This window comes from Adiantum capillus-veneris, chromosome 25, assembly GCF_014529385.1.
Source record: "Adiantum capillus-veneris isolate H3 chromosome 25, ASM1452938v2, whole genome shotgun sequence".
Lineage (NCBI taxonomy): Eukaryota > Viridiplantae > Streptophyta > Polypodiopsida > Polypodiales > Pteridaceae > Adiantum > Adiantum capillus-veneris.
The window spans coordinates 129,276,773-129,348,861 of NC_140955.1; positions in this window are offsets into that span (position 1 = coordinate 129,276,773).

Below are 72,089 nucleotides of genomic sequence, written 5' to 3' on the forward strand. Positions count from 1 at the left end.
AGACATGACATAGAGTAGAAACTGAACGTTCATGGGGGTAACTGACTTATCCGTGGCTGGAAATCCATCATTATTCATCAAAATATACCAAGGAGTCGGAGGTGTCTTGAGACAAGCTATCTTAAGGATGATCAATCATATCCACTCTAATTCAACCAGTTATAACCCAAACAATTCTTTCCTACTTTATAAACAAATGCACGTTGGTTTCTTGGAAGTTACCTTTTGACCAACTATTCCTTTTCTGATTCTTACTCACTCCTTATGTATGCAATGTTAACTTATAAAAGAACTTAAACTATTTAAAGACTTAATTGAATAATGGGAAACCCACCTAGGACTGATCGGCCATCTGATGCTGCGCTGGCGCTTGAAGACTCTCCTCCGTAAGCCTACTACTAGGCCCAGCTTCATCGTCGTGCGACGCTCTAGTTTGTTTTGGAGCTATGTCCTCATCATCATATGTAGGATTTTCTCGGGTCCTTTTAGGTGTCATAACTTTTTATCCTTATAAAAAGGACGTCTAATCATTAGGTAAATTATCCGAAGGCTAAACTTAACCTTTTGCATCCAATTTTACCAAGATCTAGGTTAAATTTATAGTCTTAATTGGAAAATTCTTGACCTAGTAATTTCTTATTTTTCTATATAGGCATGATAACTTTTTCCACAGCTTTCCTAAGGGTTTTCTAAGCTATCCTAATTTTCTTATAATTTTGTATATCTTTTTCCTAATTTTCCTATCGAATTTTAAGCTTGGAATCTGTTTATTTTGAGCTTAATATTTATTCTATTTATTTTCTCTCAAAGAGTTCATTTCCTCCACTTCATATCATAGGTTTACACTTACTGTAATTTTTCTAAAAAAATTGGATCGCAAAGTCTATTTATTTTAATTATTCTTTTGTTAAAAATAGGACTTTTGGTCAATTATAATTTTCTAAACTCACTAACTAACTATGGTATAATTATCACAAGGAGATAAGGACATTTCTGATCTTTGGTAATTATCTTTTAATTTTCCAACTCAATTATCTAATTTCCATCTTTAATTTCTAGCTAAAATTAGTATAATTTGACTTAGATAAATATCTATACTAATTTTATAATCTTTAAATCATTATCACGGCCTCTTTATCATGTAATCTAACTCTCATAAATTGCATGTAATCATATAACATGTTTTACTAATTTTCCCCTTTAGTTTCTAGCTAGAATTAGTATAATTTGACTAAACTAAATATCTACACTAAGTTCCTACCCTTGACATAATTATCACGGCCTTTTCATCATGTAATCTAGCTCTGATTAATAGCATGTACTCATATAGTATGATTTACTAATTTTTCTCTTTAAGTTAGAATTAGTATAATTTGACTTAGATAAATATCTATATAAAGTTTCTAACCTTGAAAGAATTATCACGGTCTTTTTATCATGTAGTCTAGCTTTGATAAATAGTATGTAATCATATCACATGATTTACTAATTTCCCCCTTTACTTTACCATAAAAAATAGTGTTTTTCTACTAAGATAATTAGCAAAATTAATTATCTGTGGGTAAGATAATTATCATTGGTTTGCTAAGATTTGATCTACCTCTGATAGTTATGTCAAAGGTTTTTAGTTTAATTTACTATTTCCCCCCATTAATTTGTCCTTAACAATAGTGTTTTCCTACTGAGATAATTAATTAAACTAATTATCTAAGATTAAGATAATAATCAAGGGTTTCCTAAGATGTGGTTTTCCTTTTATAATTATCTCAAAGCATTTTAGATCAGTTTTCTATTTTCCCCTATTTATTTTCTCATAAAAACAATGTAATTCTACTAAGATAATTAATTAAACTAATTATTTGAGGTTAAGATAATTATCACGAGTTTCATAGGATGTTTTTTTCTTTGATAATTATCTCAAAGCATTTTGGATCAATTTTCTATTTTCTCCCTTTTAATTTTTTATAAAATCAGTGTAATTATGCTGAGATAATTAGTAAAACTAATTATCTGAGATTACAATAATTATCACGGGTTTTGTAAGATGTATTTTACCTTTGATAATTATCTCAAAGCATTTTGAATCAATTTGCTATTTCCCTCCATTTAATTTCCCGTAAAAATAGTATAATTATGCTGAGATAATTAATTAAACTAATTATCTGAGGGTAAGAGAATTTTCACGAGTTTCATAAAATGTGGTTTACCTCTGATAATTATCTCAAAGCATTTTGAATCAGTTTGGTGTTTTCCCCCTTTTAATTACCCATAAAAATAGTGTAATTATGATGACATAATTAGTTAAACTAATTATCTGAGGTTAAGATAATTAGCACAAGTTACATAAAATGTAGGTTACCTCTAATAGTTATCTAAAAGAAGTTTGGATCAGCTTGCTATTTTTCCCCTTTTAATTTCCCTTAAAAATAATGTAATTCTGCTAAAATAAATAGGTAAACTAATTATTTGAGGTTAAGATAATTATCACGGGTTTCCTAAGATGTGATTTACCTCGGATAAATATCTCAAAGAATTTTGGATTAGTTTGATCATTTTCCCCTTTACTTTTCTCTCAAAAATAGTGTAATTCTTCTTAATTAATTATGAAAATTACTCAAAAAATTACAAGAAAATTTACTAGCATAATGAGAGTCTAACATAGCTCTGATAATAATCTCATCTTAATCTAAACTTAATTAGTATAATTACCATTAATTTATGATTAGAATAAGTAATTTCAGCCCTAATATGGTATAATAACTAATTAGCTTAGTATCTCTAAGCTTAATCACAATAATCAGCAGAGAATTTTGAATTAAGAGAGTATTTTTGAGTGTACATAGGTTTAATCTTCAATTAATTAAGAAATTTGTAAATATGTTAACCTAGCTTTGCTAATTAAAAAAGGTTAGTGCTAATTACCGTTGATTAACCAACTAGAACTTTTCTCTCTAGTGATTTCTTCATAGAGGTCTCTCTAGATGAGAGAGAATGTACCAAGGCTCCGAGTATGTGTGAAATTGTGAAGCAAGGGTCATATTTATAGGTTTTTGGACACTCGATCACAGGCTGGAAAATGGTAGTAACTTGCATCCCAAGCAGCCCTACAGCTCCAAAAACGCCCCTGCTGCTAAATCTAGTCCGGGAAAGTTCATCATTACCCCACACAGCCCCCCAGATACACAAAATCGATTTTCTACTAGTTTGTTGACTTTTAATTATTAATTTTGGAAACATCTGCAATTTCTAGAACCTTAGGATAAAAAGTCTTTAGCAGTAATAATTACTGAAACCATTCAATTTTACTTAACTAATTAAATTCATAGTGTAAGCTTTCAGAGCCCGTAACTTTTCCAGATTTTATCAAAATTCGGTTTTGAAAAATTCTAACCCTAGTAAAGCTCTGGTTACGGTTCCAAAATTACCAATATTCACCATAGTTGGATCATTCTACAGTGTTTTGCTAACAACCAAGTTCATTTGATCAGGCTTTGTACATTTTCTAAGGTTTCAAAAACTGGAAACCTTACATCTTTGTACCACCACATGTGGAATCTGGATTTGTTCTACACACACAACCAATACCAACAATTTCATTATCAAGAATCAAATGTACTTTCTCCCCAGATTCGAAGTCCATTCTACACGTGAAAAAAATACGTTGTCAAGTTTACTCATAGGTTCTTCTCTTTGAGCAAAATTTAATAATTTCTATTATAAAATACATGAGGGTTATGACTGTTAATAGTCCAACGACTTTCAATTTGAGGAGCCCCAATGAAAGTGAATAAATGGTGACCCACTTACTATATTACAACATAGCTTGGACAAGTGGTAGACCTAGTTCTAATGTCATCAATAAATGACTATACAACTTGCATTTCAATGTCCAAGTAATCCTTAATTATTTCAATGGAAGCAAGGTTTGAGAAGTGATGCATATTGGCTCAAGAACCCCGTCCCTATTTAAGTGGCATAGCTTCGACAAGTGGTGGACCTAGTTTTAAAGCTCAATGTCCAAGGTGAACTAGTGCATGACCCTGCTTCCTAGTGTCCAAGTAGTCATTGCCCCAAACCATCCATGGTAGTAAACATAGTATCTACACTCCTTTCACACATTGACCTTGAAACAATAGATATAGATTATTTCAATAGAGCTACGTTGGACAAGTGGTGGACCTCTTCTCCAAACCTCCATAACACAATGTTTAGTAGGTTGGACAAGTGGTGGATCTCTGCTCCAAACCATCCATGGTGGAAAAACATAGTAGCTCCACTCCATTCTTTCACTGACCTTGAAATAATAGAGATAGTTTCTTTCAATATATCTAGCTTGGACATGTGGTGGACCTTCAATAAACCACCTTGGGTTATATACTCCATAGCACAATGGATAGTAGGTTGGAGAAGTGGTGGACCTCTACTTGAAACCTTTTATGTTAATAGACATAGTAGCTACACTCCATTGACACATTGACCTTGAAACAATAGAGATAGCTTGTTTCAATACAGCTAGATTGGACAGGTGGTGGATCTTCAAACCATCTTGGGCTAAAGCATCCATGACACAATGGATAGTAGGTTGGACAAGTGGTGGACCTCTGCTTCAAACCATCCATGGTAGTAAACATAGTAGGTACACTCCATTCACACAATGACCTTGAAACAATAGAGATAGCTTGTTTCAGTAGAGCTAGCTTGGACAGGTGTTGGAACTTCAACCACCTTGTGCTAAAGCCTCCATGACACAATGGATAGTAGGTTGGACAAGTGGTGGACCTCTGCCCCAAACCATCCATGGTAGTAAACATAGTAGCTACACTCCATTGACACATTGACCTTGAAACAATAGAGATAGCTTCTTTCAATAGAGCTATCTTGGAGAGGTGGTGGAACTTAAAACCACCTAGGGCTAAAGCCTCCATAAGATAACGGGTAGTAGGTTGGACCTAGTTCTAATGTAATCACTAAACTACTATAGAATGTGCATCTCGCTGTCCAAGTAGACCTTAATTCTTTCAGCGGAAGCAAGGTTTGAGAAGTGGTGGATGTTAGCTCCAGAACCCCTCCCTATTTTAGTGGCATAGCTTGGGCAAGTGGCGGACCTAGTTTTAAAGCTCATTGTCCAAGGTGAACTAGTGGAAGACCCTGCTTATTGCTTCTGAAAATGTAAGCAAGGTTGGACAAGTGGTGGACCTACTTTTAATGACCAATTTCAATTTCCAATACCCAAGTAGCTCTTGTTGAAGCTTAACTACTAATGGAAGAACATAGTGATTGTTGGTGGATAGTGGACTAGGGTTATTATGTTCAAGCATAGCTTGGACAAGTGTTGGACCTAGCTTTAAAGGCCAATGACTAAGGTGAAATATTAATGCAAATGCAAAATGGTTGGCGGGAAGAAGAAGTGGTGGAAAGTGGATGAGGCCTACTAAGAGTATAGCCTGTACAAGTGGTGAACTAGTTTTAATGGCCAATGTCAACGGTGAACTACAAATGCAAGGAGTTGGTTTGTGGATCAAGTGGTGGATAGTGGACCAGTTTTACTATCTAGTTTTAATGGCCAATTCCAAAGGTGAAATATTATGCAAGAACAAAGTGGTTGGACAATTGGTGGGGTGGAACTCAGTTGCAGATAGTGATATTTTAGAGTAGTACAACTTGGACAAGTGACAGACCTAGTTTTAATTTCCCTTGACAATTGACGATGGGTCCCGGTGGCAGATAGTAGACTAGGCCTACTATGTTAGACTACATGTTGAACAAGTGAGTCGGTGTAGGTTTTGGGCTAAGATCTTGCTTCCCAATGTGAAGGGTTGGGAAATCAACAGAAGCAGTCATGGAAAAGTCTAAGACCGGTTTAATAATGTGACTTGTCTCTATTTTGATTACCCTTTTGGCCAAGAAGTTATATGCTATAGGAAGGTCTAACAACGGTGCTACTTCCACCAATTCCCTGACCATTTGTCCTTTCATCACCTCGTTACTAGATTTCTTTTCAAGTGAAGCCATGTGATAGCTTTTGGGAATATGAAGAACTTAATTGTCCCTTTTTGTGCTTTATTAATTCTATGCAAGTGGCCTTTGAAACTGATATGAAACTTGTGTCTCTCTAGACTTTTTAGGTAAGGATGCTTAAGTTGGGTACCCCAAAAGTTTTAACTTGGAAAAGGTATTAAGAAACACTTTTAAAACCAAAACCCTTGGTGTGTACATTATCTCGCAACCTTTCATCCTAGCCCTTGGTTGCTATATTTTGAGTTCCCAGTCAAAAGTTATGACAGAACAGGCAACTTGGACTTGAAACAGGATAATAAAACTCAAAACAGGCTATATTTGAAGTTTAGGTTCCATATGTGCATGAGGCACAAACCATGATTTAGGTCATTATCCTTCTAATCTTAAAGGCCGTGTTCGCTGCTTACGTGGCATTCGCACACAAAAAACACAAACCAAGGGTCGCTTTCATGCACAACACGACATAGGTATTGCTGTAGAGGTCGTCATCAGAGAAACAAGTCATTACTGGCATCACCGAGCAGGTCGCCATCGTAGAGCAGCTCACTATTGCAAACCAATTTGCTATTGCAGGTGGTATTACCATCACAAAATAGATCAACACCGTAGAACAGTTCACCATCACCATCTGAGAAAATCAGGTCGCTATTGCCATCATCGAGCAGGTCGCCTTCGCAGAGCAGGTTGCATTATCACATAGCAAGTTGCTATTGCAAAGCAAGTCATTATGGCAGAGAAGGTCGCTATTGTGGAACACATTGACACAGCAAAACAGGTCGACACAACAGAATAGGTCTCTCTCTCTCTCTCTCTCTCTCTCTCTCTCTCTCTCTCTCTCTCTCTCTCTCTCTCTCTCTCTCTCTCTCTCTCTCGCACTCTCTCTCACCCGGGGGATTCACTCTATATAAAAAACAGGATGCCACCTGTGAGCAGAAAACTTTGATAAAACCCCTATATACGACTCATATTAAGGAATATGACCCCTTTTTCTACGCTTATACGACAATCAATGAAGAAAACTATCATACCCCTATCTTACATATAAAATTTAGGTCTCACATGATCTAAGTAAGTAAAACTAGTGAAAGAGTGTGTAGCATAGTGACTAGATATGTACTAAAGAACCACTTCTATTGATAACTAGATGTACCCTCAATGTGTCTTCGTTTGATTTTCAAACTATGTGCCTGATCAACCTGCACTCTGGCTACTCATTGAATTCTGACCCATCCAAAGCTGGTGTAAATCAATCCTTGGTCTAATCCAAATCAGCCCTTGTCTATGACCTTCTTGATACAAAATTTGATGTGTGACGTGATAAAAACCTTCCCAAAAGTCATCCATGTTCTAGTGCACACCAGTGACCAATCGTTACAAATAATCAACCTGGGACAGGTTACCCCCCGCCCTCCATAAATATGATACCCCCTCCCCTATTTTTAATCTTGGGAGATAAATTATTGGGGGCCTACCCCTAACTTATACGCTTATGTAACTTATAAAAAAACCCCTTCCCTTGCACTTATGTGGTGCGGTAAGTTCTCCATGGTGAATCCTCCGAGCTCTCTCATCAATTCTCTATCATTCTTTTTTTCAAAGAGACATAATATACGTTTTTAGGTTTTAGGGTTTAGTATTGTTATTATGCAAATACACATCATATTGTATTACTATCCAAATACATATATTTCAAACATGCAAAGATATGCAAATCTATTCTTTGTGTAATATTAAATACATAGTGTATTAACAGTAGACATGAATGACAAGTCGACTTACTTGTGTCAATTGCTTAAATCTTGGTTTGGCCAAATGTTTGGTCTTTTTTGAGTTGCCGATGGCTACTTTCTTTGTCTGTTGTTTCTGAAATGGCTGAAATATGAAATATTTGAGCTAGAATTTTGGTGGATGTATAATATTGGGGTTTTTCTTGGTGTTACTGGTTGGGTAAGTGGTGGACCTTGTTTGGCTATAGATGCAAAAAATGTGATTCAACAAGGGCGGATTTGAATTTAGGCAGGACAAAGACATCCTTTTAAGTAAACTTGCTTTCAAATTTGAATATGGTTGGGCGGTTTAATTCAAATTTAGATGAGATTATTTAAAGTTAGGAAGTTTCATTTAAAACGAGTTAGCTTGGACAAGTGGTGGATCTTAAAACAAAACACAATGGATAATAGGTTGGACAAGTGGTGGACCTCTTCCCCAAACTGTCCATGGGGGCAAATATGGTAGTTACACTCCATTCACACATTGACCTTCAAAAAATAGAGATAGCTTCTTTCAATTGAGCTAGCTTGGACAAGTGGTCGACCTTCAAACCAACTTGGGCTAAAACCTTTATAACACAAGTGATAGTAGGTTGGACAAGTGGTGGACCTTTGCCCGAAGCATCCATTCACACATTGACCTTCAAACAATAGAGATAGGACTATTGAATAGAGCTAACTTAGACAAGTGGTGAACCTTCAAACCACCTTTAGCTAAAACCTCCATAACACAATGGATAGTAGGTTGGACAAGTGTTGGACCCATACCCAAAAACTCCATGCTATCACAATAGGGGTATGACTATTCAATAGAGCTATCTTGGACAAGTGGTGGACCTTTAAATCACCTTGGCCTAAAACCTCCATAGCACAATGGTTAATAGGCTGGACAAGTAGTGTACTTTTACCCAAACCATCCTTGGTAGTAAGCATAGTAGCTACACTCCATTCACACATTGACCTTCAAACAATAGCAATAGGACTATTCAATAGAGCTAGCTTGGACAGGTCGTAGACCTTCAAACCACCTTGGGCTAAGACCTCCATAACACAATGGATAGTAGGTTGGACAAGTGTTGGACCTCTACCCCAATCATCCATGATATTATAGTAGAGATAGTACTATTCAATAGAGCTAGGTTGGACAGGTGGTCAACCTTCAAATGAACTCGGGATAAAAACTCCATAACACAATGGTTAGTAGGTTGGACAAGTGGTGGACCTCTACGCCAAACCATACATGGTAGTAAACATAGTAGCTACATTTCATTCACACATTGGCCTTCAAACAATAGAGATAGATTCTTTCAATAGAGATAGCTTGTCTAGATGGTGGACCTTCAAACAACCTTGGGCTAAAACCTCCGTAACACAATGGTAAGTAGGTTGGACAAGTGGTGAACCTCTAGCCCAAACCATCCATGGTATTAAACATAGTAGCTACACTCCATTCACAAATTGACCTTCAAACAATGGAGATAGATTCTTTTATTAGATCTAGATTTGACTGGTGGTGGACCTTTAAACCACCTTGCTCTAAACCCTTGATAACACAATGGATAGTGGGTTAGACCAGTGTTGGACCTCTACCCCAAACCATCCACGCTATCAGAGTAGATATAGGACTATTCAATAGAGATAGCTTGGATAGGTGGTGGACCTTCAAACCACATTGGGATAAAACCTCCATAACACAATGGTTAGTAGGCTGGACAAGTGATGGACCTATGTCCCAAACCATCCATGGTAGTAAACATAGTAGCTACACTCCATGCACACATTGATCTTCAAACAATAGAGATAGCTTCTTTAAAAAGAGCTAGCTTGTATAGGTGGTGGACCTTCAAACAACCTTGGGCTAAAACCTACATAACACAATGGTTAGTAGGTTGGACAAGTGGTGGACCTCTGCCCCAAAGCATCCCTGGTAGTAAACATAGTAGACACTCCATTATCACATTGACCTTCAAACAATAGAGATAGATTCTTTCAATACATCTAGCTTGGACAAGTGGTGAACCTTCAAACCTCCTTGGGCTAAAACCTTTATAACACAAGAAATAGTAAATTGGACAAGTGATTGACCCCTACCCAGAACCATCCATGCTATTAGAGTAGATATAGGATTATTCAATAGAGCTAGCTTGGAGAGGTGGTGGACCTTTAAACCACCTTGGGCTAAAACCTCCATAACACAATGCTTAGTAGGTTCGACAAGTGATGGACCTCTGTCAGAAACCCTCCATGGGCTAAAACCTCCATAACACAATGCTTAGTAGGTTGGACAAGTGATGGACCTCTGTCCCAAACCCTCCATGGTAGTAAACATAGTAGCTACACTCCATCCACACATTGATCTTCAAATGAAAGATAAAGCTTCTTTCAATAGATCAAACCTGGACAGCTGGTGAACCTTTAAACCACCTCGAGCTAAAACCTCAATAACACAATGGATAGTAGGTTGGAAAAGTGTTGAACCTCTACCCCAAATGATCAACATGATCAAACTAGACTATTCAATAGAGCTAGCTTGGACATGTGGTGGACCTTCAAACCACCTTGGGATAAAATCTCCATAAAAGAATATTTAGTAGGCTGGACAAGTTGTGGACCTCTGTCCCAAACCATCCATGGTAGTAAACATAGTAGTTACACTGCATTCACAAATCATTGACCTTCAAACCACCTACGGCTAAAACCTCGATAACACAATGTATATTAGCTTGGACAAGTGGTGGAACTCCTACTCCAAACCATACTGGTAGTAAACATAGTAGCTACACTTCATTCACACATTGACCTTCAAACAATAGTAATAGCTTCTTTTAATAGAGCTAGCTTGGCGAGATGGTGGACCTTCAAACAACCTTGGGCTAAAACCTCTATAACACAATGGTAAGTAGTTTGAACAAGTGGTGAACCTCTACCCCAAACTATCCATGGTATTGAACAAGTGGTGAACCTCTACCCCAAACCATCCATGGTATTAAACATAGTAGCTACACTCCATTCACAAATTGACCTTCAAATAATAGAGATGGATTCTTTCAGTAGATCCAGCTTTGAGAGGTGGTGGACCTTCAAACCACCTTGTTCTAAACCCTCGATAACAGAATGGATAATGGGTTGGTTGGACCTCTACCCCAAACCATCCATGCTATCAGAGTAGAGATAGGACTATTCAATAGAGATAGCTTGGATAGGTGGTGGACCTTCAAACCACATTGGGCTAAAACCTCCATAACACAATGGTTAGAAGGTTGGACAAGTGATGGACCTATGTTCCAAACCATCCATGGCAGTAAACATAGTAGCTACACTCCATGCACACATTGATCTTCAAACAATAGAGATAGCTTCTTTAAAAAGATCTAGCTTGTACAGGTGGTGGACCTTCAAACGACCTTCGGCTAAAACCTACATAACACAATGGTTAGTAGGTCGGACAAGTTGGTGGAACTCTGCCCCAAACCATCCCTGGTAGTAACCATAGTAGACAGTCCATTCACACATTGACCTTCAAACAATAGAGATAGCTACTTTCAATAGATCTATCTTGGACATGACCTTCAAACAATAGAGATATCTTCTTTCAATATATCTAGCTTGGACAGGTGGTGGACCTTCAAACCGCCTTGGGCTAAAACCTTTATAACATAAGAAATAGTAAATTGGACAAGTGATTGACATGTACCCAGAACCATCCACGCTATTAGAGTAGAGATAGGATTATTCAATAGAGCTAGCTTTGGATAGGTGGTGGACCTTCAAACCATGAAGCGGTCCGGGGCGGGCAACAAGAAGAGCAACCTCTAGACACCCTTCAAGGCTCCCGTGCTGCTCAATGGGGCTGGGGCACAACACAATACAAACCAAAACAACAAACCCACAGCCAAATCCCAACTACACAAGGGGCACCACCTAGTTTAAGAGCGAACTAGGACGCAAAAGAGGAGAATCATTAGAGAAACCCACAAACAAGCAAGGAGTTTACACTAACCCTAACACCAATGGAACACTCTCACACACTAAAACACGAGAGAGAGAGAGAGAGAGAGAGAGAGAGAGAGAGAGAGAGAGAGAGAGAGAGAGAGAGATGGTGCTCGGGCTGCTTTGAAGTGTATAGTTAATGATCAAGCAAACATAAATATATATATGTAAGAAACAGAGATAAGGGGGAAGGGGGTGCTTGTTGCACTAATGCTTTCTTACAAATCTGTCATGACCAATCAAAGTGAGATTAGTATTTGTTCAACATAGCCTGAGTAAATTACACCACAACACATCACAAGAAAAAAGCCACCCCAATCACTGTCTTAAGGCCAGGGGAGTCCTCTCCACCCTGTCGCCCTCTTACATCATGTGGGATTTATGGCTAAATTGATAACAATACCCGGAGACAAGCTATTAAGAACTTAAATAAAACACCAAGACACTTACACATCATTATTGTCCATGACTTCACGTTGGAAGGGAGACAAGGTATCCATGCTTAGTCCAAATTCACCCTCCTTGATTCAACAAATGTTGGGCTTACACTAGTAGGAGAAATGACAGATTTCCTACTCTCAATTGAATGATCACTCTCTCTTACAATGGCATAGAGTTCCCTTGCTAATCACCCCTAATACAACACATACATATGCCTAATGCCAATGAGATTCCACTCAAGAGCTCCTTCTCAAGAGGTTGAGCTTGGCTTCTCAAGCTATAGCATAGTGCTCTTTCTTCTCTTTTTTGTGCTAGCTACACCCTCCTTTTATAGCAATTTTGAAGGCTAGGGTTACTCCTCTAACCATGGTTGGGTTAGATTTTCAGCAATTTACCTAATTTCTTTTTCTTGGAATTATCAAGAAGTTGGTGGGGAAAGAGAGAGGAGAGAAATGGAGGTGATAGGACTTTTCATAGTGGGTTAGTGTTAGTAGAGTTAGTATTAATTTACAAATGGAATTGGATATTTACAATGGGAGTATCCATGTAGGATACAAATAAGGAAGAAAAACTCTTAAGAGGTAAGAAAAGGTGGATTTCTTACAAGGTTGATGCTCCAAGCGTCTTCAGTAGGGCCAATTTTGACGCTTGTTGACGGTCCACTAGCTTTGACGATACATTTTTTCTCCACTCTTGACCTTCCTTGAGAGACAAGGTAATTGAAGCTGAGTAATCAACCACCATGATGCTGTCTTTTAAGAGAAGAGGCTGAATTTTGTGGTTTTTTGATAGATATGGGTAATTTGGAGGAGGAAAAATGAGACTAGGTGGTCAATTTTGGAATGGAATTGTGTGTGGGAGGTATGAGTTCACCATGGTTTCTCTTATTCTTCAAGGTTGAGGAGAAGGTGAGTAGGGTGCAGAGAGGAGTGGTGAGAGAGGTGGGGATGATGAGTGGAGAAGTGTGTGTGAAAGAGGAAAATGATAAAGTGGAAGAGAGAGTGTGGCTGCATAGCATGGGAAAACTGGGGTCCACTAATAAAATCATAGCTCACAGCTCGTAGCTCAAAAAAATATGAAAACATTTGAAGCAAAAGTTCAGCCCACAAGCTACAACTTTTGTTTGCATCACCTTTTCAAATTCGGAGAGCAACTGAACTTTAAAAATTCAGCAAAACCGACTGTTTTTTTCCACTGCACAAAGTCCTTGTGGGGTCCTTCTTTGGATGATTCTTTTGAATACCTCCAAGAGTGAGCCCTCCATAGTGCATGTATGCATGCCACCTATCCTTGACCTTATTTGGTAGGTCTATAATTGAAGATATTGTTGAGATCATGATATAAGTGAATAGTACAACTAAGAAAATCAAATATTGAGGAGTCTAAAAAATATGTACATGTCAAATATAAATAATATAAGTGGAAAAAATATAAAGGGGTCAAAAGAAATCTCTCTCATTATGAGGCTACCATAAAAAGATAAATATTTTTGGTGTTATAATTTTTTAGAAAAAAAACAAAATAGATGTAGGAAGGGAAAAATCACAATAGTGAAAAAATATACACATAAATAAAACTAGTTTTTTTGGATTTTTGTTGGGGTGGAGTTACACCAAATATAAGAGAAGCTTACATAAAAATATTTCTATATGGAATAAAGAGTATGAAAAATGGTAAGAAAAATTGTGGTAATGGTGAGGCAATGTACAGAGCATAAATAACACACACCTAGGTAGAAATATTTAAATAAACACCAAAATAATTATGAAGAAATCTTTTATTTAGGCCCTATATACAAAGAAATATTTACATACGCATGGGCCATAATATACTTATATATTTTATTTTTTTGGCTCAACTAGCCCAATGACTAGCTAATTGAGGGTTTTTTATTTCAGTAAGGAGATATGAGAAAAGTCCCCTAACTCACACGCACCTATATAAAGTGAAAGGGTGAGGGTAACCACAGTGTTTGAGTGATTTGATAGGGTGAGATAACTCACTATGGCAATTACAGAGAGCCGAAAAACGGCTATCATTAGCCCTCCCCCAGGATGATGGTATATTCATGTACCATCATAAAGAATATTTTCCAAAGAGAGTGCTTCAGAGTCTTTGACAAGATCTTCATTGTTTGGTCCCTTGGAATTTTGGTTTGTGTTACACTCATGCTTCATGGAACAATACTTACATGAGATAGTTGCCTTTTGCTCTGGTAGATCCTTTGGTAGAAAGCGACTCAAGTAAGGCTTCAAGCGATAGCCGTTTACCTTCCTGGAGTGCTCTTTCCCATTCAAGTCCATAAGTTGATAGTAACTTGAATTGAAAGCCTTCTTAACTATGTATGTCCCCTGCCATCTTGTTTCAAATTTGGCATCAAAATGATTATCGAGTCGATTGTCATACCTTAGCACAAGATCTCCTTCATTGATGCCTTTGTCCTTCAGTTTCTTGTCAAGCTTCTCGTTTGTCTGTGTGGCTTTCCTCTTATAGCACTCGTATGCTGCTTCTCTTTTCCACTCAAGCTTAGCTAAGGTAAGAAGTCGATCCATCCATGCTTCTTGATCATCTTGTGCTGATTTGCCATGAAGTCGCATTGTTGGAATGTTTAGCTCAATTGGCTGTAAAGCCTCTTGACCATAGACCAAGTGAAATGGTGTGAACTCCGTGGCTTTCCTATATGTGGTTCGATACGCCCACAAGGCACCATCCAAGAAGTCATCCCACAACTTTGTCTTGTTTTTCACCATCTTTCTAATGATGCCTGCAATGACACCATTAGCTTTTTCTACCAAACCATTTGATTGGGGATAGTAGGGTGTACTGTGACGATGTAGAATGTGAAGTTCTTCACAGAATTCTGTGAGCAATCCCTTTCTAAACCCTGGACCATTATCAAAAACAATCTCCAAAGGTGTGCCAAATCTACAACAAATGTGAGTGTAGACGAATTTGCTCACTGTCCTCTCATTTACCTTTGCCACACTTTGTGCTTCCACCCACCTAGTCATATAGTCTACAGCCACTAGAATGTAGAGTTTACCATTTTTTGTCCTAGGCAGAGGACCCATAGCATCAATGCCCCACTTTTCAAAGGGTCCATTTGCAAGCACGATTTGCCTTGGACCATAAATCAATATTCTATTCCCATTTACCTGACAATTGTGACAACTTTTACACCAATGTTGGACATCCACATGCAGACTTGGCCAAACATACCCCGCAAGCAAAATCTTCTTCACAGTTAATTCTTGGGCAAAATGACCACCACATGCCTCTTCATGCAAACCTTTTAGAATGGCTAGAATTTCCGCGATAGTTGGTGCTCTTCTGCACACTTTATCCTTCCCTCTTTGATAGAGGGAGCCTTCTAGGAAGAGATACATGCTTGCCTTCTTCATGAGTCTCCTCTTCTGAGCCTTCGTGAAGTCTTGTGGAAACTCACCCTCCAAAATGTAGCCAATAATGGGAGCCAATGACTCCAATCCCTGGTATCTCGATTGCTTGACAGCTGCTGCCACCATGATGACCTGCACTTCTTTCTTTACACATGCAATGGCTTGTTGTGCAAGTAAATCAGCATCTTCATTTTGTTTCCTAGGAATATGATATAATTGCACCTCCTCAAATTGATTAAATAGCCTACGGATGGTATGAACTTTGGCCCTTAGTCTTTCATTTCTGCATGTCCAAATGCCTAAAATGTGCTTCACAATGAGAAGTGCATCCCCTTTTACCATGAGACGTTGTATACCATGGCCAATGCATATTTTTAAACCATGAAGTAGTGTGTCATATTCTGCTTCATTGTTGCTAGCTGAACTTGGTAGATTGAACTTCTCTTTCATGACCACCTCTCCACTTGGGTTGAGCAACACTAGCCCTCCCCCTGCTTTTCCTGTGGCTCGACAAAAAGCTCCATCAAAGAACAAGGTAAAAGCATTGGGAATACTTTTTGGTGGTGGCAATGGTAGGGTCTTTACTTCAGGTACCTTAATCTCATTTTCATGCACCCTATAAGTGAGAATCCCTGCCAATTGTGCACGCACACTATCTTCTACCTTGAAAGAGTATTGAAACTCTTGCAACTCCATTATCCACTTTGAGATCCTAGTACTAAGATTCATTTGAGATGACACCCAAGGGAACAAATTCTCTGCGGTGAGGATTACAAAAGGTTTGGGAGCAAGTAGGATCTAAACTTCCTTATCGCAAACATGAGAGAAAGCATCATGACTTCTGCCTCCGTGTAGCCTCTCTCTAAATCATTCATGACCGTACTAGCAAAGTAGATGGGCCGCATCCTGGTACTATAGGGATCTTGTTGTAACAAAACTGCACCAATTGTTTCTTTCCTGGCACTAGAGCTAACAAAGAATGTGTACTCCCAACAAGGAGGCATGAGTGTTGGTAGCTCTGACAAAATGGCTTTAATGTTACAAAAGTACTCTTCAAGTTCATCAGACCATGCAAATTCTACTTGTTGTGTCAACTTTTGCAAAGGGTGAAGTAACTCCGAGGCTAAGTGAATGAAGCGTGACATATACTTCACCTTTTGAATGAATGAGATGACCTCCTTAAGACTCTTGGGTGATGGTATCTCAATAAGAGCCTTTGCCTTTGAAGGATCTACTTCAATGCCTTTGTAAGAAACTTTATGACCAAGCAAGATTACTTCATCCTCACCTATATGGCACTTGTCAGGGTTGAGTTGACCTCCCATGTCGTAGAGCTTCTTTAAACCTTCTTCTACCCTTTGTAGATGCAATGATTTTGAGCTATAAATACAAAAATCATCAATGAACACCCTAATTGACTTTCCAAAGAATGCTTGAAACACCATATTCATGAAACGTTGGAATGTTGCAGGAGCATTTGTCAGACCAAATGGCATGACTCTAAAAGCGTAACAACCCCAAGGAGTGATAAAGGTTGTTTTCAATTGATCCTCCAATGCAATCCCTATTTGAAAGTAACCTGAGTAGCCATCGCACACAGTGTACTTCTCATGACCAGCTACCTCATTTAGTATCTCATCTTGGATTGGGAGGGGAAAGTGATCTCTTTTTGTTGCCTCATTGAGGGGATGATAATCCACACACACCCTCCACTTGCCATTTTTCTTAGGAGTGACAACAACAGGAGAGACCCACTCTGAATTCTCCACTGGATAAATGAAACCTGCTGCTAGAAGCTTTCTTACCTCCTTGAGTAGAGCCTGCTCCTTTATAACTCCTAGCCTTTGTAGCTTCTGAGCTTTAGGTGTGGCCTCAGGCTTTAACTCAATCTTGTGTTGAACAACATCTACCCCATGCACGTCGGTGTAGTCTTTAGCAAAAAACCTAGGAAACTTCCTTAGCACACATTTGAACTCCTCTCTTTCATCCTTTGTAAGTGTTGTTGATAGCATACCTTCCAGCATCCCTTCATCTTGAACACCTTCGTTCTCTTGAGGACCTACCTCCTCCAAGCCTTGAAAAGAGGTCTCTTGGTTGCTTGGCTTAAACCTCACCCCCATGACTTCGATGGAAGACTCCTCTTCAGTAATGCTGCCGCTACTTTCTTCTTCTGAAGTGCTATCGATCCAACCTTCTTCCGTCTCACTTTGAGATGATTCTTCATGGAGCTCCTCTTGGCGTTGCTCCTTCATGTAAAAGACAACCTTCTTATGATTGTCGTTCCTGCAAATTAGCTTTCCACTCTCCCAATCCTGCAAAGCTCGCATTTTCATTAGCCATGGTCTCCCTAGGATAAATGGGTAACCATTTCCTTTGGTAGACATGACATAGAAATCCACTGCCTTCTTAATGCCTACGCACCTAGCCTTGCTATTGTTTTCCATCTTGACCTTAATTTCAGGTGTCTCATGGATGTGCATGCCTAGTTTTTGCATGAGTCCCTCTGTCATGATGCAAATTTGTGCACCCCCATCCACTAGACCTTTCCTAACCAATCTCCCTTTTATGTAACAATCTAGCACAGGTATAATGTCCTCATTCATTTCAGCTTGTGCAATTTTTACAACAGGCACACTGTCTTTCACCTTTCTCCTAGTGCTAATTGCCCTTGTTAAATCCCTCCTACTTTGTGGACATAATGCAAGAAATTGAGGCCATGAGATATCAGGACCCTTACCTCTCATGTCTTCCAACAGGTTGTATGGAGCCATTCCATGTCCAAGAGGGAAGTCTTGGAGGTTGATACGACGTCGAGTCCTCTTAGCCTCCTTGGTCTCCTTTGCCTTCTTTTCTCGTCCATGGTCACTTTGTGATGTAACTCCTTCTTTCTCCTTACCTTTCCCTCGGCCACGCTTAATGCCATTTGCTTCCATATCAACCTCTCTTGAATTTGTCACCTCTACCACATGCACATTTGGGTCTGGCAAAGGTGGAACTCCTTCCACTCCTTGTGGAGGTGGTCTTGCTCCATTTGTCCTTTGTATAAGCCGTGGTTGCTGACTAGTTCCTTCACCTGCATTCATCACTGGGTAATTCAAGTTAGGTCTCCCTGGCTCCCCACGGGGCCAAGGACAATTATACATCCCATGTCTAGACGCATCGCAATTCCAACATTGCAAGACTCTCCTAGTTCGTGGCTCTCTCTCTTCTGACCTCTTTGCTTGTCCCTTTGGACCTACAGCTTGTGCAAGGTGAATTGACAGGCTACTTAAAGATTCATTTAACTTCTCAATCACTTCAGCCGTTACCTCAGGAAGCTCCCTAGATGTTGATGCTTGTGACTTACATTTGGGTCTAAGACCTTCTATTGGAACCTCTCCCCTTAAGCACTTGAGTTTCCTATACTTCTCAGCAGCCCTAGTTTCTGCTGCATCAAAAGTAGCAGGTGCACCCGCCTCAACTTTTACCTTAAGGTCAGGAAAGAGTCCGGCTATGAACCTCTCCTTCTTTAAAAATTCTGCACCATCACCAGGGTTAGCAACATTTCGTATCCATAGAGCCCAAAGATGTAGAAACTCTTGCTTGTACAAGTAGTAGTCATCTAAGTATTTTTGCTTATGAGAAACAATGTCTTGCCATAGTTTTTGAGTGTTCTGGGGATTAAAGAAGTATCTCTTAAAACGATTCAAAACTTCTGTGTAATTCCCCTTAATTTCCTCAGGCAAAGAGTCAAACCAAGTACTAGCATCTTTCCTAAGGACCACCTCAAACATTTCTACACGTTCTTGATCGGTTACTATCCTCTTGATACGGCAAGACATCTTGAAATTTGCTAAAAATAATTCTGCATCCTCTCCAGGCTCTCCAAAGAAAAGAGGATATCCAGACATTTGGCGTTGGCTCTCCATTATTATGAAAGATTACAACACGAGTTACAATAAGGGATACAATAGAGATTTAGAACCACTCGCCTGCAAATGAAGAAGTAAGAAAATACCACTCTAGGTTTTCTTCTTCAGCTATCCAAGCTTCAATGAGGTCTCGATTTGTTTGATCAAAACAAAAAGGTAGACTATTGATGAGCTCTAAGAAGGGTTGAAATTCTTCAAAGTTAAGGCGATAAACTGAAATCTCTAGAACTTCATTTTCTGGATCCAAAAGAGCAACCACGTCCCAAGTGATAAATTGCACTTGCTCTACAATTCCCAACGCACAAGCGGTTTGTATAAAAACTTGATCTTCATGCTCGTCGAAGGCCGTGAGAAAGTAGCAATTGACTAGGAGCTCCTTTCTTTCGAGTTCCAAACAGTCGGAGTGAGGCAACCTTCTCACAATTTCATAAAGACCATCCTCATCAAGTCCAATCAAGTTTGCAACATTTAAAGACTCCACTTGTGCTACAAAATTCCTGGACAAAAACTCCTTAGGATTATGGTTAAATCATTCAAAAGCATAAAGAGATTTACAATGTCTCTATGAACAAAGTGTCATAGAAAGTAGAGAAGGATGAGAATTTATACAAATTTGCAATCTTCTCTATGCTCTCTTTATTAAGACAAGCTCTGAATAGCTCCCTATCTCCTTTGTTGAAAGTGAAAGGAAGACTATTAATAAGACGCAAATGAGGGAAAAATTCACCAAATGTGAGTCTATGAAGCATGAACTCTGGCCGCAAGTTTCCTGAAGAGTCTTCCTCAATGGTGAAATGCACTCGCCAAACGCCAAATTTCACTCTATTTACCAATCTTAGGGCACACACTAGTTGGATAAATGCGCGGTCTTCCTTAGTGCCCAACAACAAGAGGAAAATGGAATCCACGCGTAGGACCTTTCGTCTTAACTTCACCACCCTCTTGTTATGAGGGAGACGCCTTACTACTTGCTCCTGCAACTCAATTGGTAATAGAGCTAGATCTCTAAGGATTGAAATTTCACTACACACACATTCCCTGTTAGAACAAATGATCGTTTTTTGTTTCTTGTAACAACTTGGACAAAGAAAAAACAAACATACACACTATTTTGCTGGGCTGCACTTCATTTTAAAATAAAATGAACACATGTACATCAAAAGAAGTGTGGTAGTTGATGAGAGGTAGAATGATAGGGTTTGGTGATGCAAGAATTTCTCCTACTCTTTGGGCACCAAACATGAACACCATTCGTTGTTGAAAATGGATCTTTCTACTAATTGCAACGTTTATTCTAATGTGTGGAGTAAAATGAAAGGGAAAAACCTCTATTCCCAGAGCCCAAGTTATTGAAGGTTGAAGTTTTGGTGGTTTGCAAATTTTTGCCAGACAGAGCAGCTGGAGACAGGTGACCCAAGCGGAACTTGAGGTATAGGTGTGTAGAGCTCGATCTATGGAGCCTACCCGTCTTTTCGGATTGCGGATCGGAGCCACGGTTTACAAGATATGGTCATTTGAAGTTTTTTCGGGGGCCGGGTCTGAGTCCACTTGACCGCATTGGAGAGTGTGCCATCTGGCATCTTCTAAGCCTTGACAAATTTCTAGAGCAGTGAGTACATCATACGGAGCTAACAGGAAGTGACTGCATGCCAAACGAAGTTTGGAGCGGAAAGATATGGCGATCGAAAACTGGGAGTCTTTGCTCGAAGCTGATTGCAGATGAGTTGATCATGTTTTGGCAGCCTCAGTCCGAGGGTTAAGAGAGTCATGAGGTGGAGAAAAGCTTGAGGTAATCCGAGTTGGTGCTATGAATGTTTTGCCGGGTTTGACAGCTTTGCAGTTGGACTATCAAGGGTGAGTTGGCAAGCAGACAAAGTTGGGGGAAAACAAAGAGTTTTTTTTCAAATTGGGGTGGTACTTAGCTTTCAAATGCTTGAGGCTTGGAGTTTTGTGGGGCCTCCACGTGGCCGGGGGAGAAATCCCACATGCGAGGAGATTGATCGGATAGCTGTGGTATTTAGGGTGGCGTGGCCCTCCCATAGGCACACAAGAGGCGTGAGGGGAGCTCCCCTTCCCCTAGTTATGGCGTCCATGGGCCGGCGCTGCGCGCAGGTGCTATGTGGCCGATATGGTGGTGATTTTGGGTGGTGCCAGGAGGAGATGGTGCCCGTGGGCGGCCGCATGGCGCTGTGGTGGTTGTGTGAGGTTGATGACATGGCAGGTAGCCAAGGGGATGGCCCCCCCCAATAGCGACATGTCTATTGCCTTGGAGGGGAGGGTTCCGACTGTAAGAAGGTGTCGATTAGCAGTTGAAGTGCAAGGCCAAACATACTCAAAGGCCAAGAAGTGGAAAATCCGGCCTGCCAAAGTGGAAGATGCAAAGGACAAGTGTGCACACCATGCAAAGCTTTCCAAAGTAAACTAGGCCAAGTGTTGGCAATGGATAAAAATTCTAAAAGAAGCTCCAAATGAAGTGCACGACATGAAAAACTCACTCTTTTTCTTTTTTTGGCCTCCTAGAGGTACCCCTATAAAAGGTTGTAAATGCAAAAATTTGAGGGTTTTTTTTGCATGTGTGAGTAAGTGAAAGCTTGAAGCTTGTGTGATGCCAAGCTTGCCATTGAAGCTGCATACATCGGGTGTACTACTCTCTATGCAATAATACCTCTCACTTGCCCCAATCTCGTGAATTCCTTCTCCCCATCCCCCTCCTCTTCTCTCGCTCTTCGTGTATTGGTCATAGCTTGCAGAGGGTTTGTCTGCACCTCGAGAGGTGCTACCGAGAGGGTAGATTAGGAGTCTCTTGTGATTCGGAAGGGTGAGTTGAGCAGTGTGGGTATTTTTTGTGTTGTGGGTTTTTTTTGCAAGGTGTGAGGTAGTTGTTTTGTATGCTAAAGTGGAGTTGTTAGTGCAAATAAGCCAATTTAAAGGTGTTTTTTGAGAGGTTAGGGGTGTTGTGGAATCCATGGGCTATAGAGAGGCAAGTAGTTTGTGTGCTGGGTGTGTTCCTTATTCTTCCTCTCCATCTTCTCTTGCCCCCATGGAGGAGCAGCTGATTGGTCATTGTTGTTGATCGAAGACGGTTATTTCCATCAAGGAGCGATGGCAGCAGATAGTTATGGACCAATTTTTGCTAGAGAAGGAGATCCGGAGGAGCGGATGGCTGATTTCAAGTTGTATATGATGTCACTGCATATACCGGATGAAGCTAGCAAGATGGAAACGATCCCGTTCTTGATGCAGGGAAGAGCAAAGACATGGTTCTATGCGTTGGAGGGAGAGCCAAGAATTATGTGGCCGGCGTTTCAGATCCGTTTCTTGCAAGACTTTCGAAAGGAGGTGTCTCCTATCGATTTGGATGCAAGGTTGAAATATTTGAAGCGAGACGTGAATGAGGAATTTAGCATCTTCCTTGCCCGCTTTGAAGAATGCTGGACGGATTTTGCAGTGGCCATGCAGTTGGTCAATGGTGGTGAGTACTTTAAATTGGAAAAGTTTATGTCTTGTTTACATCCCAAAGTTTGTGAAAAGGTGGATTTCGAGGGCCCGGAGAATTACAACGGGGCAGTTTCCATTGTGCAGTCTAAAAGCCGTAAAATCAAGAAGAAGATCGAGCAAGGTTCACTGGGGTATGAGGCGATGGTTCCCAATCCGGCTTCGAGCTCGAGAGAAGAAGTTCAAGCGGAGAATCAGCCCAATCGAGGGGCAGCAACCGTTCCTCAACAATGGGTACGTACAGTTCAAGATTTGTCTGAGCAAATGCAAGATTTGTGTTTAAGTGTTATGGATAGAGGTCAAGCAAGGGATGGAAGAGGCAGAGCTAGGCAATTGCCTGGCAGGTGCTACAATTGTGGAGAGGAGGGCCATCATGCTCCAGATTGCCCTCATCCACCAAGGGAAAGGGGCGGCATGCATCCTCTTTTTGGTCAAGGTCGTGGTCAGGTGTAGTTTAATGGCCAAAGAGGTCAACAAGAGGTTCAAAACCAGGCACATGCGGCTCCATCAGGTAATGATGAAATACCAAGGGTTAACATAATTGGTGTTGACAAGCAGGAGGTTGACATTATGGCCAACAAAAGAGCGCGAGGTGAAAGAGAGACTAAGATGGAGCGTGAAACTAGAGCAAAGAAGGGGAAAGAGAAGGTAAATGAAGGAAGAGAGCAGCCCAAACCAAGCAGAAGGAGGCGAAGACGGAAAATTACCCAAAAGGATTTTCAATTGGGACGCGGCAATCCGGAGTATGATTTGGTAAGAGATGTTCAAAATCAAAAGGCTAACATTACTTTTGGGCAGCTGCTTGAACTAAACCCTAAGTTAATAAGGCAATGGTCAACCAGTGTCAGCACAAGGCTTCCTCGAGTGGGAGGAGAGGTACATACAGTGCAAAATCTAGCCTTGAAAGTGGGGAGTCCGGCCAATGTGCTTCCGGTGGTAAATGTTTTGATCGAGAAGAAGAAATAGGTTCAAGCATACATATATGGTGGTGCCCAAGTCTGCGTTATTACGGAGCCGGCTATGAGGGATATTGGCATTAAAGCTGTTGTCAGATCCAATGTGCGAATGAGGATGGCTAATCATGCCAAGGCTCGTTGTTTGGGGGTGGCACAAGATGTGAAGGTAAAGGTTATGGGAATTGAATGCTTAATTGATTTTTTTTTCATGAAAGCACGTGAGAATGCCTATCCAATTATATTGGGGAGGCCATGGCTATTGGCAATTGGGGCCAAACAAGATTGGGGGACCGGGGTGTTTACCTTGCCGGATCGGGAAAATGGCGGATAGATTGTGTTGGATCTAAAGACAAGGGAAAGTCATTTTCATCCCTCAGCAGCAGCACATAGAGATAATCAAGATTCCAATACTAGCTATGAGTACGAGACGGAGTCTACTTATGATGAAGGGCTGACCAATGTCGAAGAGGAGGAGAGTGATGAGGATTTATTAAAGTTGGATACATATTTGTTCGGGGTCACAGTAGACTCTACCCCTGCAAGGAGAGGTATGCAAGTTCCTGTTTGTAGTTTGCAAGCTAAAGAGATGGAAGATATGCTAGGTTCCGATTTAACAAAGAAGGAAAAAGAAGACTACATTGTCATGTGTGCATCCTACCCTAACTTATTTGCAACGGAATTTAAGGATCTGAGGGGAGCTAAAGGAGTGGAGCATCATATTCTGCTTAAAGAAGGATACAGGCCAAAAGCACATAAGCTCAGAAGGTTGGGGGATATTCAAAAGGAATCCCTATGGCAGGAGATCAACAAGTTGCTCGAGGAAGGTATTATTTATCCGGTAAAGGAGTCTGAGTGGGTTTCTCCTGTTTTCATTACCCCAAAGAAGAATGGAAAGTGGCGGGTATGTGTAGATTACAAGCCTTTGAATGCTGCAACCAAGCAGAACCATTACCCTTTGCCTTTTCAAGATGAAATTTTAAACTAGGTTGCCGGACATGAGCGCTATTCTGTCATGGATGGTTTTTCAGGGTATTTTCATATTGGTATTGCTTTGGAGGACCAGTTGAAGACTACCTTCATTTCTTCATGGGGTTGCTTTGCCTATCGCAGGATGCCTTTTGGACTAGTGAATGCATATGCGACTTTTCAAGATTGGATGAACAAGGTGTTCGGACCTTACTTGGGTAAGTTCATCAGAGTGTTTATGGATGATATTGGTTGCTATAGTTCCAGGGCAGAGAATTTGTCCAAGTTAAGGCTATGTTTTCAAAGGCTAGATGAAGGAAGAGGTCAGTTGAATCCAAAGAAGTGCAAGCTAGCACAACCAAGGGTTCAGTTGCTAGGCCATGTGGTGTCGTAGAACGGGATTGAAACAGATCCAGAGAAGGTGAAAGCATTGGTTCTTATGGAACCTCCAACTAGTGCAACAAAATTGGCTTCTTTCATGCATAAGTTAAAGTATTTATCCTGCTTTTTTTGGATGCTGTCTCAATATGTCTACCCTCTTCAGAAAAGGGCTCAACAGGTGCATGGATTTCAGTGGGATGAGGAAGCTCAAGAGGCCTTTGATAAAGTGAAAGGTATTCTATGTCAGTTACTTGCGGTGTTCCCTCCTAATCATAACGATGTTTTTTATATTGCTATGACGGTGGGAATGGTGGCTATTGGAGCAGTAATGCTGCAAAAGGTAGGCATGAGCTATAACCCCATTTTTTTCGAAAGCAGGGTCATTAGTCCAGGTGAAGCTACCTTTAAGGAGGCAGAGCAGTGGGTTATGGCTTTGGTCTTTGCATGTAGGAAGTTTAAAGTATATTTGGTCGTTCAGAAGTTTTATGTATTGACTGCTAACAATCTTTTGCCTGAAGTGGTGCTGCACTTGAAGCCAGGGAAGCGAATCATGAAGTGGGTGATCGAACTTCAAGAGTTTGAGTTTGAGTTCAAAGTGGATCACACTCGGCGGTCTCGTTTGGCGGACATTTTGGTCAACAAGGAGGTTGAGTTGCCAATTTATCCAAGGGTGGTACAAGAGGAGGGTAAGGAAGAACCTGATTTGGAAGAGGCCTTCACAATGTGGTTTGACGGTGCTTACAAACGAGTAACGCAGAAAGCAGGTGGAGGTGTGGTTATTTAGGATCCGCAAGGCAGAGTCATTTTCTCCAAAGCTTACGACTTGGAGGAGGTGCATACCAACAATGAAGCAAAATATCTTACCTTACACCTAGGACTCAAGCAATGCATTGACTTTGGCATTTCGAGGTTGGTCGTAAAGGGTGATGCTCTACTGATTATCAAACAACCTCTGGTCCACTGGTAGGTAAAGAGGGATTCTCTCAAGAATTGGTTTTTTTCCATAAAGAAGCTGTTGAAGTTTTTTGAAGCAGTGCAGTTCAAACATGTGAGAAGAGAACAAAACCAGGAAGCAGATCGTTTGGCTAGCAGTCGTGTTCAGACTCAAATGTCGAGTTTGTATGTGGGGCCAGCCACTTATGCAGGTAGAGAGACTTTGAAGGATATTGATGATTTCTTGAATACAGGTCAATGTTCCGACGGGCTTTCCAAGCTACAAAAGAGGAGGGTTGTTCAAAAAGCTAAAAGGTTCACTTTGGTTGGTGAAGATCTTATGGTGCATGATCGGGATGGGGTGCTACGTCGTGTCCTCTACAAAGAGGAGATTGGCATGGTCTTGGAGTAGTGCCATGAGGAAAGTGGTCATCAGCGTAAGAGTCAAGTTTTGTTTCGTATCTTAAAAAGTGGGTTCTGGTGGCCTTCTGTGGTGCGAGATGTGCATTATTGGTGCAAGACGTGCCATCAGTGCCAAGTGATGGGTGAAAGATGACTGGTAGATGAGTGACAGGGGGGTATCATCGCACATGATGCCTTTGAAAAGTGGGGTTTGGATACAATTGGTCCATTGCCCAAGTCAGCGTCGAGTGGTATGAAATATGTGGTAGTGGTAGTAGACTACCTTACACGATGGGTTGAGGCTAAAGCAGTCAAAGAGGTAAATGCGCATACTGTTTTATTTGATTGCATATGTTGTCGTTTTGGAGTGCCTTGGGTGCTTATATCAGATCGAGGACAGGGATTTAGAAGTAAGTTGGTGCGTGCTCTGGTGGACAAATTGGGGATTCAACACCGATTTTCATCTCCCTACCACCCGTAGTGCAATGGTTTGGTGAAGAGTGCAAATGGGCAGATAGTCAAGCTGCTTACAAAGTATATATACTAGCAGGTTGAAGAGTGGGAGTCTAACCTTGATAAATGTTTGTGGGCTTACATGACTTCTTATAAGGTGGCAACCAACTTTACTCCATACGAGTTGGTATATGGCAAGGAAGCGGTCCTGCCTATGCATGTACAGCTAGGGGTTCTCAAAGGTTTATGGTTAATTGATCAAATTCATCAAGATATTTTGCAGGATAGAATTACAAGTCTCAAAACCTTGAAGATGAATCATGAGGCAGCGACGGATTTTTATGTGAAGCAACGAGAAAGAAGGGTAGCAAAGTTCAACCACTATTTCCTAGCTAAGCAGATTGAGAAGGGTGATCTAGTGATGAAATACAAAAGTTATCTTGAGTTCACCTTTTAGAAAAAGTTCAAGAAAAAGTGGACAGGGCCTTACAAGATTCATCAGGTTTTTCCCAATGGTACATATGCACTAGTCAAGTTGGATGGTCGGTTTCTTAAACACAGAACAAATGGTCTTCGTCTCAAGATCTACATTGAAAGGGAGTTAGTGCCAGCGGTGCATCAGATTCTTATGCAGGGGGTGGGGCAACCCACTTAAAGATTTGATAATAGGGTGCAATAAAAAAGTGTACATATGGTTTTAGTTTTCTCATAGCGTGTGCCAGGTTTTGCAGTTTATAGTGAAATAAAGCTTTTATGTGGTTAAGCATAAATGATCAACAGGGGGGTGGTCAATGATGGTGCAGCCAAAGTGTGTCGACTCTAGAAGATGGAATGGATAGGTGTGTGCAGGTAAGCAAAAGCATGGCAAAGGACTGGAGTAGCCAGGAAGGTCACGGGATAGCAGGTAGCAGCGGAAGTGTATGCATGATGCGGCTTATAGGCCAAGAAAGGCTACATAACGGGTTAATTGGGGTAGCAGGTGAAGGAGATGCAAAGTGCAGTTTTTTGGGTCCAGCAATGAAGAGCTTGAAGTGCTGAAGGCATAGGTCCAAACGGCTCATCAAACCGAGCTACGGAGCCCAAGTTATTGAAGATTGAAGTTTTGGTGGTTTGCAGATTTTCGTTGGACAGGGCAGCTGGAGACATGTGACCCGAGTGGAACTTGAGGTATATGTGTGTAGAGATCAATTTATGTAGCCTACCCGTCTTTTCGGATTGCGGATCGGAGCCATGGTTTGCAAGATATGGTCATTTGAAGTTTTTTCGGGGGTCGGGTCTGAGTCCACTTGACCACATTGGAGAGTGTGCCATCTGGCATCTTCTGAGCCTTGACAAAGTTCTAGAGTAGGGAGTACATCATACGAATCTAACAAGAAGTGACTACATGCCAAACGGAGTCTGGAGCGAAAAGATATGGCGGTCGGCAACTGGGAGTCTTTGCTCGAAGCTAATTGCAGATGAGTCATGAGGTGGAGAAAAGCTTGAGGAAAGCCGAGTTGGTGCTATGAAATTTTTGTCGGGTTTGAGAGCTTTGCAGTTGGACTATGAAGGGTGAGTTGGCAAGCAGACAAAGTTGGGGGAAAACATAGAGTTTTTTTTGAAATTGAGGTGGTACTTAGCTTTCAAAGGCTTGAGGCTTGGAGTTTTGTGGGGCCGCCACGTGGCTGGGAGAGAAATCCCACATGCGAGGAGAGTGGCCGGATGGCCGTGGTATTTAGGGTGTGGCGCAGCCCTCCCATAGGCACACAAGAGGCATGACGGGAGCTCCCCTCCCCCTAGTTATGGCGTCCGTGGGTCGGCGCTGCGCGTAGGCGCTACACTCAGGCGCTACGTGGCCGATATGGTGGTGATTTTGGGCGGTGCCAGGAGGAGATGGTGCCCGTGGACGGCCGCATGGCGCTGCGGTGGTTGTGTGAGGTTGATGACGTGGCAGGTAGCCAAGAGGCTATGCCCGCGCCTGTAAGTGGCAAAATATTTTTGAGGGGAAGCCCCCCCCCAATAGGGACATCGCTATTGCCTTGGAGGGGAGGGGCCCCCACTACAAGAAGGTGCCGATCAGCAGTTGAAGTGCAAGGCCAAACATACTCAAAGGCCAAGAAGTGGGAAATCCGGCCGGCCAAAGTGGAAGATGCAAAGGCCAAGTGTGCACACCATGAAAAGCTTTCCAAAGTAAACTAGGCCAAGTGTTGGCATTGCATCAAAATTCTAAAAGAAGCTCCAAATGAAGTGCACGACATGGAAAACTCACTCTTTTTCTTTTTTGGCCTCCTAGAGGTACCCCTATAAAAGATTGTAAATGCAAAAATTTGAGGGATTTTTTGCATGTGTGAGTAAGTGAAAGCTTGAAGCTTGTGTGATGCCAAGCTTGCCATTGAAGCTGCATACATCGGGTGTACTACTCTCTATGCAATAATACCGCTCACTTGCCCCAATCTCGTGTGTTGCTTCTCCCCATCTCCCTCCTCTTCTCTCGCTCTTCGTGTATTGGTCATAGCTTGCAGAGGGTTTGCTTGCACCTCGAGAGGTGCTACCAAGAGGGCAGATTAGGAGTGTCTTGTGATTCGGAAGGGTGAGTTGGGCAGTGTGGGTGTTTTTTTTTGTTGTGGGTGTTTTTTGCAAGGTGTGAGGTAGTTGTTTTGTATGCTAAAGCGGAGTTGTTAGTGCAAATAAGCCAATTTGAAGGTGTTTTTTGAGAGGTTAGGGGTGTTGTGGAATCCGTGGGCTATAGAGATGCAAGTAGTTTGTGTGCTGGGTGTGTTCCTTATTCCCCCTCTCCAGTGTTTCGAGACTGTTTGATGAGTATTTGGCTCTTGGAAGCGTTGTAGGAAACCTCTTCTTATGCAGTCTTGAAGGCTGTAGCTTAGACATTGGGTAAAGACCTCTGTAGGAATTAGTCGAGAGTCGGTCGAGTGTAGTTTGACACCCTATGCTTGCTTCCATGCGCCTGTGGGCGAGCTCCATCCTTAGCTGACAAATCTTGTTAAGTGAGTTCTCGTTGTGCTGACGTCCGTCGTGGCGTATGCGCCAACATTGGGGCCGCTTCCGGGGACATAAACCCTAGGTAGGTGAGCGAGACTAGTCCTTGAGGATAGGGATTCTCTGGATTGCTAGAGTCTCATTTTACATTTAGATAGGATCAGAGGTGGAGGACTCTCTAGGTCTTAGAGGGAGTCTAGGGAGCATGTGACTGGCCTAGATCCTTCGAGTTAGGTAGACTTAGATAGTTTTTAGGCCTTAGTTGAGTTGATGAGTAGGAGTTGGAGTGGTAGAAGCGGTGAAAGAAGAGCTTGAGAGTCTAGAGAGGCCAGGAAGCAACCAAAACACCAATATCACCATTTCACATGATGGGTAGGAGTAGGGTAAGTAGGACATCATGACTTATGATCTAGAGCACTTCAAGCATGTTATACTTGTTGTTAGGTTCATCACAAGGTTGTAAAAGAGGCAAAAGAGTGTTTGAAAGCTAAGGTAAAGTTCAAAAGTTGCTGTGAGTGTTTCTAATAGAGATGCAGAGCATTGGGAGCATTTTTGTAAGGAAAAAAATAAATTTTAAGCCAGGAGACATCCTACGCGTAGGATGTCTACAGGCTGATCTGGTGGGAATTTTGAAATTTTGAGTTGACCAATGTGTTCAAAAGGTAGGTTTTACCCTATTTTCACCTGGAAAGTGGAAATTTGACCATATCTTGACAGGATAAAGCCAGATAGACAGAAATTTCCAGACATCCTACCCAAATTGTGCCAAGGCATTATTTTAAGACCAAAACCATAGGATGGCTACATGAGCATGATCTGCATGATATATTGAGTGACTGAGAAAGGTTTCATCTCAATTGGGTGAGGAAATTGGGTTCTAAGCAGACTTTAGCATTTTTGACTAAAAAAGGCTAGAACAGCTAAAATTGGGGTCTTTTGAAATCCAAACCAAAATCTAAGCATAGCACTGAGTTGCTGACATCAAGGGAAAGTTGTGGCTCAAGTCTAGGGTCAAATAGGCCAAATAGGAATCCTACACGTAGGATGTGTTTTGTGTGATTTGACACTCCAAACCCTGATTTGAGCAAACCAAAGTGACCAGCACCTCAAGAGGAGTCTGTGCTTTGAATTTGAAGCCATTTTGATCAGTTAGACATGCTACGCGTAGAATGTCTAATGCATGAAATTGAAGCCAGAAACTGCCTGCAGGCATAGTAGGGTGTTGTATAGGCTAAGGCAAGCCTCCTAGTCAACTTTGGTCCAAATTGGAGTTGATTTGACTGGTCAGACCAACATTAAGCTGCTGGAACAGATTTCTGATCCATTGACCAACTTATAGGTGTCCAAATCAAAAAGTAAAAGCAATTGTGGACTCAACACATCAAGGGGAGTCTATAGTGCAAAAACCAGGCAAAACAAAGCAGGATACATCCTACACGTAGGATGTCTACTAGGGCTTAGTGAAGTGAAAAGCTGACTGAGGGCATAAGGTGACGTTACAATTGACTTAAGGGTTCCAGAACTTCTTTTAGAAGTGAAATTGGACCTTGTTTGACCTTTTGACGGAGCAAAGATAGAATCAAGACTTTTTCGGTAAATTGACCAACATCCGAAGGAAGAATAGTTCCAGATTAGCAGACCTAATCCAGAACATCAGAAGTGTATAAAATACAATAGTGGTTGAGGTTAACTCTCCTGTTATACCAATCACTACTAAAATCACATCTATCGGTTAAATGCTTTGATTCGATTGCCGAAATTAAACGCTTGTGTACGGGTATATTCAACTGCAAAGCAAGAAGTTGTGCGGAAACTGATCCTTTACCAGGTGAGTGATTGGATTTGTGATAATTTGCATTGCTAAGTTTGATGAATTTAAGATCAGGAAGATACATATTTAGAGACCAAAAGGTGGCAGGTGATCAGGGTAGCTTAGTGTCCACCGAGGAGAGTGTAATTCAGCAAGGCTAGATCCACTAGCACCGATTATTGAGGAGGGTAGTGATACTGACACTTCATCAGATAAGTCCTTCTTCTTGATGGGCAGTCGCAACAGCCAAAAGGTTTCTCCTATGAAGGACCAATGCCAGGAGGAAGCACCTCCCTAAATCCTTTGAACGATTCCAAGTTCACTATAATCTTCGTAGAAAGAACAAACTCGAGGTGAACCTTAGTTTATTCTGACTATCGAGGACGCAAGTGTATTTATATTGAAGAGAGGCCGGCTCAGAGACTGGAGCTAATTCGAGTCTATGATGATGGAGATAGATTCCGAGACGAAAAGAGGAACCATGTGAGGTCCCCACCCCGTCGTATCAAACAACGGATCTGATGGTAAATCTGGTGGCCACTAGATCTATAGTGGAAGCAACAAAATGGTTCAGGGTTCAACTAGCGGACGATCTCTCATCACAAAGTGACTCGAGTTCGAGCCTACTAGCAATGAGATCTAGCTCCACCTCGCAGGGGAAGAGTACTTAACTATCTAGCGATCCTAAGACCCACCTTCCAAGAGGAGAGAAACCCCGAGTGCCTTTTTCCCCATGTTTCAGAGGCACGTACTCTTGATATTTCACCGCTCTAGGGGCAATGAGTATTACTAATATCGAATTAAACACTATGGGGACAGAGAGTTCCCGACCAATCGGGACCACCCATCTCGTAGGCATTGGCAACCTGATCCAAGCCCCCACTTTCCACCCCCACACTCACACTTCCTTGTGTGACCTAATTACTACCACAAAGGTTGTTCAACATAAAGATTCCTTGTTTAATTCCGAATCACATTGTTCGTTAATACAGCCCTTCAACCAGTATTGCAAACAACACCAAGACAGAATTCTAGTAAAAATTATACTCAAACTTATTCATAAAAATTCCAATGTTCTGGAGGTACAACATCCCTCCTCCAGCGAGAGTTTACTCCTCCCGTTGTCGCCTAGCTGCCCATACAACTAGGTATGTCCACCGCATAGAAAGCACGACATGGACATTCCCACCGCTTAACCACCAGACGTGGGTTCCCACCGCTTAACCAGCAGTCGTGGGTATCCACCGCTTAACCAGCAGTCGTGGATTCAAGAGCCCTTAACCAGGAACTTTGCCCGTGTGATTAGGAGGGGGTTCATGACTAATTCAACATTGGAAATAGAATGAACATGCCGAGCTAAATTTTCCCTAGCAGACATTCTTTCCTATTGCAAACAGCATTCCCATCAATCATTTCCTTCCTACTTTAGAACTTAATGTACAATGCTTTCAATGCCGAAGTTTCCGTCGGATTTCTCCAACATGTTTGGGGATATGAGCATTCCTAACTAGCGTATGCAATGTTAGTTTAAACAACTTGAATAAAAATATGATCTACCTCTTCCCCTTCTTCATCGATGGCCCGTGAGATGGCCGGTAGTTGTTCCTCCATGGGAGCCTTCCCCTTCCCGTTGACATTGCTCGTTCCTGCCTCGCGATCGTGGGCACCACCGAAGCGATTCCTCTTAACCGGGGCCATTTCTCACTACTTTAAATGATTAGCTTGGAGAAAGAGCTAAGGTTCGCAAGCATCATAACAATCCAATGGGTAGATTAGTGAGATTAATTAATCCCTCCTATATGATAGATCTAGATTTTTTATAAAGCAATCATTAAGGATGGCACATAATCCTATGGGAACCGGCTCTAAAGATAATTACTCGGCTTACATGATTAAGAATAATAGGATTTCACTAATGGAATTATCAGAGAGATGAATTAAGTATGATTAATCTCTTTCCTAGCAATTAGAGAGTGGAGAGTCACCGCATGCATAGGTGTGAGAAAAACCATCTCTTAGAGACTTAATGACAGATTAATCTTACCTTAATTATATCTTAATGCATAACAGAGATGAATCTAAATCAGCTACAATATTAATGCGTGATAGAAAGAGTGGTTCTCATCAATCTACACAATTACTAACTTACCGATTAATTACTATACTGCCTAGAGAGAGAAAATTCTGGTAATTATTCTCTAATCATTAATTGAGAGTGATGAATGGCTGATAATTCAGCTGTGGGATGATGATTACATAATAGAATATGGTTAATGAGAATTTAGAGAGTAATTATAGAGAATTACGACTATGAATAAGCGTAATAGACGAGAAATTTAGGCGGTAATGAAAAGGATTTGCAGAAAGCATTAATTAAACCGTGGTTACCGTGATTAAGGGCTGATAATCCTCTTGATTCTCTGATCTAATCGATATTCTTGAGGCGAGAATTCGACAGCACCTCCCTCCTTGCTTCTCCTTCAAAAGGTGTGTGTTCCGGCAACACCTTCCCAGAGTGTGTGTAGGTGTTTGTGTGTGCACTGTGTGTGTGAGAATATGTTTGTGTGTGTGTGTGTGTAGGTCTTTAAATAGGCTCCTACAGGCTGAAAATCGATCTGGGTTGCTAAATGCATCTGGGAGCTTCTCCAGTTAAGCATGGGAAGTCCAGTTCTCTGTCCACCAAGTGTTAGGTTGGCTTGGTTAATTGGTGCTGAGACTGAGTTGTAGGCTTGGCAGCTTTCCCAAGACTCCCACAAAGCAGGAGGGCGCCCCCTAGCTGCTAAAGATGATCTGGAGTGGCCTGGGACCTGTTCCCACACAGTCCCGGGCTCCCGGTACCTCCCCGGACAATTTTTAGGAAATTTGGTTCTAGGCTAAAACGGTTCATACGAATCGGATTTTGATGACCTAAATTGCCACACGAAGCTCTAACTAAGGCGTACTGGCCCGAGTACCTCCCATATTTAGCAGCCCCCGGGGTTCAAAAATGCAGTTTTTTCAAATTCGGGGTACAGGTGCAGATTTTCGAGACGGTCAAAACTAGACGGGTCGGGTGACCAAAAACTTACTATATTTGGAAAATTTTCACAAAAATTATTTTAATTCACATTTCGAAGCTTTATGAAATTTTAAAAATTAGGGCACTGACAGAATTCGGAAAAGTGCTAAAAATAGTAACTTTTTTCCATTATGATCATTTCATTGTACAAGGGTGCTCTTTTTGGTTGGGGTCAGAGACCTTACAACCTACCCAACGTGAAAAATTTGAGATGTCATCATCTCAAGAATACATCTGGATAAACTCTATGCTAACTACTTAGGTACATATATCCTTTGTCTAAAGTAAAGATATCCTTTGATAATAGAGTAGTCTTTAGCTTTATGCGTCTTATTCTGTTGAACTTGGATGAGATTCTGGTGCTTGATTTATTTCTCACTAGGATGAGCAGTTGCATCATACATTGCTGCTCTCTCATCAGCTTCATCACCCACAGTTGGTTGTCTCACTACGGCATTAGCGAAAGCCCTACTTCCTTGTCCTATGTTTCCTCTTCCTCGGCCTCCTCTTCCGTTTGGTTGACCTCGCCCGTTGGCGTTCAGAGGTACATTATTAGCACGGGATGTTTGGGAAATCCTTTTTTGACATCAACTTTTGTAATTTCCATACTCTTGGCACTCAAAGCATCTTATATTGGGAAACTCGGTAGCTGTCGTGGTAGCTACTACCGGACGATGGTTGTATGGAGGGTTGATTGGTCTGTTACTCCAGTTGTCTGTCCTGGCCCTCTTTGACAAATAGTATTCACTATCTTGGGTAGTCCTCTGAATCTCTTTAGCTAACGGTTTGGCCCTTAGCAAGGCATCTTGCAAAGTTACTGGCCTGAGAGCTTCTACTCGGTTGTTCAGGGGGTCGATGAGTCCTTGGCAGAACCGTGCTACCTGTTGTTCCAATGTCATCTTAGGAGCATATCTCCGAAGAGTGACAAACTTTGAATAATATTCTTCGACAGATGAAGTCAGCTGCCGAAGGGAAAAGAACTCGTTCATCTTCAAGGTTTTATAGGCGGGTGGTAAGTAACGCCCCATCACAGCAACCTTGATGTCTTCCCATGACTGGGAAGATCCCTTGATATCCAAGTCCCTTCAATGTTGTTTCCACCAGATCTTGGCATCACCAGACAAGCTGAACATTGCAAGCATGGTTTGGTTCTCGGGTTGAGTTCTCGCAGCTTCGAAATAGTCATCCATAGCCTCCATCCATACTTCTGCATCTCTTTCCACATTTGCCCCTTTGCCTTTAAAGGTTGGAGGTTGAGCTTGCTTAAGGAGAAGCTTTTTCTCTTGAATGGCGGTATATAGCGCAATAGACGGTACCTATCCAATGGTATAAAACTCATTACTATAGCACTCTTCTCAAATGAACCTAGGATTTTCCATACTCAAGAAGAAATTTAACTTTTTTGGGCTTAGCCAGCCTACTTAATCTGTATAGCTATCACAAAGGATTTTAACCATTCCACCATTTCAATTCCATTGAATACATCCAAAATTGTCCCATAAATAATGGTAAAAACTTTACTCGAGAGCTTTGATCCATACTTATAAATTTATGTGCATCAACAGGCTACCTGCCCGCAGCACTAGTCGCACCAACGTCTTCTAAAAAAAAAACATCATGTGGAACCCACTGAATCCCGACAAGCTCAACAAGTAAAACTCTTTAACATCACTCAGGAGACAATCCACTAGACCAATCCAATGTCATTATTCTAGGAAACATCATGCTCAAGCTTTGAGTACGAGCTATCCTACTATCCCTTATTCTTCAAAATTTCAAACAACATCATTTTTCCGGTTCGTAAACCTATAGCTCTGATACTAGGTGTGACGTCCCCAACCCGTCGTATCAAACAACGGATCTGATGGTAAACTTGGTGGCCACTAGATCTATAGCGGAAGCAACAAAATGGTTCAGGGTTCAACTAGCGGACGATCTCTCATCACAAAGTGAGTCGAGTTCGAGCCTACTAGCAACGAGATCTAGCTCCACCTCGCAGGGGAAGCGTACTTAACTATCTAGCGATCCTAAGACCCACCTTCCAAGAGGAGAGAAACCCCGAGTGCCTTTTTCCCCATGTTTCAGAGGCACGTACTCTCGAGATTTCACCGCTCTAGGGGCAATGAGTATTACTAATATCGAATTAAACACTATGGGGACAGAGAGTTCCCGACCAATCGGGACCACCCATCTCGTAGGCATTGGCAACCTGAGCCAAGCCCCCACTTTCCACCCCCACACTCACACTTCCTTGTGTGACCTAATTACTACCACAAAGGTTGTTCAACATAAAGATTCCTTGTTTAATTCCGAATCACATTGTTCGTTAATACAGCCCTTCAACCAGTATTGCAAACAACACCAAGACAGAATTCTAGTAAAAATTATACTCAAACTTATTCATAAAAGTTCCAATGTTCTGGAGGTACAACATCCCTCCTCCAGCGAGAGTTTACTCCTCCCGTTGTCGCCTAGCTGCCCATACAACTAGGTATGTCCACCGCATAGAAAGCACGACATGGACATTCCCACCGCTTAACCACCAGACGTGGGTTCGCACCGCTTAACCAGCAGTCGTGGGTATCCACCGCTTAACCAGCAGTCGTGGATTCAAGAGCCCTTAACCAGGAACTCTGCCCCTGTGATCAGGAGGGGGTTCATGACTAATTCAACATTGGAAATAGAATGAACATGCCGAGCTAAATTTTCCCTAGCAGACATTCTTTCCTATTGCAAACAGCATTCCCATCAATCATTTCCTTCCTACTTTAGAACTTAATGTACAATGCTTTCAATGCCGAGGTTTCCGTCGGATTTCTCCAACATGTTTGGGGATATGAGCATTCCTAACTAGCGTATGCAATGTTAGTTTAAACAACTTGAATAAAAATATGATCTACCTCTTCCCCTTCTTCATCGATGGCCCGTGAGATGGCCAGTAGTTGTTCCTCCATGGGAGCCTTCCCCTTCTTGTTGACACTGCTCGTTCCTGCCTCGCGATTGTGGGCACCACCGAAGCGATTCCTCTTAACCGGGGCCATTTCTCACTACTTTAAATGATTAGCTTGGAGAAAGAGCTAAGGTTCGCAAGCATCATAACAATCTAATGGGTAGATTAGTGAGATTAATTAATCCCTCCTATATGATAGATCTAGATTTTTCATAAAGCAATCATTAAGGATGGCACATAATCCTATGGGAACCGGCTCTAAAGATAATTACTCGGCTTACATGATTAAGAATAATAGGATTTCACTAATGGAATTATCAGAGAGATGAATTAAGTATGATTAATCTCTTTCCTAGCAATTAGAGAGTGGAGAGTCACCGCATGCATAGGTGTGAGAAAAACCATCTCTTAGAGACTTAATGACAGATTAATCTTACCTTAATTATATCTTAATGCATAACAGAGATGAATCTAAATCAGTTACAATATTAATGCGGGATAGAAAGAGTGGTTCTCATCAATCTACACAATTACTAACTTACCGATTAATTACTATACTGCCTAGAGAGAGAAAATTATGGTAATTATTCTCTAATCATTAATTGAGAGTGATGAATGGCTGATAATTTAGCTATGGGATGATAATTACATAATAGAATATGGTTAATGAGAATTTAGAGAGTAATTATAGAGAATTACGACTATGAATAAGCATAATAGACGAGAAATTTAGGCGGTAATGAAAAGGATTTGCAGAAAGCATTAATTAAACCGTGGTTACCATGATTAAGGGCTGATAATCCTCTTGATTCTCTGATCTAATCGATCTTCTTGAGGCGAGAATTCGACAGCACCTCCCTCCTTGCTTCTCCTTCAAAAGGTGTGTGTTCCGGTAGCACCTTCCCAGAGTGTGTGTAGGTGTGTGTGTGTGCACTGTGTGTGTGAGAATATGTTTGTGTGTGTGTGTGTGTAGGTCTTTAAATAGGCTCCTACAGGCTGAAAATCGATCTGGGTTGCTAAATGCATCTGGGAGCTTCTCCAGTTAAGCATGGGAAGTCCAGTTCTCTGCCCACCAAGTGTCAGGTTGGCTTGGTTGACTGGTTCTGAGACTGAGTTGCAGGCTTGGCAGCTTTCCCAAGACTCCCACAAAGCAAGAGGGCACCCCCTAGCTGCTAAAGATGATCTGGAGTGGCCTGGGACCTGTTCCCACACAGTCCCGGGCTCCCGGTACCTCCCCGGACAATTTTTAGGAAATTTGGTTCTAGGCTAAAACGGGTCATAGGAATCGGATTTAAATGCCGTAAATTGCCATACGAAGCTCTAACTAAGGCGTACTGGCCCGAGTACCTCCCATATTTAGCAGCCCCCGGGGTCCGAAAATGTATTTTTTTCAAATTCGGGGTACAGGTGCAGATTTTCGAGACGGTCAAAACTAGACGGGTCGGGTGACCAAAAACTTACTATATTTGGAAAATTTTCACAAAAATTATTTTAATTCACATTTCAAAGCTTTATGACATTTTAAACATCATGGCACTGACAGAATTCGGAAAACTGCTAAAAATAGTAACTTTTTTCCATTATGATCATTTCATGGTACAAGGGTGCTCTTTTTGGTTGGGGTCAGAGATCTTACAAACCACTATCTGATAGTTAGTAACCCACCCTGAGGATTACAACAGATATAGAGATAACGTGGCGAAAGGAAAAATGGTTTCAGAAACTCAAAAACCACCTCCAAACATTGATCGACCTGGAGCTCATTTTATGTATGATAAGAAAACAACCAAGGTCTCGACCTATAATGAGAATGTGGGAATTTACAAGCATGAGAGCGAGGGAATAGTCTCTTACTTTCGTTGCAAAGAACCCTACCCAAACGAATTAAGTAAATACAAGGTTCTTTACTTATTCTCTTATGAAATTGCTATGGGGAAGGATATCGTTTTTGTTGATAGGTATAGGCGAGAATACAAACGTATTCTCCCAGAGAAGGTAGAAAAGGCAACAGTTCCAAAAGCATCAACATATGCCTCCGAAGAAATGCCAAGATCCACCTACACCCCTAGCAAGTCGATAAATCCATTTTCAGAAGAGTATGACGCGACCTCACATTCTACTCGACAATAGATGTTCGACTATCAAAACCAACCAGCAACTCATCCATCATTGTAGGCATGGCTTCGACAGAGTGCAACATTAGAACAAGACCTAAATTGAGATGGTTATCCAGCCACACAAGGGCTAAGGTATTTACAAGAACCACCACTCTATTCACGGTATCAGGGTGAGAGTAAGCCAAAAACGGGTCAACAGAGCCTGGAAGACCACCCATAGAGCGAGTTAGAAGAGATGAACCATCTCTTGCAAAAATCTTCAGAAATTACGGCTTAGGAGCACCACTGGGAGAGGAACCCGCCCACTACCGAAGGCCGGAGGAGGTATATCGATTAGGATGAGGAGATCCAATGATGAGATTTGTAGACCATCGTAGAATTAGACCTTCTCAAGTGCAAAAATGGGTAAACAAGAAATACACGGGAAACAGAGATCCTAGGGATCATGTAGCACCTAGGGATCATGTAGTAATTAGAGCGGAAGAGGTGTTAAACTTCCCTACCCAATTTGCAGGGTTTGGACTAACCCTAGAGGAGGATGCTGCTACTTGGTTTGACTCTGTAGAGCGTAGAGACTTTGAGTCTATGGAGGAGGTGTTTGACGAGTTTATCGAGGAATTCTCACAAAGGGGGATAGCTCATAATACAGTCTCACAAATCCATAAATTCAAACAGAAAGACGGGGAATCTGTGCGAAAGGCAGCCCTACGACTAAAAAGATATGTTAAGTTCTGCTCTAGGGAAGAACTGCCAACTCAGTCCACACTTATGCTTATATTTATTCAAGGAATGAGGAATGCAGATCTCCCGAAGGACTTACATATGAAGAGGAGCACGACGATAAATGAGTTAAGTAAGGAAGCTCTTTACCTTGTAGACAATTGTGCAGTCTACAAAGAGGGTGAATTTAAGGATCTTGACGATGATTCATCCTCATAACAAAGTGGAAGCAAGTTCGCTAAGACAGCACCGAAAGGAGAAGTACCTGTAAGCCAAGAGCAGCTTGTAGAGGAAGTGCTAAAAAAGATTAACTTGTACACCAAACCTGAGGCCAAACAACCAAAATGGTGTGCGATTGAACAAAAATGGACAAACCATGGACGAAGGAATGTTATTATAACAAGGGGTATATGAGAGAGCGACCTTATGCTCCCCAAGCTCAGGTAGCATCTTCTCAACTTCCACCGATGCCTAGGTATCAAGTAGGCAATCTAACAAGACCTGTAGGTGTAGAAAGACCACAACCAATGTTGGGGCAGCAACCGCCCCCACCAGGATTACGACCAGTCGACATAAGATACACACCAACACTAACCGAACCAGAAGAGAAGGCTTTGGTGCCTATGCATGCATATTATGAAGATCTCAATGGATATGCTGCAAATCCTATCTATTATACACCGGAAGAACCCTCAATGTCAGAACCATGGACCACCAACAGCTGCATAGGCAGCAGGAGAAGGAAGATATAGCTTGGATGAACAAACATTGTTGTTCATAGACAAAGGAGGCGTGGGCAGGCAGAGACATGCATACCAACAAAGAGGAGCTCAAGGAGAACCTCAACAACCTAAGGGACCCTGCTACAAGTGTGGTGGAGACCATTGGCTAAAAGACAGTCCTCATGATGAAATCATTAGAGTCAACGCATATTGCGCCGAGTGTGGAATTACTCATTTAATTACTGATTGCCCTAAGAACCCAAGCAAAGAAGTAAAAACTACCTTGAACATGCTGGAAGCAGTGCCTTCCAGTGGAGGGTCAGAAAACGAGACAATAATACCTATTCAGGTAGTGACACGAGCCCAAGCTCAAAGAATGACAAACGGATCCATAATTGAAGAGCCAAAAACCGATGCTCCAAGTTCAGAAGTAAAGAATCGTAGAAGCACTTGGAAAGCTAGAAAGGCGCGTATGAAAGCCAGGAGAGAACGAGAGCAAGGAGCGTATGAAAGCCAGGAGAGAACGAGAGCAAACGTCTCTATCCGAGGAGTTAAAACACACGAAGGATATATTAGAGCTGCTAGAGGATCTAGCTAGTCTAAGCTCACACACTGCGGCAACCATAACACCCAAGGAAATAGCACAACCCAAAAGTGTTGGATCAGGAGGATCAATGTTGGCAGAAAAGGTAAATGAGCAGTTAGACGCACTTTTAAAAGTTTACAAATCCAGACTCAAAAACAACCAAACCCAAGAGCAAATATGGATGACTTATCTATATGCTGAAATAGAAAACAGAGGTTGGAAATGTGTCAAAAGATGATTGAAACAGCTCAATCATTGATAGAAAACCCACTTGGTAAACCTGCAAGTTGGCATGAAGTACCAGCTCCAACCCCTATCAAACCAACTTTAGAGAAACACGTAGAAATGAAGGAGAGACTCACGAATGCCTCTGATTCTAGGAGAGAACCTATCATAGTGCTAAACACAACAGATGAGGCAAGTGATGGATTCCAGCCTAAAACATTGGTAGAAATAGGTAAGGATTGTAACGGTATAGATGATCTGTGGAAGCAAATTCGTGATGCCAACAAAGCTAACAGGGTGAGTTACCACATGAATAGCACGAGAAAAGAGAAAAATGAGATCTTACCTCCTATTGAAGAATTTGAGGCAAGATCGCAAATGAACTTTGATATACATTCGCAAGGGGGAGACCAGGGATCATTTAGTTTGGGGCACAGCCAACCAGACTCACTAAAAACTCTACCCTCTTACCTAGGAGAGTATGAACCCAAGTCTAAGGTGAGATCAATCCCATCCCAAAGACTTTCTTCTAGCAGAGTGATGGATTCACAAGGGTTGATTGAGTTATTGTCCACCCCTGTGGCATGCACAATCACATTAGCCAAACTCCTGAGGTTCCGACCAAACATGTGGACCACCGTAGGCAAATGCTTATAAATATTTGGAGTAAAAGACCCCACCTCGAAGCTTCAAGAAGGGATCAGAGAATTGGACAAGCCTCAACTAAGCACTAGGCCAATACCTTTAAACAAAGTTGGAGAATATTGCGAGGGAGAAGATGGAAACACCACGCTACCAGTAGAATTCCAAGGAGTAGTTTCCAAAGCTATTCTTGACAGTGGAGCAGGAGTCGCTATTGCCACCAAGGAAATCTGGAAAAAATGGGGAAAACCAGCTTTGAGAGCTACCAGAATGAAATTGCAATTGCCAGATGGATTCATGGAAAAGCCTCAAGGACTCTTAGAAAAAGTAATTGTCACCTCGTGCGGAATCAAGTATGAGCATACATTTGCAATAGTCGATTTCGACAAAAAGAACAATTATGAGATCATCTTGGGAAGACCATTCATGAGACAATTAAAGATGGTCCAGGATTGGGGTTACGACCACATATACCTTAGACATGGCGAGGCTACAACCAAAATACACCTAAAAGACCAGAGTTACAAAGATGTGAACCAGACACCAGTGGAAGAGTTTGATTTAGCTACATTGGCAGGGTCTGAACTCCCAACATGGTTAGGGAAACAAAAAGAGCTATGGATGTGCGAGCTTCACATTGTGGGAGCTTAAAAAGAGAGGAATCCGTCTTAGAAAGAGCTATTGAGGACAAGGATTATATTCCAAAACCTTTTCCAGAAGATGCCTTGGAACCTCTGGAATGGGAACACATACTAGCAACGTTGGATGTCTGTACCATTACAGATAGTCCAACGACAAAATTTTGCGATATGGATCGCTTTGATGTGCTACCCTATTACATAGTAAGCCTTATACGAGGAGGAGATGAGATTGTAGAACCACCAAAACAAGAAGAGTTTTATAACTCCTTTGAGCATCTGGAGGTGAATAACGATGCAAATAACGAGTGTTCAGACAGCTCAAGTGAGCGTGGGGAGAAACCAGTGAATATCAAGTTCTATGATTGTTCCAATCAGCACCCTAGATGCTAGGATTGCTATAGGAAAAAATGAGTAGAAAACAAAATGAGAGAAAACATGATGCCCAGGATAAAAGATAAAACTCACTATCTAATGCTTGTCAAAGCAGAGGATTGTGTAAAAGACCAAATATCAAGCAGATTCTCAAAAGTTCGAAGGGAAAGAACGCAAGAGGAAATAAAATAAGCATGGAAAGCTAAAACAGAAACAAAATAAAAAAAATCCCAAAAATCAAAACAAGAAACAACAAAAGACCTAGAGTGGACCAAATTGGAGTGAAAAAAGAAATACCAAGAACTAAAACGGTCTTTACGAGAGGTATGGACTATGGAGGGAGAAAGTGATGGTAAGGAGGAGTCAGAAAAAGGAAACATGAATGTACCATCCCACTATCAAAATTTCACCATCCAAGAAAGAAAAATCATAATGACACCACCAGTCAGGGAAAGAATAAACCAAGAATCTTACGATGGGCCAAAAAATGCAAAACAGATAGACCTCGTTGAACCAGGAGAAAAGCCTCGACCAGTCTATATCGCAACTGATTGAGTTTGAAGAAGAAGAACAGTTAACACAACTTCTCAAGATGTAGAAAGATGTGTTTTCATGGTCCTACAAAGACCTCAAAGGAGTTGATCCATTGATATGCCAATATATAATTCCTTTGAAATCAGATGCCCAACTTAGCAAACAGCGTCCTTATACATATAACGACACATTTGCTAAACGAATCAAAGAGGAGATTGACAAGCTGATGGATGTTGAATTCATCTATTAAATCGATCATACAGATTGGGCGTCACCCATTGTGGTTGTCCCCAAAAAGAACGGAAAGCTGAGAGTGTGTGTGAACCTCAAAAAGGTAAATACAGCCACCATAAGGGATAATTATCCCTTGCCTATCACAGAACATGTACTTGAGAGGGTGGCCGGGAAACAGGCTTATTCCTTTCTAGATGGGTTTTCAGGGTATAACCAATTGGCAATTGCAATAGAGGATCAACACAAAACATCGTTTGCCACAGAATGGGGAATATATGCGTATAGAGTTATGCCTTTTGGCTTAACCAATGCACCAGCTACCTTTCAAAGGTTAATGACTCACGCGTTCAAAGAATACCTGAGAATATTCTTAGAAATTTATATGGATGATCTTTGTTTACACTCTCTTCTACGATAAGAACATATTGACCATTTACAAAAGGTATTTGAGAAATGCAGAACATATCGAATCTGTCTTAACCCGGAAAAGTGCATTTTTATGGTTAGGAAAGGCTGCATCTTAGGACACATTGTCTCAAGAAATGGCATAACCAATGACCTAGACAAAATCAAAGTCATAATAGACCTACCCAGGCCTACTAATGTGAAACAAGTGCAATCCTTCATGGGACACTACGGATATTATTGAAGATTCATATATATTTATGCAGTCATCGCACAACCTCTGTATCGTTTGTTAGTCAGTTTCGACTGGATGGAGGAGTGTGAAACTTCATTCCAAAAGCTTAAGGAAAACCTTGTATCAACACCTGTACTTAAGGCACCAGATTGGGAAACGATATTCCATGTTCACATTGATACATCTGCATATGCAATCGGGAGTATTCTCACTTAACCTAGAGACGGAACAATGGATTTCCAAGTTTGTTATGCAAGCCGACAGTTAAATAGTGCAGAAAAGAACTACACAACCACCGAAAGAGAGGGGTTAGGAATGATTTATGCTGTAAAGAAATTTCGGCATTATTTGCTCGCAAACAAATTTTTGTTCTTCACAGATCATCAAGGTCTTTTGTATTTGGTAAAAAAACCATGCAATACTGGGAGAATTGTATGCTGGTTTATTATATTGCTAGAGTTTGATTTCACAGTAGTGGTCAAAAAGGGTAAAACTCTCATCTACGGGCAGATCATCTTTCAAGGCTGTAAAACGGGGAAGCTCCTCAAGGAGTAGATGATGACATACCTATGCTTATCTTTTCAATATTGAAATGGTAGCCAAATGGTCTCAGGAAATTGTTAGAATTCTTTCCTTTGGAGGTAGGTTTGATAACAAGGAAGATAGACCCAAACAACAAACAATTCGACAAAAAAAAAACTTCCAGTTGATTGCAGGATGACTGTATCATCTAGGCTCGGACCAGATTCTACGATTATGTATAAATCCGGAGGAATATGAGTGTTATCTTGAAGAATCACACGTCAAGGATTGTGCATTTCATTGTTCAACAATGAAAACACACTAGAGACTGAAACAATTAGGGATTTATTGGCCAACTATGTATGTTGACACACATGCTTATGTTAACAATTGTACTATATGTAATGCCAAACGACCATTGGATCACGCGACATTGTTTTAGGTAAACATTGCACCTGCATGGAGTCAATATATCATTTATTTCTTAACCACAAGGATGTTTCCTGAAACATAACAAAAGCACGGAAAAGGGCTATAGAGGTGGAGGCTTGAGACTATAATTTTATTGGGAACCAACTCTATAAGCGAGGAAAGGAAAATCAACTTAGAATTTGTGCAAGTGAAAGTGAATACCTACTGATTCTAGAACACGCACATGGAGGCATAAGTGGAGGCCATTTTTTAAGCGATAAGACGGAAAAAATTGTCTTAACCGTAGGAATATGGTGTCCTACATTGCATATGGATGCTGAGGAGTTTGTAAAGCATTGTGACACATGTCAGTGCACCAAAGTGCCGATAAAGAGAGATGAGATGCCACTACGGTCAATGATGGGAGCAAAGGAATTTGCAAAATGGGCATTGATTTTGTGGGGCCTATTTCACCCCCTACATATTGCACCCATACCCAATGTATCATTGTGGCTATGGACTATCTCACAAAATGGGCGGAAGCCAAGGCAACACAAAAAGCAGACGCAAGAACCACTACACAATTTTTGTATGAGAATGTCTTTGTACGATACTGATTACCAATAGAAATTGTCAGTGAGATCGAGGAACACATTTTCTTAATGAAGTCATTGAATATCTGCTAGAGGAATTCATGGTCATAATAGAAAATTTGCTCCATATCATCCACATGCAAATGGACAAGCTGAGGCCACAAATAAAACACTATGCACGGCTCTCACCAAAATTGTATCAGAGTCAAGGACAGACTAGGATCAACAGTTACACTCAACACTATGGGCATACAGGGTAGCATAAAAAACATCAATAGGAACAACACCGTACAACATGGTGTTTGGCCTAAATGCTATATTACCCATAGAGTTTTTAATTCCAACTCTACGAGTAGCGAAACACTTAGAATGGATAGGGCATGAGCTCTCTTCAAGAATAGATGATCTTGAAAAGCTAGATGAACTTTGCTTACGAGCTGTAGCTTCGATGTATGCTAAAAAGAGAAGACAAAAAGAGTTTTTTGACAAGCATGTGCGCACGAAAGAGTTCAAAACAGGTGATTATGTACTTGTTTATACTGATAGCCGACATTCAAAAATCAAAGAAAAAAAAAGAAAAAAAAACTTATTTCCCCCCCGCCCGACTGGCATTGGATAAAATAACACCCCCTCTCTCTCTCTCATTTTCCCTACATACCTCTCTCTAATATCCTCTCTCCCAAATTTACCCCCACTCTCATTACCCCCCGGCCAGGCGAAAACTTTGAGCACTCACACCTACCCCTCTCTCGTGCTCCCTCTGTGCAAGCCACATGGAAACCCCCCCTCTCCACTCTCCCGAATTCCTACACTCACCCTTTACATCCCCCCCCATAATTTCCCCCCACTCTCATTACCCCCCCCCACCCTCGTCCCGCTAATATTCTTCCCCGACCCCTCCCCCCTCTTCCCCACCCGCTCGCCTCACCCTCCCCTCGGCCTCATTCCCTCCCCCTTGGCCCGCTGATATATTCCCTACCCATTGACTTGCTTCCCTCCTTCGTCCTTAAGCTCCCATGCAAGACAGTAGATACTATTCCCTCTCCTACCCCACTCCATTGCCAAAACCCCCCCCCTTCCTTCACTCTCTTGTCCGGCGGCCCACAAGGCGCAGACCTATCCCTCTCTCTCCCTCACACTCTCTCTCTCTCTCACGAGCCTGTGAAGGCACCGCAAGAAATACACACTCTCTCTCTCTCTCTCCCTCTCGGGCGCTCAGATTCCGCGCAGTACAATCTCCCTCTCTCTCCTCACGGATTGCGGCAGTAGAACCTCCCTCTCTCTCTCTCTCTTTCCACACACACACACACACCATCACTCTCCCCCTTTGGCCCTGTGCACAAGCCCACAACAGCACGCTCTCTCTCTCTCTCTCTCTCTCCCACTCGGGCGCTCAGGCCGCAGCAGCCCATGTACACACACACACACACAATACACACACACACACACCATACCCACACACACACACACACCGCACGCACTCACGCTCTCTCTCTACCCCATCTTCCCCCCCCCCCCCTATCCACCTCGCGCAGTTTTAGCACGCAACCGGCCGTCAGCATCAACGAAAAAAAAAACCAAAAAATCATTATATATATATATATATATATATATATATTATATATTAAAGCCCTTCCCAAGAAAATTTTGAGCTTCTTCTTGAAGATAAAGATGCTGAGCAAGGACTAAAGACCGATTGGAATGAGGTTGAAGGTGCTGTCTCACTGCTTGCCAAACGACAAAGAAGAAGGGACAAGATGGTAGTAAACACTACAAGTCCTTCCACCTCAACTTCTGACAAAATGGTAAAGCCTACTTTTATCGCTCCTAAGTTTGATGAGTCCATGCTAGATGAGCTTGTGAAGGGAATGCGTGACTTGAAGGTGAAGTTTTCACCCTCATGCACCAATACCCACACACACGTATATACGCACCGCACCACAAATACAAAAAAAAAACACAAAGGTTATGACTATGACATCGACAAATAAAGAAGAGGGATCCAAAGCAAGCGCCGCCAACAACAAAAAGAGAAAATGCACCGAAGGCATGCCCCGGCCAACTCCGAAAAGAAGTACGCTCAACATCGACGCACCGGTGAGGTGGTCTGGGGCAGGCAACAAGAGAGGTGACCTCTAAACACCTCTCAAGGCTCCCGTGCTGCTCAATTAGGGCTAGGACAACCACAAGCAAGAAACAACAACAACAAACCCACAACCAAACAAATGAAGGAGCACCACCTAGTTATGGTATGTGAACTAGGACACAAGAGAGATTTTGGAACAACCAAGAGGATGTGCCACAAAACACACACAAGCAACCTCCCACCAAGACTCACATAAAATGGGCCAGAGAGAGCTAGAGCAAAGGGAAGAGACAGGAATGGATCTTTCGTAATACTTTATTTGTGATGGAGATGGTTCGTTATGTTGCTATCGTAGAGTTTGTATAAAACTCACTCAATGCTTAGTGAATGCTAAACATTGCCAACACACACACACTGTCTTAGGGTGTGGGAGACCTCTCACCACAATACCCTCTTACAATGGACACAAAATTGGCAATGAAAACACACTAAAATACTTTCTAAAACAAGATAAACGATAAAACTCAAAGTACACAAGTCACCTTGAATTCACTAAACCGCATCGCACAAGTGGAAGGACGAAGATTTGAACGTCGAATCACACATTTGATGCACCAAACGTCAATTAATTGATGATGGAGGAACATATACAACAGTGGTTTTGAGATTTTGAACTCACGCTCTCTCACTTGCAATGTGTAGCTTGAAAGCTTCTCTCACACCAAGAGTGAAGCTCACAAAGTGGTTGCTACACCTAAGTCTCTCCTCACGCATAGAGTGTTGGGGTGCTATGTGAGACACTGGAGGTTGTTTTACAAGAAGGAGAGGGGCCTATTTATAGGTTGGAGACCCCTCATTAAGATTATTGGAAATATTAATTTACAAGCTAACAAATTAGGATTATGATTTTTTTAAAATATCAAAACATTGCGGGCCTTCTTTGTCTGCTTGAGTAATGGATGTGGGCTCAAAAAAGAGCATTATGATGGTAGATAAGGTGAAAGTAAGTAAGGAGAGAGAGAGAGAGAGAGAGAGAGAGAGAGAGAGAGAGATAGAGAGTTACTATACACATGTCTTAAGGTGAGGTGTCCTTTATGGTTAGGTCAATGGCTATTTTGTGTTAGTATGTAGTGGTTAGTGTTAGTAATCACTAGAAGGTTAATGATGTATTTACAATGGGTAGAATGGGGTGGATGGTTGAATGAAGTGAGGAAATCCTTGTGATGGTGAAGCTTGAAGAAATTTTTGACTTACTTGTGTAGGTTCTCAAAATGACTATCGATCTTCTTCTTTGTCTTCTCTTCTTTATGCCATCGCCACCAAGGTTGATTATCGTGATGAAAATGGTAATTTGGTTGATGAGATGTCTTGATTTGCAGAGGTTAAGCATGGTTTACATGCTGAATTTTATGTCTATAGAGAAGGGGTAAGATGGAATTGTACTTTGGAAGTAATAGAGAGAGGCATAGAAATGGTGTATGGACATGGAGATCTCATATGAGAGCTATGGGAGTAAGAGGGGAGGTTAATGGTGAAGAAGGTGAGAGAAAACATTGAAGCGGCAAGCTTGAGTGAGGGATTGAGAGGAATGAGTGTGTGTGTGTGTGTAGAAGTGTGGAAAGAGGTGAGAGAAGACTATGGGCTACTTGTGAGAAAAGTGGGCATACCAGGTTCCACTCAAAAAATCATAGCTCACCGGTGGTTGATCCAATCCAAAAACCACAAAATGTTTTGAGGTGATTATTCAGATCTTGTTCCACATTTTCTCTTTTAATCACCGCTCCGAATTCGGAGTGGAGATGGGTGTCAAAAATCTCACCAAAAATCCTATTTTTATGCCTGCAAAAGTCTTTTAGTGGCCCCCTCCTTGTTGAATTTGTACAATGCATCCAAGAGTGAGCCCCTCCTTTGTGATATCATAATACAAGCATCCAAGTTGCTCTTTACACATACATGGAGGAGGATTATTGGTGAATAAATCAATATATACACGGTGGGACTAGTGTATGGACTATTCATGGACTTAAGCTCAATTAGCACATGGTGTTAGAATACAAAATATGGAGAAATTATGGATATGGAAAGATATTGGAATCATATGATATGGTCCGTCTTTGTATTATTCTGGGTGAAAGAGGAAAATGTATACAAGTAAATGAAAATAATATAATAAAGGTGACTAAGGGAATAGAAATCATTTTTTGTTTTCACGAGGGTGAGGGTGAAAATATGGGGGTGATTTGTATAAAAGAAAAATATGAGGTTAGAGTATGTACACATTGGAAAATAATATACTAATGGTGTAAGAGGATGAAAGAAGGCATACAGAGGTTTAATAAAACACACACCTAAGAATAAATATTTAAATAAAATATCAAAATAATTATAAAAATCCCTATATTTAGGTCATATATACAATGCAATATTTACACACAAATAGGCCATAATATATTTTATTTTTTTGTTTTTTTTGTTTTTTTGGCTCAATTACCCCAGTGACTAGCTAGCTGAGGGTTTTTAAGAAAATATGGGGAAAGTCCCCTAACTCACACATGCCTATGTATAGTGAAATGGTAGGGATAGCCATAGTGTTTGGGTGATTTTGGTAGGGTGAGGTAGCTTACTATGGCAATTATGGAAAGCCGAAAAATGGCTATCATTAGCCCTCCCCTTAGATAATGGTACATTCATGTACCATTTATCCGATCATACAACATGCAGATTGTGTAACGTCTGTCTTTGTCTGCTCTCATTTTTGAAGAACCTTTGTTGTATGATTGAAAAACCTTTTGTGATATGAAAGGTTATCAGAGCCAATAGCAGGATGTAATGAAGTGACTGAGTAAACCTCCTCCATTGAGAAAGTTTCCATAAGCACCCCCCAGGATCAAAGATCTTGAAATATCTTTCCCAAAGAGAGATGTATGGTATGTAATCACTTACTGATTTTGGTTGAAGAAACTTGTAGATTTTATTGTTGTCCATCATTGCATCTATCACTATGAATGTGATATAAAAGATTGGTTGCTCTTCCTCCTGTGTAAAGTTGATGTATTTGCTACGATCTTCAAGAGCTTGTATGAACAAATTCCTGAACTGTAGCTCATAAAATTCATTCAACCTAGGTAGGCTCATCAAATCAAAAATTCTATGACCTTCATGATTTAGGAAAGCTTGATCCATGCTTCCAACTGCTATTGGAAGATATTGCAAATAGTTTACCACATAAGTAGATAATAGACGAAGGTTTCTATTGCTTCCAACACATGGGAAGAGAATAGATTTTGGTATTGATTGATGAAATATCCACATGTAGCAATCAAACAAGTTTTTCATCTATGATGAAGACCAGAAGAATCACAATGTGCGACCTCCATACACCAAAGAACCAAATGAAGAAGGTTTGGAAACATCCGTTCATCACCAAGTATTCATGTCCTCTTCCACTTAAGAAGGTATGGTGCCCCCGATGAAAGGTATATGTGAAGAGAGGAGAAGTTGACTTTGAAGAGGTTAAACCCAATGTGAAGATGATTGGGGCTTCAAAAGTTTGGATTTTCTTGCTAAGAGATTGTCCCATGAATGAAGAGCCACCCACTAAAACACCATTGGAGAGAATGATACCCTTCTAACAATTTCCTTTTATGATTTTATTTTTTACTACTCTCCCATGTTCTTCATCCCTTTCTAAGCCCCCCCTTTGGCAAGGTTGTAACTCCTCACATTGTACCACCTCAGAGGTGGATGGATTACTATTTGATTTTGTGAAAACTTTGGCTTCTTGCATGATAGGTTCCTCCATGCTTAACATACATGAGTCATACCAATGCTTTTCAACATCCTCAAACACTTCTTGAATATTATTCTCACATGGATTCAACTCACACTCTTCTACTTTGTTTTGGAGTTGGCATTCCATGTACACAATCATCTCTTTATGATCAATGTGGTCTATGATCTCCCCACCTATGATTTCATCTTCTTCTTCACTCTCTTTTTTTAGACAAGATACACTCTCAGAACATTTCATAAGATCAAGGTTACCTTCAAGGTCTTCATTCTCCATAGAGTCATGTTGCACAAAAGCTTTGTCTGCTCGGACTAGAAATTGATCCTCCACCAAAAGGTTGGATGTATCCATTATTGAATCATCAATGCCATTTGAGATATCTTGAGATTACACATTTGAATCTTGGCCACACACTTTACCACTTGAATAATCAGTTGGCATGTAAGTAACTTCTTTAACATTTGTCAGAGTAGAAGGAGACAAGTATGGCAAAGGAGATGACTCCTTGATAGAAACACCTTCATGATTGTTGGTTCTTCCAGCATGATGGAAACCATTTTTGATGTAGAAGTACTTGTGAAACTTCCTTCGGGCAATAGTGACCGCTTCTTCAAAGGTAGAGGGTCCACTACAAGTAACCTTAGTCTTTAGGAAAGGAGACAAACCCAAAATAAATTGCTTCATTTTTACATAATCTGGAAATGTAGAACTAAACCCACATCCTCCCCATTGACGAGAAAAAATATCCTCATAAGCATAGTAGTCTTCACCATGTTGTTGAAGTCTCCCTAATGAAGCCCGTGCTTTCTTCGTTGTTGGAAATTTAGAGAATCTGGTCTTCAAAGCTTTGGAAATTTGGGTATACCCATCTTCAATCTTAGAAGACATCTTCAATCTGAGAATACATACTCCAAAACCATTGCTCCTCGTTTCCTCTAAGGCATAGCAATAGAAAATCCCCTTTTTCAATGTCATCCCTTTTACCAAGGATATGACAAACCATTCTAAAATCAGCAAGAAAATCATCAACATCTTCTTCTAGATTTCCGAAGAAGATTGGGATATCATCAAAGGTATAGCGTGTCATAGTCTCTCAATGCTAGAACCACACAAAGATTAGTTTCAAACAATCATTTTCTCTCATGACATCAACTAACTACACAAAGTTTTGAAAGGTCTTTCAACATGAATTCTAGATTCTTATGTGAAAATGTTTTTTTCCTTTCTTATGTTATGCTAATCCAAACCATATTCTAGATCAATTTTTGTTGCCTTGAAATTAAACTCGGTCATACAAGTTTCATGATTCATATAATCTACTTGATTATGCTAAAATTCAAGCTTCATGCAATACAACAACAATAAGCACAAAGTCATTCCTCAGTGGGGGCACCAATTATGAGGCGGTCCGGGATGGGCAACAAGAGTGGTGACCTCTAAACACCTCTCAAGGCTCCCGTGCAACTCAATTGGGGCTGGGGCAACCACAAGCAAGAAAAAAAGACAAACCTACAGCCAAACAAATGAAGGGGCACCACCTAATTATGGTATGCGAACTAGGACGCAAGAGAGATTTTGGCACAACCAAGAGGATGTGCCACAAAACACACACAAGCAACCTCACACCAAGATTCACATAAAATGGGCCAGAGAGAGCTAGAACAAGGGGAAGAGAGAGGGATGGATATTGCGTAATACCTTATTTGTGACTTGCAAATGGAGATGGTTCATTATGTTGCTATCGTAGAGCTTGTACAAAACTCACTCAATGCTTAGTGAATGTTAAACATTGCCAACACACACACACACTATCTTAGGGTGTGGGAGACCTCTCACCACAATACCCTCTTACAATGGACACAAAATTGGCAATGAAAACACACTAAAACACTTTCTAAAATAAGATAAACGATAAAACTCAAAGTACACAAGTCACCTTGAATTCACTAAACTGCATCGCACAAGTGGAAGGATGAAGATTTGAACGTCGAATCACACCTTTGATGCACCAAACCTCAATCTATTGATGATGGAGGAACATATACAATAGTGGTTTTGCGATTTACATACTAACACAAAATAGACATTGACCTAACCATAAAAGACAAGATTTGTTGTGCAAGTTTCATGTGATTTGGACAAGATTCGGTAGGTCTATGGCCCGTTATTTCATGCATATGAGGTCAACTTTGGTCCAAATGTGATGAAACTTGGTGGCTAGCATGTAAAGGTCATTCAGAAAAAGTGTGTGATGAAAAATGTTGGGATCTGTGCCCAGAAATGCCCTTGAGACATCCTACATGTAGGATGTCTCCTGATGATTTTTTACTAGAATGTGCCATTAATGCGTGCCCTTGGTCCCCCTGAGTCCCTTTTAAGCCTAATTTCAACAAAAAAGTCAAATGGATAGAAAGTAACTCCCTGTGTGGATTTCAGAGCCTTCGAGCCGTTTTCTGACTTTTGAAGTTCTTTTCGGTCGATGAAATTTCTTGATGTTGGTCTCCATAGCTTCCCGATCCCTTGGGGATCCTTGCCATATGGTTTTTATCGACTTTGGCTTCACCGGAGCTTCATTTGGCAATTTGTCTCTCTAGAAGCACCCGTGGTTGCGTTTACATATCTTCTATGATTTGTGGTGGTCTACCACCATAGGACTTGGTTGTTGATGGTTTAGGAAAGCCCCTCGTGAAGTTTGGTGGCAAACAGGCATGCGGTTTGGCCACGAGAGCTATTTGACGGTTTGTGTGTCTGATGCCGTTTCTGAAGTTTAGTGTTGCTTCGGGTTACTTTTTGGTCATGTGGGCCACATAGACTTATTGAGGTGTCTTTTATGGTTAGGTCAATGTCTATTTTGTGTTAGTATGTTAGTGGTTAGTGTTAGTAATCACTAGAAGGTTAATGATGTATTTACAATGGGTAGAATGGGGTGGATGGTTAAAGTAAGATGGTTGAATGAAGTGAAAAAATCCTTGTGATGGTGAAGCTTGAAGAAATTTTTGACTTACTTGTGTAGGTTCTCAAAATGACTATGGATCTTCTTCTTTGTCTTCTCTTCTTTATGCCACCACTGCCAAGGTTGATTATCGTGATGAAAATGGTAATTTGGTTAATGAGATCTCTTGATTTGTAGAGGTTAAGCATGGTTTACATGCTGAATTTTATGTATATAGAGATGGTGTATGTACATGGAGAGCTCATATGAGAGCTATGGGAGTAAGAGGGGAGGTTAATGGTGAAGAAGGTGAGAAAAACCATTGAAGGTGCAGGTTTGAGTGAGGGATTGAGAGGAATGAGTGTGTGTGTGTGTAGAAGTGTGGAAAGAGGTGAGAGAAGACTATGGGCTACTTGTGAGAAAAGTGGGCATACTGGGGTCCACTCAAAAAATCATAGCTCACCGATGGTTGATCCAAAAATCACAAAATTTTTTGAGGTGATTATTCAGCTCTTGTTCCACATTTTCTCTTTTGACCACCGCTGCAAATTCGGAGTGGAGATGGGTGCCAAAAATCTCATCAAAAATCCTATTTTCATGCCTGCAAAAGTCTTTTGGTGGCCCCTTCCTTGTTGAATTTGTACAATGCATCCAAGAGTGAGCCCCTCCTTTGTAATATCATAATACAAATCATCCAAATTGCCCTTTACACATGCATGGAGGAGGATTATTGGTGAATAAAGCAATGTATACATGGTGGGACTAGTGTATGAACTATCCATGGATTTTAGCTAAATGAGCACATGGTGTTAGAATAAAAAATATAGAGAAATTATGGATATGGAAAGATATTGGAATCATATGATCCCTCTTTGTATTCTTTTGGGTGAAAGAGGAAAAGGTATACAAGTAAATGAAAATAATATAATAAACGTGACTAAGGGAGTAGAAATCATTTTTTGTTTTCACGAGGATGAGGGTGAAAATGTGGGGGTGATTTATATAAAAGAAAAATATGAGGTTAGAGTATGTATACATTGGCAAATAATATACTTATGGTGTAAGAAGATGAAAGAAGGCATACACAAGTTTAATAAAACACACACCTAAGTATAAATATTTAAAAAAATTATCAAAATAATGATAAAAATATCTATATCTAGGCCATATATACAATGCAATATTTACACACAAATAGGCCATAATATATTTAATTTTTTGATTTTATTTATTTTTTTGGCTCAACTAGTCAGTGACTTGCTAGCTGAGGGTTTTAAAGAAAATATGGGGAAAGTCTCCTAACTCACACACGCCTATGTACAGTGAAATGGTAGGGATAGCCATAGTGTTTGGGTGATTTTGGTAGGGTGAGGTAGCTTACTATGGCAATTATGGAAAGCCAAAAAATGACTTTCACCAGCAGCACACCATTCGCTACAGCAACACGCAACCACGACGCCATTCTAATAATTTATAGGTTATTTTCATCATTATCTTCAGTTTTCACTCGATCCATTGTAAATTTCCTTTTTTTTTGTAAATATCCTCTCTCTAGGTGATGGTCACAAAGGCCCACGTACAGATTCCCATCTTTTAATAAACTCCCAAAACAAAGCAAGGGTCAACCACATCGGGTCCACCACTTGCTTTGTCTCTCCGATTAAGGTTACCCTAACCACACTGGGATTACCATAATCCAAGCAGCCAACACCTATAAATTTGCACTGAGAGGTCACTATCGGGGGGGGGGGCAATTCATGAGGAGCCAAGCATTTGGTAGAGTGTAGTGGGAAGGATTGACACCATTTTCATCACTGGAAGGGGGGGTTTGTGTATTGGGTTTGCCTTGGGAATTGCACCATGTGAAGGGAACCACATCCATCTCTCGACTCCAATGGTCGATGCACACACGTATACACCCTTATGGTAGTAAGTATTCACAATCATTGAGTCGTCTTAGAGAACGTACCAAGTAGCTTGCACCACCTTCTTCCCCTATCTCTCTACCACCATGGCATGCCACTTTGTAAATATTGAAGAAATAATTCACCCTCACACCCTCGAGGGTTTTCATCATTTGCAAACTTCTCTCTCTCTCTCTCTCTCTCTCTCTCTCTCTCTCTCTCTCTCTCTCGCTCTTGGTGTATAAGTTTGTGGTGTTCATGTCATCATAGTTTGCGTCCTAACCGCTCAAAGCTAGGTGGTGCCCCCTGTTCACTTTACTGTGGCAGGCCCGAGGCATGCCATTCGGCCCTCGTCGTTTTAGAGGCCGTCGGGGTGCGGGGTCCACTTTGCGTCCGTCATTTGGTGCCCCCACGGAGGAGGGCTTTTCTAAGACCCTTCAGTTTACAATGCTGAAAGTGATGCCCACTATTAATCATGGACGAATGGCTGAAGGAATTTTCTAACTGGAGGACAGAAGAAGAAGAGACAAAGGAGGCACTAGCTGCCTTCATTGAAGTGCTACTGCCAGGCTGCATTGTCGTCAGCATTCAAGAGGTAAATTCTCCATCTCGTGTCGCTCGTTCTAACTATAAATCGAAAGCATCAGGTGGGAGGTTGGTGAAGTGCCATCACTGTTGTCAACGAAGGCACACTGTCAATGAGTGCCAGCAACGAAGGCAGCGAAAGGGCTGAAGTCATCTACATTGACATTCATCACGAAGAAATCATTCACATCAAGGAAGGGAAGCAAACGGTGAGACCTCTTTTCCCTAAAGAAACTACAGTCAAAGATATAACTACAAAGTGGCCTAAAGGGGCTGCTCGAGCCAAAGACAAGGAGAAGATAATATAGTCTAGAAACACATGACCCCGAAGGGAGAAGCATCTGGCCAAGCAAGTGCTTCAAGCTCAGAATGCCGGGTTGTACCCACTTTGTCAAGGAAGAAGTCATCCAAAGCTAAGCGGCGAAAGGTCGCCTACCGATTTGCACGACGCATGCGAGTGCTACCTATCCACTTCGACAATCCGGAAGAAGAAGTGGTAAGAAGATTCCCATGTCCTATAGAAGAGTGGTTCGGCTACTGCTCTCGCTGTTTTGGGAAACGAGTGGAGGACCTTCCTCCTCTCCCTGTACAACTTATCCTGAAGAAGCTCTCTACCACGAGAGAAATCCAGTGGGCTGGGGAAAAGTTGCAACTGAATGGAGTAGAATTCATGCAACACGCCGATTACGGAAATTACCTGCAATTGTTGTTAGCCAAGAGGCTGGGAGTGGTCAAACGCGTCGCCATCACCCCGAACGTACTGAGAAACAAAGGACAGGTAGAGCCCATGAAAGGCGACGACCTCTTGTGGATGTGCTAACTCATCAACACTTGCACGGTAAGAGTATAAGTAAGTATTCCACCCTCTGTGCATGATGGAAAATGGGCCGACGGCATTTCCGCTCAGATTCTTGCAGCATATGCATGTGAATATCTATGTAGATAGGAAAATCTTCTACCAACAGAAGATCTTATACCTATTTGGTGCGGCGGTACTAGGAGAAATCCTCAATTCCCCGAACCCTAACATTCTTCCCATATTAGATTACCATCATTCCTTTAATGTCTCTATTTTTATCATGTTTTAACCTATCCACCCAACACTATAAGAAGCCGCTATGAGCCGCTACTGTTAATGTTAAAAAAAAGAAAGGGTTCGTAATTTCTTGAGTCACCACCATGGCAAGCGTTTCTTTCCCCACGTTCAGTGGAAAGAAGGGAGAGGATCTCACCACCGACTTTTTGGATGATTTCGACATTGCTTGTGTCGTCTCCAACAAAGATGACGACGTTTCACGACTTATAATTTTTCCTCTACTGATGAAAGTAGAGGCCAAGTCGTGGTATAATGCATTGCCCCAGGCTACCAAGAATGCATGGGATGTGTTAAGGGCTGCTTTTGTAAAGAGGTTTGGTGGAGGCGCAACCTCGGAGAAGCTATGGTAGCTACTGACAGAATTGAAGCAGGGAGGCCTGCTTGAGTATGCCACCTACGAGTCCAAGTTTGTGGACTTATGGGAGAGTTGGGTTGCCTCACTGGAGGAAGGTGAAGGAGCGCCTAATTTCCTAAAGAAGGACCGTTTCATTGCTGGTCTATGGTTGCCGCTTAGAGAGATGGTGAAGGGAAGGTTTCCTGCAACATATGAGTTGGCAGTCGAAGTAGCCCGCCTTAAAGACAAGAATTTGCACATGCAAGCAAGAGTAAACGAGTTAGAGGAAACAAGCTCAGCCCAACCAACCCTAGTGGCTGCATCATAGAGTCCAACCACAGGAGACATCAGAAGAACAACAAGACCTGCTGAGTTGCATCACCACCCAACTAGAGAGTTTATCTGTGCATCTGGCGTAGCAAGGGCATGCATCTGGCAGAAACCTAGAACAAGAAAGGGGACAATGAAGGCAGAACCCAGAGTACCACTATTACAACTGTGGGGAAGATGGCCATGGAATGTACTACTGCCCACACACGAGGAGACAGAATTTCAATAGAGGGGGGAGACAAAATTAGATCTCTCTACCAAGAGCAATACCACCACCACGTAGGCAACCAGGACCAATCCCACCGGTCCAAATCCTTCGACCATCTATACAACAGCAACCACCACCCCAACCTCTCATTCCGCCACTACCCCCACCACCTGCTATGAACCAAGCGGTGAGTGTTATTAGACTGGAGGCTAAAGGGAAGGTGAAGGTAGAAGAATCGGCTCGAAAGAAGCACAAAGGAAAAGCGAAGGTATAAGAAGTGGATGCTATGGAAGTGAAACGTGCGAGGCACGAGGAGGTATCTCAAAGAGAAGAGAAGATGAAAGGGAAGGCCGAGTCTAGCAAGCAAGCAGCTAAACCACGGCGAAAGATAGACATTGTGGACTTCTCACTAGGTGAGTATGAAAAACCCTATGACTTAGTTCAGGATGTGTTAATGCAGGGCCCGAGGATAACTTGGCCCCAATTACTCCACCTTGCACCCAGAATGAGGAGGCAATGGACGAAAACGGTAAGTACCAGGAAATCAAGACCAAGGATAGCTGGGGTTACCTCTACGAGGGATCTCGACGACATCCTGCTAACCATGGATGCTCACATCAAGGGGCAATGGATTTCAAACATCTACATAGATGGTGGAGCGCAAATATGCATCATGAGTGAGAAGATGATGCACCATCTAGGTCTAGAGGTAAGTAGGCCAGCACCCTGCCGAGCCAAGATGTCAAACAATGTAAGAGTGAAATGCGTAGGCATTGTAAATGCATTCAAAGTAAAATCATTCAATATAGAAGTGGAGGTAGACACCTTCGTCATGCCACACAAAAGGGAGGGCTACCCCATCATTCTTGGGAGGCCTTGGCTTATGGCTATGGAAGCTAAACAAGACTGGAGCACCGGGATGATCCAGATGAAGGATGCTAAAGGGAAGTCCATATTCTATGACATGAGGACTGGAAAGCAGCGCAACATGATCTTGGAGGCTTCAGAAGATGAGTCCACTTGCGACTACTTGTCCACCTCAGCAGAAGAGATGACCACCACCGACGGAAGTGACAGTAGCATCGAAGTAATGGGAGTCATTCTTAAGGACCCAAGAGATTAACACAATCTGAAACAACCTCGACAAACCAAGAGGGATCATCAGATATGCAGTCCTTGGAGCATACAGGTAAGCTACAAAAATTTCTCTCAAATGAGTTAACCAATGAAGAAAGAAAGGAGTACGTCTCCATGTCAGGTAACTTCACTACTTTGTTCATTGATGGCTATGATAAGATCACAGGAATTACAGTAGTACAACACCACATATAGCTCAAGGAAGGCAGTAAACGCATAGTACAAAAGCTCAGAAGACTTGGAGTAATCCAACAAGAGGCGTTGCTTAAAGAAGTGAGAAGTTTGCTACAAGCAGGTTTCATCTATCATGTCGAAGACTTAGAATGGGTCTCCCTAGTAGTAGTCACACCGAAAAAAAAATGGTAAGTGGAGAGTCTGTGTGGATTATAAACCTCTCAATGCAGCCATGAAGACTAACCACTTCCCCCTCCCATTCCATGATGAAATACTCAATGAAGTGGCAGGTCATGAACGATACACAGTGTGTGATGGCTACTCAGGGTACTTCCAGATTAGCATTGCGGAGGAGGATCAAAAGAAGACAACCTTCATCACACCATGGGGATGTTTTGCCTACAGAGTGATGCCATTTGGCCTCACTAACGCCCCGGCCACGTTTCAACGCTGTGTGACTTTTGTTTTCCAACCCTACTTTGGAACATCAATATGGGTTTTTATAGATGATTTTTGCATTTATAGCTCATGAGCCCTTCATTTAACCAAAGTCTATGATGGCTTAACCGGGCTGTAAACCTTGGGTGGCCAACTCAACATGGACAAGTGTCACATTGGTGAGAGCAAAGTCACTCTCCTTGGTCATGTAATTTTAGCAAAAGGAATCGAGGCTGACCCGAGCAAGATTTAGGCTCTGGTATCTTTATCATCACCCACCACCGCCAAGCAACTGGTTTCTTTCCTTCAGAAGGTAAGATACTTAAGCAGGTTCATTCACCTGCTATCTCAAGTGGTCCTTCCCCTACAATAACTCACCCAGAGGGATGTCTTCTCATGGAGTGAAGAGAATGAGCAACAGTTTACTGAGGTGAAGCAAATCCTAGCTAAGCTTCCCACTATTTCACCTCCTAAGTGGGATGAGCCATTTTATGTGAACCCTAGTGTGGGAAGTGATACACTCGGATCAGTTCTAATGCAAAAGGACCCCAAAACTTCTTTCATGCCCCCTATTTACTTCTCTAGTCAGGTCATGACCCCGTTAGAAAAAGGATTTACCGAAGTAGAACACATGGTCCTGGCACTAATGTTTGCTACCACAAAGTTCCGCTCCTATCTCCTGCCTAGACCCTTTGTAATCCTGACAATGGAGGAGGTCTTCCCATATGTAATGCGACACGTGGATGTCTCATCTAGGATCTCAAAGTGGTTAATTAGACTACAAGAGTTTGACTACACCATGCAAGTAGAAAACTCCACCAGGGCTAGTTTAGCGGGAATTCTCACTCATTGCCATTACGAGAAGAAGCTGAAGGTCAACACGGAAGCATAGGAAGAAACACCAAAGATAGAAATGCTATGACAATGGCAGCTATAAGATGATGGAAGCAGATGGGAGAATTCACAACACTAGGGTCAATGGATGGAGACTGAAAAGGTATTTTCTTAGGTTTGACCCAGAATTCGTGCTAGACATTCCAGAGGAGGGAGAACCCTCTAACTCTACAACTGAGAAAGCAGAAGAAGGGCTAGAATCATGAATGCCTCTAGCCAAAGGGAGAGGTCTACTGATAGTCGACTTTCGAAAATCAAAGAAAAAAAGGGAAAAAAAACTTATTTCCCCCCCCCCCCCCCCCCCCCTAGCTTATTCCCCCCCCGCCCCCGACGCGCATTGGATAAAATAACACCCCCTCTCTCTCTGATTTTCCCTACATACCTCTCTCTAATATCCTCTCTCCCAAATTTATCCCTACTCTCATTATCCCCCGGCCAGGCGAAAACTTTGAGCACTCACCCCTACCCCTCTCTCGTGTTCCCTCTGTGCGAGCCGCATGGAAACCCCCCCCCCCCCCCCCTCCGCTCTCCCGAATTCTTACACTCACCCTTTACCCCCCCCCCCCCCCCCTCTCCCCCCCCCCCCCCCCCCCCCCCCCTGGGCCGCTAATATTCTTCCCCGACCCCTCCCCCCTCTTCCCCACCCGCTCGCCTCACCCTCCCCTCGGACTCATTCCCTCCCCCTTGGCCCGCTAATATATTCCCTCACTCCCACCCATTGACTTGCTTCCCTCCTCTCATCCTTAAGCTCCCATGCAAGACAGTAGATACTATTCCCTCTCCTAGCCCACTCCATTGCCAACTCCCCCCCTCCTTCACTCTCTTGTCCGGCGGCCCACAAGGCCCGGACCTATCCCTCTCTCTCCCTCACTCTCTCTCTCTCTCTCTCTCTCTCTCACGAGCCTCTGAAGGCGCCACAGAAAATACACTCTCTCTCTCTCTCTCTCTCTCTCTCTCTCTCTCTCTCTCTCTCTCTCTCTCTTATCCACACACCCTATCCCTCCCTCCGAAAACACTAACAACTTGCATCTAACTCAAGCTACACTCAAGTGATTGAAATCACCAAAAGCCAATCGCTCATCGGCAAGCAAATCACATCCGTTACAGCATAAAATGACATCCAAATGTAAGGAAACTTCTAGGAAAAGTTTATAAGACCTAAGCACACATGCCTCTGATGTCAAACCCCACTTTAGGTCAAGTTCCAAAATTTTGATTATTACCTAGTCATTTTTGACCCAGAATGCATCTAAATTCTTAGCAATGATGCCCCAATACCCCGCCTATGCTTAGTTTTTTATTCAAAAGTGTAAATTCCTAGTTATAATGAAATTAGGCCACGGGTCGACGACGCCAAAAGCTACAAAATGCTGTGAATGACTTACGTCAATGCGTAGAGCTCTTACCTGCGGTTGCAATGAAACAAACGCGACTGCAATGTGACAACAGGGGAGGGAGTAGGAAGCGCGAGAAGGAGAGGAGAGAGCGTCGTTAGCTCACGTTGTGTATTTCTTATCCAAAACTTAATAAAATCTTTACAAGGTTGGCTTTTATATCTTAGCCAAGGTCTCAAATGTGTAATGTTCGGCGCCCAAGACCTTTGAGGCTCCACACTTATTGTATCTGCAATCGAGGTACACTAAGTGACCTATGCTCTATATCTTGGAACTCTTATTGAGACCATAACATGTTACAATTATCACAATGGCTAACTAAATTAGGAAATTACAATACATGGCCATTTTGAAAAAATGTGAAAAGTGTGTAACTCCAATCTTCACTACTTCTTCATATTCATCTTCAATGTGCATTCATAAGGCTTTGATCTTTAGCAGCTCCTGTTAAAACTGACGTCGGCTCAGTTAACATTCCCTCCTTTCTATTTTAGTGCCCGTCCTCGGGAACTATTGAAAATTGTCCTTTGAGGCTATGGAAGGTTTTTCATTGGTTGTGATGGGCTGATCTTCCTTTTGTTGTTGGATTCGTTGATGAGGTTCAATTTGGTGCAGCATCTTCATTGGTCTGAATAGTCGATTTTGAGAGATGATGTTGCATTTTTCCATTGTAATAGCACAATGATGAGACTGTTGTTTATTGATGAAAAGTATGTACAAGGGAAATAGAATGATGAGGTTCTAAATTAGGGTCTAATACCTGGATGACCAAAGGGAAAAAACCCACTGGGAAAAAAGTGCCATTGGGATACGCGCATTATTGGAGTTCTTATTAGCATAGGAAATACTAATTAATACTCAAAGGATTATTTGTTGATAGATATGAAAATAAAGAGACAACAAATATGAAAGGGTAGCATGATGGAACATTTGTTGCCTATTGTAGTCCACTGAAGGTGCATAGGTGGAAGAAAAAAATACTGTCTAATGCATATGTCCAATGGTGGGACATCCTATTTATGCATACACAAAAAATGCATGGGAAACAATATGCTGTACAAGAATGATTTTGAGAGATTATTCAGAAAGAGGGTGTAGCTATAAGAGCATATGTCATGTCTTTGCAAGCTTGCACCTCTTTAAGAATGGTTTTTGTTGACGAGGATATGTGCTCTCATCTTACTGTGCACTGTGCGTGAGTATTGGACTCTACGACACTCCACCAATTGTAAGTTAATAGACTTTGGGCTAATCTCATTGAGCATGAGAGACATGACTTAGATATGCTCACTCTTCCAGCTTGAGCGTAAGCCTAATAGCTACGACTCTTAGCACGGAGTTTAATATGACTTGAAGCTTTGGGACTAATGCTTTGCTCATTTTATGTCTCAGCAGCCCGACTCTGACTATGCCAAAGAGTGTTTTTTGCACCCTTGTGACTTGATTTTTACATTCTTAAGCTTACTACAAACATTTCTTCAGGTAAAAGTAAGCTCGAATCCTCAGAAAGAGGATTACTGAAGGACCAAGTTGGCATTGAAGGTTTATTTTGCCATACCTGTTTTATCATCTTTGAATTTGCATTCATATTGGTTGGGTTGTCCTTCTTTGACTGTGAAGACTCCATTATCTATTTGATTCTCCAATTAGGCCTACTATAAGAAGTCTTTGATGTTGTTGTAGGCCTCTGTTGATAGTTCACATTTGACTTTTGACTAGGAGCATTGGAAGACTTAGGAATCCAAATCTCTTGAGGACCATTATAACTCCATTGTTGACTTTGCTTCATTCTAGGTCTTGTTGAGCTCTTGAGATCTTCATGCAAGTCTAGTGTAGTTGCAGTTGGCTTGCGATTGACTGGTAGCCAAACCTTTGTATAACCTGTGTAGAATCCTTGTTGAAGAGGAAGATTCTTTGAGATCCGTCTCTGCTTTGTATCCTCTTGTGAGTGATGGTTGACGTTAGCATCTTTAGATGTTGTTCTGTTGTATATCTACTGCTTAGGTATCCTAGGATATTGTCGAGGTTGATACCTTGTGGGCCTTCTTTCTTGGGAGGGACTTGAAGTTACTTCATATGCCCTACCTGCAGTTTTGGTACCCATATCTGCCTGTTACCTCTATAGTACTCTTGTTCATTTAAGCTCCATTGTGATGCTATCGATCGCATGCATTTGTCTTCATGTGTTGATTTCATATCCTTAATCCAAACTGGATCATTGACTTTAACTAAACTGCTCGGAACAAACACTTGCTTGACTTTCCTTTGCTTTCTTGAGTACTTTGGCTAATATACCTTTGCTTCTCTGGGTGTCTCCTTAGAGGTTTCAGTTGGGTCAGCAATTGACTTTAATTTTTGAAAGCCTGACTTGCTTGAAGAAGCTGATTCATGAGGGTTCTTTGATGTAGAGACATATGTTGTCACATATTCTTTGCTAATCGATGGAAGTTCCACTTTAGCTTTACCTTTGTCTGCAATTTTGATATTCGTTCCTTCTAGCTTTGGTGGAAGTTTTCGCTCCATAGCTATTATGGTTGCTATTGCCTGATTTGCTTTAAGCTCTTTTGAAGTTATGATTGATGGAGATGAATCATTCAATAAGGTTTGCTTTGGCACCGGTGTCCATTTTAAATGTGGTTGAGGACTTTGTGTTGTCGTCCGTGACTAGTCTTGGTCTTTATTCTTTGTTGTCTGTGGTGACTTCGTCATGTTTGCATTCTGTATCTCTGACATCTTCTAAGCCATTGGCATTCCATTATGATGTTGTCTGGCATATCCTTTGTTGTGATCACATGAAATTGAGTTGTGATGATCTGTGAACTTACTTCAATGGTGGTGGAGATGATTCCCCAACATTCTGCTCGTTTGTTTCTTGATATGCTCACAAATTCAGGAGCATCTTCCAGCTGTGGTTGGGCCACATCTTTTCCAAGTGCGAAAAGACATGAGGTTCTTGTCTAACTGAAAATCTAGCTTTACTTCGCTTATTGACATATTTTCTTCGTTTTCATTGGTGATGTTGCACTTGATCTTGTCAGGATTCGTGTCTCAATTGACTGCTCTTGTTGTGGTAGTGTCCTTTGGTTGAGCTTTATATTCAACATCTTTGCTTTGATCACCTGCTTCCATTGATGTTGGCTCGTTTTGTTGTAATACTGCACCTTTTTCTTGCAATTTTTGAGCATTGTGTTCCTGCATTTCAGTAACTTTTGATCTTAGAAGATCACTGTGCTTTCTGGCAGAATTTATCTCTTCGGAGGAGATTTTGGTGGTGACCTTTGTGTAGCCTTTTGGACTTTAGCTCTCATTGATTTTGAATTTTTTGTCACCTGTTCTGACAGCTTTAGGCTTTGCATCATCTTCAGATAGTCCTTGACTTTAGGTTTATCATCCGTAGGGGCTTGTACAAGGTCATGAACCTGCTAAGAATCATTTCCATTTGCATCTCGATATGCATATGTGAGCTTGGTCTCATGCAATTTCTTGAACACTATGGGATTTTTTGGCTTTTGGCTTTGACATGTGGAGATCAACTGAAACTTTTATCCCTGATGATCTTCATAGAAGAATTTTTTTGCAGATTTTGATGGGAGGTGGGTCAGTGGGAAACTTCCGACAACCATATGATCTTCCAATGGTTTTTGCTTTGAAGGGGTCTGCTGGATAGAAGTTATTGGGCTTCTAACTGGTGTAGCATTTTCTGGTACTAGAGTAGTTGAGCTTGATGAATTTGCAGCTCCCCCCTTCCTAGGGTGATCACTATAGCCTGCTTCATTGTGAGAGCTCAAAACTATTTGGCTCTGGTTGAGTCTCACCTTTTGGGATTGTGAAGGTACACTTTGGGTAGCACTGTTGATGTTTGGCATCTGTAAACCTTCTGCATAGTTTCCTATGTATCTCCGTGAAACATGACAAATTATTCCCCAAGTCAAGCTGTAGATAGCATTATCTTTGCCTTGATATTATCTATCCCATGGGTCTCCTATGATATGAGCTTCTGTGGTTTCAGGACCCAAGGCATCATAGATGCTAGACTCTCGTCTATATCTATGACTATTTTGGTCAAAGTATATGCTCGTTTGGTCACAACATCAAAGCTTGATTTCCAATGGAGGAGAGTTTGGCTCTAAACAAATTTTTGGGTTCACTCGGGTAATATCCTTTAGCTCTATAGGGGATGGGCTATAATATATTATTTCCTCTAAATGAACCATCTTTTCTGATCTATCAATGGACGCACTTCTATGAGAGCTGATATGTGGGCCATTCAAAGACTGGTTGATCCTTTTTGTATAGTTTCCCTTTTTGGTCTTCATAGTGTGCATATGAATTATGTGTGTTATACAATGCTAACATCATTATGTTTGATGTGTCCCTTAGACTCGTGAATGATTGCACACTTGTGGCAGTGGATGCAGAATCATTTACAAATTTAACAGTCTTTTCAACTTTCGGTGATATCTCGACACCTTCACTAAATTCATGCAAGAATTTGTTCTTCAAAGAATCAATTTTAAGCTTTTCACGTGCATGTATATCTTTATAATGATTTTGAACCTGCAGTGCTTTTACTTGTGCTTCTAATGGTAATGCAAAATCATTCGATGGTATTATAAGTGATGGGCTTGATGCACTTACATCGATATTTGCATTTCCAACTTTCTCTGTACCTTGCGTGGCAATTGATATATCCCTGTTTTGTCAGGATTTCTTGGACAATCTTCAGAAAAATGTCCACCTTTTTGTCCACAATCTGAGCAATATGCCATGACTGGTGGTATTTCAATTGGTTCTATCATGTCAAGCTCTAGCTGGGAAGTTTCTGCTTCTATGTTAACCAAGTTGTGGCATCTTCTTATAGAACACTGAGCATCAAGCTGTAGATTGATCCATCTAGACCTTTGTACCATCTTTGGCTTGGTTCTCCAATTAGATTTGCTTCTATTGTCTGATGTGTTGGATCTTGCAATTTTGGCTCTCGAATATAGATCTGACCACGGTAATCCATGTACAATGACGCTGATTGCATATGCATTGAATGCATGTTTTGCGAACTTCTACAGGTCTTTGGATAAACACTTGGGTTGACTTTTTGAACTTGTATTTGCACCTCATCTTTAAGCTTTCAATACCTGGCTCCAGTGAAGTCAGTGAACATCTGGGATATCTTTGAATCTGGCTTTACTCTGATCATTAAGATCTTGGCTCATGTGCTGCTTTTGCTGCTCATCAGATATCTATGGCCTTCTAAATCTGCATATAAAACTTTATCCCCATTGTAGCCATATAGTTGTAAAATCTTCTCGGTTGTGCTTGTACATGTGTTACGACTGCTACTGGCTTGCTCTACTATACTTGAACTCTCAGCTCGACATGAGTCCATGTCGACTAGTTCTGTAAAATCTTTCTCCTAGAAGATTTTGGTATTGATTAGCAACAAAAATTCCGCTCGGGTTTGATAAGACTGCTTTTGCCAAAGTACTTTTGGTAGTTGATTTCTCTTAGACTCACAAGAGTTGATTAACTCTAGCTCGAAAGTGTCAAAATTGATTGTAGCCTTTAAAATGATGAAAATCTAGGCCTTGAATAACCTAACCTGCAGATTAGATTGTTATCTGTTTTTTCCACTTGACTTGAATTCAGCTCTTGTCAAGCTCCCAATTCTTTGTCTGCAACCTTGCTCTTCAATCTGAGCTAAGTGAGTCAACAAATGAGATTTTCAAATTCTATCCTTGCAAGGAGCTAAAGGACTAATGTGCAACTTGAAACTGAGCTAAGAGGTACCAATTTGGATCCGATGGAACCCAAAATTGACCAGTGACCTTGTATTATGTTGCTCTAGCACTGTACAAACTTAAAAGTCCAAAATCTTGTTTCTGGGGCTCAAAAGTAAATAATCTTGATTATTTACTTTTCTCAGTTTTTACACTTTTTAGGTTTATTTTGCCAAGTAATTACCTTGTTGTGGTCTCTAGACAAGTTTGGTTGAGTTTGATCAAGATTTGTCCAAGTTATCAACTGTTTAGTGTCCGTAGAGTCTGATTCCAAGAATTTGGCTGAAGTCTCAAATTTGTGATCCAAATTACACCAAATTTGATTTGTGGAGTCTACTTGATGTGCTTGACCCTGTGGTATACTTAGTTGGGCAAAAGTTCTCAATTCTAGAGAAAATGTAAATAATCGCAATTATTTACATCTTTTTTTTGGAACTTTTTTTTCAAAAGTAAATAATTGTGATTATTTACTTTTGGTAATTTTTTGTCATCTGAGCATGTACACTTGTTTAACACATCAAGATAAGCCTATGAGTCAAGTTTCATGTAAGGTTTCCAGTTTTTGAAACCTTAAAGATGGTATAAAGCTTAATCAAATTGATATGATTATTGAAAAAGCAATGTAGAATTGTCCGACCATGGAAAAATATTGGTATTTTTGGAATCTTAAGCACAGCAAACCCCGGGGTAGAATTTTTCAGATTATTCGGACAAAAACTGACCCCGCTAGTCCTTTCGGAAGATTCAATGTAAATTAAATTATTAAGAAAAATTGAAGGGTTGCAGTAATCATTTAAGCATAGACTTTAATAAAGGCCTCCGAGATATTTACAAGATATTTACCAATTAAGCAAAAATAGGTTGAATTATAGCAAAATTGACATTTTAAAAGCTGGTAGGTAATGGGAGGGTCATCACTGACCTGCCAGGGACTCATTTAGTAGGGGGCGTTTTTTGACTTGCTGGGGACTGCTTGAACTGCAAGAAATTTCCTTTTACAGCCTGTGAGAGCTTGTGAGTGCCAGAAAACTATAAATAGGACCCCTTGCTTCACAAATTGGACAGACTCGGAGCCTTGACACTCTCTCTCTCATCGAGAGAGACACTATGCAAAAATCACTAGAGATTAAGCTCTAGTCGATTAACCTAAACGATAATTAGCCTAATCCTTCTTAATTAGCAAGGCTAGATTAATCTATTTTGTTAATAAATCAAAGATTAGGCCTATGTATACTCATAAACCCTCTCTTAATTAATTATTCTCTACTGATTGTTGTGATTAAGCTTGGTAATGTTAACCTAATTAATTATCCTATCATATTAGGGTTGAAATTAGCCAAATTAACCATGAATTAATAGAAAATATATTAATTAAGCTTATATTAAGTTGAGGTAAAAAAAGAGCTGCATTAGATATTCATTAAGCTAGGAAAATTATCCTATAATTTTTTGAGTAATTTTCCTAATTAATTAGGCAGAATTACACTATTTTTTAGAGACAATTAAAAGGGAAAATAATCAAATTGATCCCAAATGTTTTGATTTATTTATCAGTGGTTAATTGGGTGTTAAGGAACCGGTGATAATTAGGAGAAGCTTAGATAATTAATTTAGCTGATTACTGTAGCAAAAATACTCTATTTTTAGGACTAACTAAATACGGGAAATTAGTAAATTGATCTTAAATGCTGTGACTTATTTATCAATGGTTAATTAGGTGTTAAAAAACCCGTGATAATCAGGCAAAGCTCAGATAATTAATCTAGCTAATTACTTTAGCAGAAGTACTCTATTTTTAGGACAAATTAAATAGGAGAAATTAGCAAATAGATTCAAATTGAATTCAGATATTTATCAGAGATTAATTACTCTAGCTAATCTCAATTGAGTAATCTAGCTAATTAGTTTAGCAGAAATACTCTGTTATTTGTACAATTTAGATAGGAAAAATTAGCAAATAAATTCAAATTAAAGTGAATTATTTATCAAAGGTTAATTAGATGTTAGGGAACCTGTGATACTTAGAAAATTCTTAAATGAGTAATTTAGCTAATTACCTTACCAGAAATACTCTGTTTTTTGGACAATTTAAATAGGGGAAATTAGCAAATAGATTCAAATTAAAGTATCAGAGATTAACTAGATGT